At 36.5% G+C, this 68,483-nt stretch overlaps 2 protein-coding genes and 1 long non-coding RNA gene across 4 annotated transcripts; 2 read left to right on the forward strand and 1 right to left on the reverse strand.

Moving 5' to 3' along the window:
- Positions 1-13,308: 13,308 nt before the first annotated feature.
- LOC148854215 (uncharacterized) lies at positions 13,309-17,617 on the forward strand. The gene is made up of 2 exons (XR_016112574.1): positions 13,309-14,155; positions 17,286-17,617. It is a non-coding gene; the product is annotated as an uncharacterized LOC148854215 (long non-coding RNA).
- A 12,838-nt stretch (positions 17,618-30,455) lies between these two features.
- LOC148854216 (tubby-like F-box protein 5) lies at positions 30,456-44,570 on the forward strand. 2 transcript variants are annotated; one of them, XM_088941027.1, is made up of 8 exons: positions 30,456-31,336; positions 31,455-31,597; positions 37,366-37,430; positions 38,283-38,386; positions 40,056-40,434; positions 40,561-40,648; positions 43,412-43,544; positions 43,650-44,570. In XM_088941027.1, the coding sequence occupies exons 5-8, from the start codon at positions 40,081-40,083 to the stop codon at positions 44,320-44,322; spliced, it is 1,248 nt and encodes a 415-aa protein (XP_088797153.1). In that variant the 5' UTR covers positions 30,456-31,336; positions 31,455-31,597; positions 37,366-37,430; positions 38,283-38,386; positions 40,056-40,080; the 3' UTR covers positions 44,323-44,570. The 2 variants fall into 2 exon arrangements, with proteins under 2 accessions (XP_088797153.1, XP_088797151.1); XM_088941025.1 differs by having other exon boundaries at positions 30,497-31,336; positions 31,429-31,597.
- A 12,025-nt stretch (positions 44,571-56,595) lies between these two features.
- Positions 56,596-58,373, reverse strand: LOC148854217 (flavonol synthase/flavanone 3-hydroxylase-like). Its single transcript, XM_088986076.1, has 3 exons — positions 57,928-58,373; positions 57,299-57,620; positions 56,596-57,083 (listed from the first exon to the last, which is right to left on the reverse strand). Exons 1-3 carry the CDS (start codon positions 58,287-58,289, stop codon positions 56,793-56,795), a joined length of 975 nt encoding a protein of 324 aa, XP_088842202.1. The 5' UTR covers positions 58,290-58,373; the 3' UTR covers positions 56,596-56,792.
- Positions 58,374-68,483: the final 10,110 nt, after the last annotated feature.

Raw genomic sequence — 68,483 nt, forward strand, 5'->3', positions numbered from 1 at the left:
AAATGCGTCCACCCTTGCTCTGACTCTTTTTAAGGGTTTACAGACACTATCTCCAACTGGCACCTCCACCCTTGCTCCGACCCTTTGTCTCTAAAACAAAAGGTAAGAAATGATAGAAACCGACACCTCCAACCGACACCTCCACCTTTGCCCATCCTTCACCTCCGATCATCTCTCTCTTTTTTTCTCTCTTTCTCTCTCTCTCTCCACCTATCCCTCTATCTTCTTCTTCCCCTTTTTGGTTTCTGTAATTGATGTAACCATTTTCGGCCATGTACCAATGTTTTGTGATGTAATTTTTTTTGGCAAAGTACCTCGTTATTCGACCCGGTGGTGGCGTGCCTTAGTGACGAGCTACTTGGTGGCGAATTGCTTGGTGGCGAACTGCCTTGGTGGCGAACTCCCTGGTGGTGAACTCCCTGGTGGAGAACTGCCTGGGGTGAACTGCCTGGGTGGCGAACTGCCTGGGGGGCGAACTGCCTAGGGGCGAACTGCCTGGTGGCGAACTCCCTGGTGGCGAACTGCCTGGGGGCGAACTGCCTTGGTGGCGGACTGCCTGGGGGCGAACTGCCTGGTGGTGAACTCCCTGGTGGCGAACTGCCTGGGAGCGGATTGCCTTGGTGGCGAACTGCCTGGGGGCGAACTGCCTTGGTGGCGGACTGCCTGGGGGTGAACTGCCTTGGTGGCGAACTGCCTGGGGACGAACTGCCTGGTGGTGAACTCCCTGGTGGTGAACTGCCTGGGAGCGGATTGCCTTGGTGGCGAACTGCCTGGGAGCGGATTGCCTTGGTGGCGAACTGCCTGGGGGCGAACTGCCTGGGGGCAAACTGCCTTGGTGGCAAACTGCCTGGGGGCGAACTACCTTGGTGGCGAACTACTTGGGGGCGAACTCCCTAGTGGCGAACTGCCTGGCGAACTCCCTACTAGGCGGCCGATGCCTTAGGGAATGTTGGAGCTCCCTGGTGCGGCGCAATCCGACTGCCCTCAGCATGAGGTGGTCTTCTTTCCTTTGTAGGCTGCGGGAGATGAGGGACCTGCGAGAACTTCATCTTTTCCTCCTCTTTGTAGGTGGCGGGAGCTGAGAGACCTGCGGGAACTCCATCTTTTCCTTCTCTTTGTAGGTGGCGGGAGCTAAGGGACCTCCGAGAACTCCATCTTTTCCTCCTCCTTGTAGGTGGCGGGAGCTGAGGGACCTCCGAGAACTCCATCTTTTCCTCGTAGGTGGCGGGAGCTGAGGGACCTCCGAGAACTCCATCTCTTCCTCCTCCTTGTAGGTGGTGGGAGCTGAGGGACTTCCGAGAACTCCATCTTTTCCTCCTTGTAGGTGGCGGGAGCTAAGGGACCTCCGAGAACTTCATCTCTTCCTCCTCCTTGTAGGTGGCGGGAGCTGAGGGACTTTCGAGAACTGCATCTTTTCCTCCTCTTCGTAGGCGGCGGGAGCTGAAGGACCTGCGGTAACTGAATCAGAGGTCCCGGGGGTATTTTCCCGGTGGGGGTTCTCCGATGCTTAAGTTAGCACTCTTATTGTAAAGAGCTTTGAAGATAATATGAGAGAGCTAGAGAGCAGGGTTACTTCCCTTTCTTTTTTTTCCCCTTCCCCTTTGGGGGGTGAGGTCTTTATATACCGGAGTCCTCGCGGGTTAGGTGGGTGAAAAGCCTCCAAACGGTAAGACTCGTCGCATCCTGTCAGAACCGGGGTACGGTGGTGAACTCCTCTAGGTCGTCAGGCTGGCGCTTGTGTCAGGCGGCCAGGTCGGCTCCTGGGCCGGGTTGTCAGAGGGGTGCCTGCATCAGCCGACGGGTCAGTGTCTAGGCCAGGTCGTCAGGTCGGCGCCTGTGTCAGTCGGCGGGTCAGTGTCTAGATCAGGTCGTCAAGCTGGCGCCTGTGTCAGTCGGCGGGTCAGTGTCTAGATCAGGTCGTCAAGCTGGCGCCTTGGCCGGATCATGCGCTAGGCTGGTCCAGGTCGGCTAGGTTGCGCAGACTGGGCGCGCGCCGCGCAGGTCACGTGTGCCGTGCGCAGGTCGCGCAGGCGCGCGTCAGGCTGCGCGCAGGTCGCGCCAGACCGGCTAGACTGGTGCCCGGGTGGGTCACCAACTTCGTAAGTTTGTTGGCTGGGTGTTTTCCTAGTTGTCACGAGGTGCCACATGTCACAATTTTACTGGAGGGCCAAATCTGCCCTCATCAATAGCCCCCCACTCCCGAGCTGATAGTAACTCAGCGAAGGGAGTAGATTTCTTTTGGCCCATAAGTCGATGAGCTAGTAAGTGCTGATCCAATTACTAGTATGGCCCGTAGGCTTTGAGAGCGACTCATAGTCTATTCTTTTTTGACTTTGCCCGTGCCGGAGAGGTGACTGGGTCTTGAGCAGTAATGTGGCCCGTAGGCTTTTGGGAGCGACTCGTAGTCTACTCTTTTTTTGACTTTTGCCCGTGCCGGAGAGGCGACCGGGTCTTAAGCAGTAATGTGGTCCGTAGGTTTTTGGGAGTGACTCGTAGTCTACTCTTTTTTGACTTTTGCCCGTGCTGGAGAGGCGACCGGGTCTTAAGCAGTAATGTGGCCCGTAGGCTTTTGGGAGCGACTCGTAGTCTACTCTTTTTTTACTTTTGCACGTGCCGGAGAGGCGACCGGGTCTTAAGCATTAATGTGGCCCGTAGGCTTTTGGGAGTGACTCGTAGTCTACTATTTTTTGACTTTTGCCCGTGCCGGAGAGGCGACCGGGTCTTAAGCAGTAATGTGGCCCGTAGCCTTTTGGGAGCGACTCGTAGTCTACTCTTTTTTGACTTTTGCCCGTGCCGGAGAGGCGACCGGGTCTTAAGCAGTAATGTGGCCCGTAGGCTTGTCCTGCATCAGCTTCGTAATGCCGGTCACCTTCTCCTACAAGACGCTACTAGGGGCTCGACCTTCGGGGGCAACACCACTAACTTTAGGTTGCCAGCTCACACGGGAGCCTTGGAAGGCTCGACCAGTAAGGGCGCCTATGTAGTCAGTTGGCCGCCAACTCCCGCGGAAGCCACGAAGAGCTCATCTTTGTAGGGAGGACCTTGCGGAGAGGACTGATGTGGCATTATCTGAATTGAAAGTAAGTTGGTAGAGCTACTTAGTCTGTTAGCTCCCTGCATAGTCTCTGAGTTCATAAAAAATGTAAACTATAAAGCGATAGCTTCAATTTCTAAAAAGTGATGACTTAGTTTTGGCAATATGAGAACTTAGCTTTGGTAGGATGAGAACTTAGCTTTTTGTAGCGGGTTCCCACAGACGGCGCAAATTGATGTAACCGTTTTCGGCCACGTACCAATGTTTTGTGATGTAAATTTTTTTGGCAAAGTACCTCGTTATTCGACTCGGTGGTGGCGTGCCTTAGTGACGAGCTACTTGGTGGCGAACTGCTTGGTGGCGAATTGCCTTGGTGGCGAACTGCCTGGTGGCGAACTCCCTGGGGTGAACTGCCTTGGTGGCGAACTGCTTGGGGGTGAACTGCCTGGGGGCGAACTGCCTGGTGGCGAACTCCCTGGTGGCGAACTGCCTGGTGGCGAACTGCCTTGGTGGCGGACTGCCTGGGGGCGAACTGCCTTGGTGGTGAACTGCTTGGGGATGAACTGCCTGGGGACGAACTGCCTTGGTGGTGAACTGCTTGGGGACGAACTGCCTGGTGGCGAACTCCCTAGTGGCGAACTGCCTGGTGGCGAACTGCCTTGGTGGCGAACTATTTGGGGGCGAACTGCCTGGGGGTGAACTGCCTTGGTGGCGAACTGCCTTGGTGGTGAACTGCTTGGGGGTGAACTGCCTTGGTGGCGAACTACCTGGGGGCGAACTCCCTGGTGGCGAACTGCCTGGCGAACTCCCTACTAGGCGGCCGATGCCTTAGAGAATGTTGGAGCTCCCTGGTGCGGCGCAATCCGACTGTCCTCAGCATGAGGTGGTCTTCTTTCCTTTGTAGGCTGCGGGAGATGAGGGACCTGTGAGAACTTCATCTTTTCCTCCTCTTTGTAGGTGGCAGGAGCTGAGAGACCTGCGGGAACTTCATCTTTTCCTTCTCTTTGTAGGTGGTGGGAGCTAAGGGACCTCCGAGAACTCCATCTTTTCCCCCTCCTTGTAGGTGGCGGGAGCTGAGGGACCTCCGAGAACTCCATCTTTTCCTCCTTGTAGGTGGCGGGAGCTGAGGGACCTCCGAGAACTCCATCTCTTCCTCCTCCTTGTAGGTGGCGGGAGCTGAGGGACCTCCGAGAACTCTATCTCTTCCTCCTCCTTGTAGGTGGCGGGAGCTAAGGGACCTCCGAGAACTCCATCTTTTCCTCCTTGTAGGTGGCGGGAGCTGAGGGACCTCCGAGAACTCCATCTCTTCCTCCTCCTTGTAGGTGGCGGGAGCTGAGGGACTTCTGAGAACTGCATCTTTTCCTCCTCTTCGTAGGCAGCGGGAGTTGAAGGACCTACGAGAACTGAATCAGAGGTCCCGGGGGTATTTTCCCGGTGGGGGCTCTCCGATGCTTAAGTTAGCACTCTTATTGTAGAGAGCTTTGAAGATAATATGAGAGAGCTAGAGAGCAGGGTTACTTCCCTTTCTTTTTTTTCCCCTTCCCCTTTGGGGGTTGAGGTCTTTATATACCGGAGTCCTCGCGGGTTAGGTGGGTGAAAAGCCTCCAAACGGTAAGACTCGTCGCATCCTGTCAGAACCGGGGTACGGTGGTGAACTCCTCGAGGTCGTCAGACTGGCGCTTGTGTCAGGCGGCCAGGTCGGCTCCTGGGCCGGGTTGTCAGAGGGGTGCCTGCATCAGCCGGCGGGTCAGTGTCTAGGCCAGGTCGTCAGGTCGGAGCCTGTGTCAGTCGGCGGGTCAATGTCTAGATCAGGTCGTCAAGCTGGCGCCTTGGCCGGATCATGCGCTAGGCTGGTCCAGGTCGGCCAGGTTGCGCAGGCCGTGCGCAGTTCGCGCGCGCGCGTCGCGCAGGTCGCGTGTGCCGCGCGCATGTCTCGCAGGCACGCGTCAGGCCGCGCGTAGGTCACGCCAGGCCGGCCAGACTGGTGCCCTGGTGGGTCACCAACTTCATAAGTTTGTTGGCTGGGTGTTTTCCTAGTTGTCACGAGGTGCCACGTGTCACAATTTTACTGGAGGGCCAAATCTGCCCTCATCAATAATTAACTTGGAAACAAAGCACCACCACCAACATTGAACTTTCCCTCTATCTTCTTCTTCTTCTTCCCCTTGTTGGTCTCTGTAATTAGCTTGGAAGGTGTGACGCTAAAGCTTTGAGACAAGGTGGTAGTCCAGGTGCTGCAAGAGGCTATTTATCTCATCTGTCTTCTCAGGGAACATGCCATGATGATCAGGTTTTGGAGAATGATGGAGCTTTGGTGGTGTGTAGTAGCAACTAGCTGGAGCAGTACCTCGCCATCCCTGCTAATTCAACTACAAACGGTGGCACAATTTACAAGTATTGGAGAATTGCCAAGTTAGTCTTCAAAATCATTCTGACCTCCATTACCCTTCGAAAGATATTTGTGTTGGGTTCCTGTTTTATTTCGTTGAGTTCTTACAAGGGAAGTCTGATATTTCCGACTTCCGTTGCAGTTATCTTTTGTGCCCACCGGTTATGCCCTTTAATTGCAGCTATCTTCTGTTTTTCAGCCCTTGCAACTGAGTCTTAAGCCAGCAAGTGATTTCATCATATGCCCAGACCGATATTACAATACTCTCCAGCGGGAGAAAGAATCAACGGATTACTAGTTGTATGTAGTAATATGTCTGTGTTAACACAATTTGTCGAATTTCACTTGAATAATTGAGTATTTTGTTGCTCGTTTTGTTAGGTGTGTGGAACAGTTAGCAGAATTCAAGTAGAAGGTTGGAGAAGAAACAGATAATGATGTCTCAGTTAAAGAAGAGGTTATGGTGTCAGAATCCAATATAGTAGCTATGATACAAAATAAGATCCCTGCGGTTGCTGTGGTCGGAGGTTCCGAGGCAACCGAACCAAACCAAGAAAGTTATAACACCAGCAACACCAACAATCCAAGATTCATGGGTTTTATTTTGAAAATTTGATAAATAGTGAATGGTAAATTTGACATTTTGCTTCCTTCCGTTAGCACTTACCGGCAATGATAATTGTCAAAAAACTTAAGGGCACTGCAATATAATAACTAAACAATAAGGGTACTGCATGCCAATTTCATGAACAATAGGGGTAGTTTAAGAGGTTCACCCTAATAATTATTAGTAAATAATATTTTTTAATATTATTAAATGATATTTGATATTCTTATTGTTGCAAGATTTGGTGCTCCCTATTGGCAGACAACTCGGACGTCGGATTGAGTAGGTTGCTTGGTCGAGCTGCAAGAAGAGAGAGATCCGAGTGTCTGGTTGCTTTACCTATGGTGGGCACTCCGATGCTTAAGTTAGTGATGAGTTATGAGAATTGAAAAGCTTGAGAGCAAGAGAGCTATTGGTGCTGAAATGCACCCGGGATCTTAGGCCCGGGATGCCTTTATATAGGCTAATAGCCATGAGCTCCATGAAATGCACCCGGGATCTTAGGCCCGTCTATTTTGGATGTGGTTTCATGCCTAGAGATGGGCTTTGCATAAGTGGGCAGTGCCTATCCGGTCATGCTCAAAATGGGTGGGGCGGTAGTTAGCTCCGTCTATGTGGTGTTGTGATCTTGGGGAAGTCGGAGGTCGTCCGTCACATCACGCAGACCGCTAACTAAATCTTTACTAGGTCGGCGGAGGCAGGTTGCCTCTTATGCCGACCTGACATCGGCTGACCTGCCGAGGTAGGGCTGAGGATCTACTAGGTCGGTAGAGGTAGGTCGCCTCTTACACTGACCCAACATCGACCGATGTATCTATATTCCAACCTCCTGCCGAAGTGGAGCCAAGGAGTTCACAACAGAGGCAAGGTGTTTGTCGTGCTCCCGAAGTCTACTTAGATGGAGTTGAGTTGTTGTCTGACAGTTTTGTGGAGCCATATGCCATGATGCCATTGGAAGGTCAAATAACCCCTCATCACTTATTAGTAGTAGATGAGGGTAATGATGCCATTAACATCATTTCATACCATTTCAGATATTTTTTCTCTTATTAAGTGTGATCTCAAGTGCCCCTTACCTTTGAAAAGCAAGTTTTTTAAATGTTAGACGTTTGAAAAGTATTATCAAATGTAACCTACATTCTATCCTGATTGTAGTGGCTAATCACCAAAACGGTTTTTTTTTTTTTTTTTTTTTTGTAGTTATAAGCTTGTGGATTTGGATTTTTTCCCAGAAAAGGCATCCCAACGCATGGTAGTGAGCGTTGTGAAAATAGTGTTAGGACAAAATTCGATCTCCTTTCATATATATATATTAGCGGAGGGGGCCCTGTATTGCAGGGCTCGCTCATAAACTATCAGGCTCGAGCTTGATTGGAATTAGAGACTTGAGCTTAAGCTCGGCTCGAGTCAAAAGCTCGGAAGTTTGAGTTTGGCTACTTTTGATTGTAGGTCTTTCAAGCAGTCGAGGTGCTGAGCCGATGCCTCCCTCAATTGCCGAGGTGCCAAATCGAGGTCTCCCTTAACTGCTGAAGTGTCGAGTTAAGGTTTCCCTAGCAGATGAGGTGTCAAGCTAATGTCTCCCTTAGTTGACAAGGTGCCAAGCTGAGGTATCACTCAGCTGTCGAGGTGCTGTGCCGAGATCTCCCTCAGTGACTAAGGTCTCCTTCAGTGGTCGAGGTGCCGTCTAGTTCGAGCTCGATTCAAATTAGAAACTTGAGCTTGAGCTTAGAAGTTTGATCTTAGCTTGGCTCGAACTCAACTACCTTTGATTGCAGGTCCCCTAGCAGCTGAGATGCCGAGTTGAGATCTCCCTCAATTGGAGAGAGAATGGCATTTTTGTAATTTATAAGGAGAGAGATGGTATTCTTGTAATTTGTAAGAAAAAGAGAGTTGGTAGGAGAGATAGTAACGTTCTTGTAATTTGAAAGATAAAAAAGCAAGAGAGAGAGAGAGAGAGAGATGGTTAGAGAAAATGGTATTCTTGTAATTTGAAAGAAAAAAAATGAGAATTGGTAGAGAGTGGCATTCTTATAATTTCTATAAAAAAAGGTAAAAAATACTGTTAGATTCCATTTCTTTCATTCTCAATCTTCTTATGTACACATTTCAGTTTAATATATTTATATAGATATATAATCATAACAGAGTCACGATCTGTTAAATAGATATATAACATAAAATACCTATTTGTTTCGATTTCATGTGAAAATCTCTCTCTCTAATGAGCGTAACAATCTTCTCTGTACTTACCACTAGTAGAAGGTGGAATCTATTAACGATTTTCTTTAAAAAAAATTAAAACAAATATTTACTCCTCCCACCTCTCTCCATCTTTGATCTCTCAAACTGCTGACCTGGACAAATTTGAATTATTAGAAACGCTGCCGGTGTCTGCACAAGCAATCCAACTTTGAATTTTTTATGTATCCTTTATTGGATTTATTGGGAGGTTCTCCAACCTGTTCTGGATGGTGCATTTCTTGAGGATGTGACGAAAAGAATGACCCTACTTACGGTTTTCATGCTGTGATTTGGTATTTTCCTTTGAGATTTTTTTTTTCAAGTGATCGGGAAATGGGGAATAATGAGCTGTCGGATGCCGCTTGCTGTGCACTTTTCTTATATCAAACTTCATGCAATTATTATATATCAAATTAGGTATAATGGATTAACCATTAAAATTGTCTGATATAAAGAATTAAGGTTAATAAAAAATGCTAGAAAAGATAATAACATTAACGCCCTATTTTTTTTGGTAAATTCTTTGTTGGGGTAAATGTATTTATTGTAAGTATTTTTTAAGAAAGATTTATCAATGCATTTATCCATGTTCTTTTATTTCCTTTATAAATAAGGTAATAATCATTTGGCCATAAAAATCTATTATTAAAAGGGATATTTTTGTTCTATTTAAATAATGACACTTTTCCCCCAAAGTGGAAAAGTTATTTACCCACCTAGGAAATGGGTATACATGAGAAAATAAACTTTCCTTAGCCCCTAGTGGCGGAGCCAAAAAATTTCTCTTAGAGGGGCTAAGTTAAACAAGAAAATAAGATGAGTAGAAGGGGTATGGTGTATAGGAAATTGGGGTGAAAAGGTTTGGGTCTATTATATATATATATGTATATATATACAAAACATTTTAATTTTGGGAGTTGGAGGAGCATTAGAGAGTGATCCTACATTTTAGGTCAATTTTTTTTTTTGTGTGTGTGTAGGGGGGGGGGGGGGGGGGGGGGCAAGGACCCGTCAATATACTTGGCTCTGCGCTTGTTTGGCCCCTACATAAATCTGAAAAAAGAACATGGGTTTTTTGGTGAATGGGAATCAAAATCCCATTGACCAACTTCTCCCCTCTCAAAATCCTAAAAAAAAAAAAAAAAAAACAAAAAAGAACACCCCCTAATAGGTATAAAGAAAATAATAGTTGTTTTTGCTTGGTTTGACAACAAAGGGATGGTGATTGGTGATGACTGGATGAACTTTGAATTTGTGGCAACCTCCTATCAATTTAATTAGTATTATATGGGAATCGGCAAAGTTGAAATTTGACATAAAGTCCCTATCTGTTTTTTGGTAAGTTATTTATCCATATAAATTTATTTACTTAAATAAGTGTTTATTGGGAAATATTTATCTATGTTCTTTTATTTTCCATGTAAATAAGATAATGGCCGTTTAACTATAAAAAGACATTATTAAAAGCAACAATTTTATCACATCCAAGTGTTGTCAACTTTTCCCCCAGGTGGGAAAGTTATTTACCCATCTGGTTTGGCCATGTATCCACTTTTCATTGGGACATGGATTATGGTGCATTAACACATCTTCAATAAATTTATCAGAAAAATCATTTATACTACTTTTTTGGCATTGATAAAATATAAATTCAATCATATATAATTAATTTTCTTCATTTTTATTTTTTCCCGTGTTTTTAAACATAAAATAAAATGAGTACAATCAGTCGTGGGATTCCCCCACGTTTACAAAACACAATTCTTATACCCAGAATACTATTACCAAGTAATTCTGAGCTTGCCTTATTTTTTTTTATACAATTATATCGGACTCTACCGCCACAAGGTTGCTTAACCCCATGGCAATTTGTTCAAACTCTTCTGCCTCAAAAATGTTCATCTTGATTTTGGGGTTCATATGATCTCTAATTACATATGAAAATGCCAACTAATCTTTGGGGTTAAATCTTAAATGCTTCCAAGTCACTGAACAAAGGCATGAGAAGAGAATATTGTTGCCAACCCCATGCCTCCTCAGTATCAATGCACTGTTTGATACATCTACACTACAAAAAAATGATCAATTAAAAATGCTTTGGTGACTCATGGGGATCTTGTGTAACACATCTCTCAGGCCAAAAGTTGAATGATCGAGTCAAATTTATCAACAATTGCTTATGGCTGCACTAATTAACCATTTTATCCCTTTTCTTTATTAACTACCCCTTTTGAGCCACTAGTCTAGTTAGTGTTTGTAATTGTATTTCTCTGAGGACATATCTGCATTTTCAGTTTATGATTGGAATTGTGGCAAGGAAGAGCTTGGGTGGAAAATCTTATCCATCTCCAACTTCCCAATTCAAGGGTTCGTATCTGCAGCCCACAAAAATGGTTAATTAGGCACAAGACCTCTCTTTCTTATCTCTTATAATTGATAGGGGGGAGGGGGTTCCATTATGATACCAGAAAAACTTGCTGCCAATGAATTGATATCATAAAAGAGATGATCAATCAATATGGTATTCATCAAATTCACGGGGGTGGCTTTGATTAGTCAAATCTCTTCTGGCATATCCATACACTCAATTCAAGTATTATCCACCTGCTGGTCACTAATGTCATATCACTGCTTCGGGTTCAAACATTTGGGATGGGAACGTTGAACGGGTTTAGATTCCATCCGCTCCATGGCCAGGTTGGAGAAGAGTCATCCAGAGCGGACCAAACGTGGAGTAAATTGGGCCATAGCTTTTTATATGTAGAACCCATTCTCTTTGTTGTCATGTGGGTTCATCTTCCTGTTCAGTTTTAGCAGTATTATTATTTCCCTCCCCCATTTCACTCGTATAGTGACTTAGTGACTACCGCGCGTCTAGCTATAATAATTATGCAGAGCCATGCATTCGATTCGATGGTCAAATAAAGATAGAGAGAAGAGGACCAATCACCCATGTACGTGGTTTGTTGGTTGCCAACCTAAGAAAGACTCGTCGTTTGTCCGCCCACAAATTCCCCAATTTCTTCTTACCGTCAAAAAACATTCAATTAGATACAAACAACAACCAAAAATTACATACAAAAATCATGGTTTTTGAATCGCCGTTGATTCAGATGATCGGACCGTTTGGCCTAGGACCATTTAGATAATAAGTTCTGTTTTATCCCAAACTTAATTCCTGGTCAAAAACCATTGAATCAGTCAACGGTCCATTGATCTGGGTGATCGATCTGTCAACCCGTTTAAAACTTTTGGCTATTTTTATTTCTTAATTTTTTTGTCAGAATAGGCCATCTGTTCGAACCGAATAGTCGAACCATCGATCTAGAAACTGGTGGCCAAAATGGTTCTGTTTTTGTGTTGTTTTTTAAAACCATGCAAAAAAGGTATCCTTAGGATGTAAAGTAGGGCTGTTCATAACAAGACCCAAACCGACCAACCCGAGTTGGTCAGTTTTTCTTCAGCACCGGTCAGTTTTGGGTTACAGAAAAACATAAACCGATGGTTCGGTTTGGTTTCGGTTTTTCGTGTGTGAAAACCGAAACCAAACTGACTTAAATATATTATATATATATGGTATATATCAGTTTTAATATATATCTGATATATATTTGTGGATATATATATATACATATATTTATTTCAGCTTTATTTTGGAAATATACATATTATATAAAAAATTTCAGCTTTAATCCATCAAATCATTTTTAATTTCTAGGCATCCAGCATTTGCTTATAGACTTGAATCTTTACCGTTCACACCGGGAGAATCATTCACAAAACTGACCCAAACCGACTAGGTAGGTTTTGATTTTATTTCTAGGTAAACCGACCAGGTCGGTCGGTTGGAAAAACGCCAATAAACCAACCCAACCCGACCTCTGAACAGCCCTAATGCAAAGCATACTCTCAAAACCAGTATTTTGGAATCATTATTGATTTGGATGGTTGGACTGTTTAGCACGGAAACTGTTCAATTTCGTTTCACAGTTAATTCGTTTTTTGGCCAAAAACCATTATCTTACTTAGCAACTTACTGATTTGGGCGATTAAATCATCAACCCATTCAACAGTTTTTAATCATATTTTTATTTTTAGATTGAAACAAACCATTCATTTGAACCAGGTGGTTGAAACGGTTCCAGTTCTGAGTCAGTTTTTAAAACATTACTCAAAAAGGTTTAAGATAAAGCCTGAAGTCAGAACTATAAAGCAAATAATTTATTAGAATTAAAGATCACTTCATTGTTTATGGTAAGACCCACACACTTTAAGTTTTTTTTTTTTTTTTTTTTTTTTTTGTCTCTCAGTCTCTAAATAATTAAATAATTTGTTACTTTTTTTTTCACCTACTACTTGGGGTTCAACCATCCATGAATGTCTATCCTAAGTTGATATAATAATTGTCGTGTTAGTATAAGCTTTCACCTGATATCAACCTAACTTTTGGTGGATTGATTTAAGTGAAACACTGATGTTTCTTTAGATCAAAATCGTGTTTGCTGAAACTTTGCCACAATGTTTTATTCGGGTAAATGCATTTATTCATGTTTTTTTATTTTCTAGGTAAATAAGGCAATGACCATTTTAGTAATAAAAATCTATTGTTAAAAGGGGTATTTTTGTCTCATTTGGCAATTTACCTTCCAAATAAGATATTTATTTACCTAGTTAAGAGATATGTATCATTTATCCAAGAAAATAAACTTTTCTTGAACCCCACATAAATCTAAAAAAAAGCATAAAATTTTTGATCAATGGGAACAAAAATCCCATTAACCAACTTTTATCCTTCTCAAAAATCACAAAAAAGAACACTCCAAGCGTTTCTTTTTTACCCCAACTTTTATTCCAATGAAGGAGCGGTCACCTAAATATTTTATTAACCATTAATCCATTATTAAACGGAAAATTAGTACCCTGTTTGATTCGTGGCACTACAAGAAAACAGGAAAGGTGGCAGTTTAGAGCTTGGCGGTCTTCAAGACTGCCGCTAGAGAGAGAAGTAAGGTGGCATTCTCAAAGGAGACACCGCCTACAAGAGGAAAATGAAAGTTGAGCGGCAGCCCTTAACACTTGGCACGATGGTTTATTTTTGAACTGGACTTGAACCGGGATAAAACCCATTTTATTCTAACCGACAAATTGACAAAACCCAACCCGCCAAAACCTCTGCAAATGCTTCAAAGTTCCCGCTTTGTTCTCTCCTTCTTGTGTTCGATAAAATGATGCTAGAGAAACATTTGACCGAAGAAGGTGCGGAAATATCATTATTCGATCGAGAGAAAAAGGGAAAGGTAGATATCGTTGTTCAACAAAGAGAAAAAGGGAATGGTAGATATCGTTGTTCAACAAAGAGAAAAAAGGAAAGGTAACTCCAATCCGTCATTGTCTGATTGAGGATGCAAAGAGATCAATCGGTTTAGAGCTTTATTCTAGTGTTGTACGATGTAGAAGAGCTCCATACCAGCTTTGATCTCTTGAGAAGGCTATGCGTGAATTGATTGAATGAGAGAGGGGAAAAATTGTTTTCATAAGCTCTATATTAGCATCTATTCTTAAATTTGTTTGACCAAGAGAAGGTAATCATCTAACCCTCCCTCATGATAGGTTTTCATTATCTAATGCTTGTATCTGGGGATAGTGGGTAATAGGATTTTCTCCCAATCCAATGTGAGGAGTGAATCGGGTTTTGGAAATGAGGTCGAAAGGGTGAAAGGGACTTTGGATGGTAGGCGGAAGGGTTTTCTCCCAATTCTAGAGTGCTTCTTAATTCCTAAATGTCTTATTGAGTTGCTACAAAACCCTAGAGGCCTAAACTAGAAACTCCTATCCGAAAGTTTTATTGAATTGAAAACTTTGATGTCAAATTGTCCCTCGTCAGGTAAGCTTGTAACACCTATGCTAGAAATATGGTTATAGTATTTGTTGAAAGTAGCTGTAAAAACATGGTTGTAGAAACTACAATGATGAAACTTAAGGAATAGATAAGATCTTCTTGGGTTAATAACATGGTTGTAGAAACTACAATGATGAAACTTAAGGAATAGATAAGATCTTCTTGGGTTAATGCATTTGGTAAGTCTTCTACAATGAAGTACTCATTTATTGTTTTTGTATTCTCATAGATATCTTACCTGTGATTGCCTCACGAATAGGCCCATCATACTCCATGTTGTATTTGATTCCTAAATCCTATGATAAAGAGAAAGAATTATAAATGTTATAAGAAACCTTATAAATGTTTGACATACTAGCAAAGCTAAAGTGTTGGAATGTCAACCCACATCCTTTTAAACAAAACTTCTACTTATCGGAACAATATAGGTGATTTGCGTATATCAGTCGAAGCACCTATTCCTTGTTTTTTCAATAAAATTTTAAGTGGATAAAAAATCCATTTCTATTTTGTACAAGACTTTTTCTTGATATCAAAAACTTTATGATGCAGGCAGACAAACTTATTAAAATTTTTATGTATTGTTGTTAGTAGGTTATTTTGTTTACCATGTCCAGTTGTGGTTTGGATGCGTTCATTTATTTTTTCTTTATTTGATAAATAATAGGAACTATTGTATTAAATTCATACTACCCAAAAAGTTAGATAGTAGGAAATAAAGAATTGTATAGATCCTTGACTACATCAATATTATAAACAGAGATCCTTACACTATTTGAGCTTGACAGATCCTTAGGGATGAGGTCAAATCATCATTTTTTTAATTGGTTATTGTCCTATAAAATAATTCTCCCTTTCTCTAAATTTATTGACCTATATTTAAAGTAATGGTTTCTATTAGTTTTTTTTAGGGAGTGGGGTTGGGGGGTTCTGCTCTATAACACCAAGGGTATTTTTGTCTGTCATGCTTTGAGGGGGTGGGGTAGGGAAAGGAAGGCAAAGGTAGGGAAACCTATACAATGAGAAGTGTAAGTTAGGAATGTAAAAGGGTAGGTAGGTTTCCTGATTTTCTTTCAAACCAAAAACACTCTTAAGTTAGAAGGGTAAGATAGGAATAAAAAAGTTAGTAAATTGTTAATTATGTAGGATATTAGAGATATTTCCAGTTCCTCCATTTATAAATGTTCTAGTGGTTAAATTTTGCTGGGTTTAGGGGACTGCAGTCTAAGTACACTCTATCCCCTCTTCTTTATTATTATTGGTTTCTACCTACCTTACCTGACTCTTCAAGCCATGTAGCTGAAACCAGAAATTATCTTATCCCTTCAAAAGTGGATCATACTGATTATGAATATGGAAATTCTAGGTCTTTTGTTCTGTCAAAATTCATTGCCTATGCACCTAATAAACAAGGTACTACCATGTCACCTAGCCATGTGCTTAGGTGACTTGACAACAAAGGTACATAGTATAAATCATCAGATTGTGGTTCTTTAAAGTCCTAAGAGATCTACAAAGGTGTGGTGGGTCTTTCTTCATGACAACTAATTACATATAAATTATAACATCTCCAATCGGTACTCATGCTTATTATTTTTCTGAAATTTGATCCTTCATGATCTCAAGTTGTACTTATTTGATACCCATTTTCCATCCTGCTATTTCATAGTGCAAATGGACATTACGAAAATTTGTTTTTTCTAATATCACTAAGAAATGATAACTGTGAAGTTAGAATATTGAGAGGATGGTGTTTAGTGACAGGTGATTCTTTCTGGTTTTCTGATGACTAGTCAGTCTTGGGCTGTTATTTATGTATCCTGACTTCAATTTTTGTCAAATATCATGGTTAATAAAATACCATTTCATGATTCATGGTAAACAATTATTGGTTTAGCATTATGATATGTATAGCTACTTGGAAGAAGGCTGTTGCAATATATAAAAAAAAAAAAAAGGAAGATAGTTGCAATCTGAATGTAGACTAGAGTTTGGATTTTGGAGAAAAAATATTTATGATTAGCAACAAATGTAGTTATTAAAAGTGCAATGCATATTAGATCCATAATCCGAAGTAGGAAATTGAAGACTACTCAGATATTACTATATTTTACTCATTTTTATTCCATATTTATGTCTTTTTGGAGTTCTGAATACATATGCAACAAACCACAAATCTATAAAGAATTTACATTGGATAATGGATTAAAACTCAAATTTTCAGGTTGTAACAGGAAAACTTCTCTCTCTTCCTTTGAATTGTTAGTCTAAAGGCTTTTTATCTACACCATTGTTGGAATATTCATGTTCCTTGAAAAGCTTTTCTGAATTCTTAAGTGTGAAAATTCACCATGTTCAACAAGAATTATGTGCATTAGCGAAAATGGTAGCACATGATGCATATTGCAAAAAATTATTAGAAATAATTTAATAAATTGTTAAGTTGTCAAAAACTGGGATTTGTGTAAAATGTCTAATAATTTTGAATCAATGTAGAATTGTTTTTGCGTTATGTATTTTAGCTGCAATAAAAAAATAATGATCTATATTACTTGTCTAAGATTTATTATTTTATGGTACAATAAAACACAACTGTGCTATGTCTTTGTGGGATGCACCTGGGTGGGGGTTAGAATTTATATAGAACATTTTATTGAGAAAAATGAGAGTAGTCAGCACAATGCTATGTCTTTGTACCCTGGTACCTTAGTTCTCTTGAAATATATTAATTTGCCATTGCTTATTAAAAAGAAAACAAATTAATGTGGTACAACCATTGAAGTCAAGGTGATGCTTGATTTTTACCTGTCCATCTTGAGGAATTTTAGCAAGCTCCCGCATATTTATATATAATGACCTAGTCAATATAGTTGTGCTTATTGTAGTTTTGTTATTAGTAACTTCTCTTTTGAACTACCTTTTAAATGCTCTTTTTCTCTAACCATATGCAAATCATATGAGAAGGCGAAAAGGAAATTGACAATGTCAGAAGCTCATAATGTCCTTATAAATTACCTTAAAACAATTTCAAATAATCCTTAAAAGTGCAAAATGATACTCTATTCTGGTTGTTATTTTTGGCTTCTTAACGCTTGCTTCAATCTCTGCTTTATAGTTTGGTAAATTTGTGAAACTCAATAAGGTGGAACAGTTCACAGCGGTCCTTGATCCGACTCCATATATGAGTATGACAAACGACAAATCTCTTGTATACAACTATACATGCTCTATGCAGTGGTGGTTCACTTGAATGTTATGAATGTTGCATTCACTGGTCATTATGTGTGCTACATTAAGAATTTTTGGGGGAAGTGGTTCAAGATTGATGACAACATGGTATGTTCCCTATTTGCCATTAAATTATATCCTTACAACATGTTTTGCATTCAAGCAACTTGTATGGATTCCCATTTTCTGACAAATTAATGATGTTCTCTTTGACTATTATTGTTGATCCACTAATTTAGAAGTTACTTTAAAATTGCCACAACAAGTCATTGTAGTCGGTATATTTTCTACTGCACTAATCTATGATAAGGGAACAAAAAAAAAAAAAAGCTATTGTAAATTATGTCTTTGAAAGGAACAATTTATCATATTTTGAAGGGCATCATCAAGGAAAAAACAGTTTATCATATGGCCAAAATACATGCAATGTTGGGGATGAAGGATGATTTGCTCCCAATGTACAGAATAATAGGGAATGTGGAATGCTGAAATCTATTCTTTATTCTTTGATCAGACATCTTGCCTTTAGCATATAAAAATTACCTCAAAGTGGATTATGCAGATTAAAATAGGGACGGATCAAAATAGGCATCTTTGCGGCTTCTCACCATAGATAGAAAATATGATCTGAACTTTAAAAAGCAACTAAATGATGGATCTCATATACACATAGCTTAGAGCCTTTATGAACTGTATAAAGAGTTTGTTAGAGACTTACCCATTGTGTCCATAGAAGATCCCTTTAACCAAGATGATTGGAGCTCATGGACTTTACTAGAGTCTTTAGTTAATATCCAAGTTGTAGGAGATTACATTTTGGTTACTAATGCAAATAGAACTGCTGAGGCAATTATTCTCGAAGGCTTGCAATGCTTTGTTACTGAAGGCAAGTATCCATAGCTTCAAAGACTTGATCTATTGATCCATTCTTTTAATTTCCATTTTTTCAACTTCTTGTTGTATAAGTACTTCCCTTGCTCTGCAGTTTGAAGGATAGGTTAATCTTTTACGCATGTTAAAAGTTTGATGGTGCCTTAGATCTTGTATTTGGATTGGAAGGGGGGGGGGGGGATAATTTCTGTAATGAATGATTACAATTTTTTTTTTTGAAACCGTAAGGCAATTAGGCTGCCTACTCAAGAAATATTGCTAATGTGGATAAGAAGAAATAAGATTGTCCCTTCAACCTAAAACAAGGACTAGCCTATCTTAGTCAATGCCCCAATCACTCTTCAGATTAATCAAGTAATTCACCTTTGGACCACCATAAAGTGCCCCACAATGGTGGATAAGGATCCACTTCAACCGGCTATAAGAAAGATCAGGTAATTATTATGGGAATTTAGTTATGTGGATAAGGATCCAATCATCCAAACATAATTTCAATGATGGTTGGTTGAATAAGAATGTATGGTCAACCAAACAACAAAATCAAACTATTTTTTTATGGTTGTAGTATAGGACAACCTTGACATGTCTGGTATAGGTAGGAATGCAACTTGGGCGGGCTTGAGTTGGGCTTTTGTCAAAACTTGAATGGGCTCAGTCCGAAGGCAGGAACCTGAAATAGTATAGAATGCTAACTCAGGCCAATCCAAGTTGCACCTAGGAATAGGAGTATTTAGGGACAGCTATGGAGCTGTAACGTCCATCTCTGCGAACCAGCAAGAGTTGGGATTCAACAAGGGCTTAATTAACTATAATCCTACAATGTCAGTTATAATTAGTTTAACTAATTATATAATTTCTTATTATTTAATTAGTCTTTATAACTATATAATCATTTTCTAAGTTAGCTAAATTTGTTAAGTTAATTAATGTAATTAATAAAATTAATAATTTCCTACTTTAATTAACAAAATTATGTTAGCTAATAACTAATTAGTTAATCTTAGTTAATTAATGTAATTCAATTAAGGTAATGATTTTAAGTCAATGAAATAAATTGAATTAAAAGTTATTTATTTTTGAAGTTAAGTAATTGAAGAATTATGTAATTAATGACTTAATTATGTCATCATTAATTAATTAACTATGTAGTTTAATACGTTAAAAATAGTGAAAAGGGTCACTTGTAAAGGTGAATGGGTTGACCCTCATATTTGTCTTTAAACATGTAAATATTAAGTAGCTGAAATGGAAATAATGTATAGAACTGGAAGTGGAAGCTATTAATTAGTTGGATTGGCCCTTGTTAGTTGCTAAACGGGTTGAACCCGAAATATTCATCTCCTTCACTTGTATATTTAAAAGGAGTGCATCTAGTAGACTTTTTATTTATTTTTTATTTTACCTAAGTAAAAATGTGATACAAATCCTATTCTATTAGAGAAAGGTCTAATGTGATTGATGATCAAACATAAGCTAGTGACTCGGAATCGAAAGATGGCATAAAAAATGAGAATATGTTGAAATTAATGTCATCATATACAACAACTATAGGTTGGCTTTAAATTGGTGTTCATATCATCATATACAAATACCAGGTTGGGGAGGCCAGGTACCTTGCGGGGATGGGCATGGGGATTGCCTTGGCAAGGATGGGGATGAGAAGTGAAATACATGCCTTATCACAACCTTATATATTTAATGTTAAATATATAATATTATTTATGTTATTTATATTGTATATATCAAAATATATTTGAAATATTATTCATATTTTTGTTTTTTCCTTTATTTTAAATAAATATTTTCCAAAATTTAACTTTTAATTAAAAATTTAAGGGTTTGAATCAAGGTTCAAAATATCGATATGCCCGATACGCCAATATGGGCGTATCGAGCAAATCGATACTATTTTTTTTAGTTTTTTTTTGAAACCGGTTTAGGGGGGCCAATTTAGGACTCCTCCATCCCTTGAACCAGTCAGACCCTTGATACACCCACTATAGGGGCTTATCGGTGGGGTTCCAGAATGATACGTATCGATTGATATGGGCTGATACGTGTTGATACTTTGAACCTTGGTTTGAATCCTTGATGGGGAACTTGTCTCTATCATGATTGTAGTGGAGAATAAAATTTTTCCTTAATGGGGATTGGGGGTTGGGGATGGGGATTAATTTAAAAGTTGGGGGTTAGGGATGGGACAAGAAATATAGTTCTTGCCTCGAACCTGCTCTGTTGCCATTCATAGATTTGATAGACCAAGCTAGATCAATATATGTTTAAATTGGTAACTAAAAATTTATATTTTCTTGATCCATCTTCTTGTAATAGTGTTTGCCAAATTTAATCATCAATACAAATAGTGATTTGTAGGGCTCAAAATGTCTCTCCCATGGAGAGAAGTAGTTTTTATGATGAGAATTTGAAAATTTATTTAAATTCATACTAAGATTTATAATTAATTATTAAATTTTTATGCTAATTTTATTGTATTATATTTTTTCCTCTTAGTAGTATTTTAGATATTTTTATTTATCTTATTTTAAAATTTTAAGTTTAACTTGAAATGTTTTCAAAAAATGTTTTAACTTAAACACTAATGTTTTAATACATTGATGAAAAATTAAATGCACATATTTGATAGGTGAAGAGAGATAGAAATAGATAGAAAGATAAAAGGGAAGGGAAAGAAGTGTTAATATTAGATTGTTTATTGGGCATTTGAGATAGATGAGGAGATGTTTTAGGTGTGAAGATGGTTTAGGAGAAATTTTAGGAGGGGGAATGATTTAGATAATTGAGAGAGAGAGAGAGGGAGATTTTAGGAAAATAGGGTGCTAAGGGAGTTTGGATCACCTACCAACAAAATAAGTTCCAACACCCTACCAACATCATTTGACACCGAACATCTTAGACATGATGGGTCCCACTTTTGTGGTGGACCCTAGTTTTATAGAAAGATGTGTGGTGTTTGATAAAGTTGGTAGGGTGAAACTTGTTTTGTTGGGAAGTGATCCCAACTTGTGCTAAGGTATCAAGTTGAGAGTATTACAAATGGTATTTTGAGAGAGAAGCAACTAAGTATATGTTTGGCATCAATGCTGTAAATACAATACCGTTTTCTCTATTAATGTGTGGGTTGGGAGCATCATTTTTTGAGAAAACGGTGCATTTTTTTTGTTTGGAAACATTGTTGTCAGGTAGGACGTTTTTTTGGAGGAACAACAACATTTTTTGTTTAGTACCAATGTTCCAGGAAATGTTTTCAGCACTGGTACCTATTATTTAGTGCCACGTCATGTACCTATCACTGTCACCTCATGTCCCTATTGGCAGCAATGAGCTATAGTTTTAGGAAACGCCAAATTTGGCATTGCTCCAAACCATGCTTTCTCGATTTTCAAGGTGTAGCTTGGAACACTGTTTTTTTTATGGAAAAACGATTTTAAAAAAACAAGCATTTTTTGGAGTATCATTTTTTTTTGACATAATGTTGATATGTCGCCATTTTCTAGAGCAATGACATCGATGTCAAACAAACACTAAGGCAAAGTTTCGGTTGGTGAAGGAGTCATAAAAATGTCCAATTTTGTTTTAATATATATACTAATACATCTTACCATGAGTGTAGGGTTAAAAGATACTTGTTCTCAATATTCTTTATTTATTTGACCAAAAACATATAAAGGGGACTAAATGGGTTGACGTGTCATGCCCAAGAACGTTAGTAACACCTAACTGTTGCCCACCCTCAAAACAGGCAAAGTTGGAGTTGGACAAAGCGACTTCTAATTAGGGTTGTTCACAACAAGACCCAAACCGATCAAATTGACCAACCCGGTTTGATCCAACCTGAGTTGGCCAGTTTTTTTTTAGCACTGGTCGGTTTCAGGTTACAAAATAATATAAATCGATGGTTTGGTTTGGTTTTCATATGTGAAAATCGAAATTGAATTGACCCGAACCGACTTAGATATATATATATTTTAGTTTTAATATATATTTATTTATTTTAGCTTTATTTTGGAAATATATATATATATTATATAAAATTTTAGCTTGAATCCATCAAATCATTTTTAATTTCTAGGCATCCAGCCTTCGCTTCTTAGACTTGAATCTTTTACCGTTCAGATCGAGAGAATCATTCACAAAGCTGACCTAAATCGACTTAAATCGATCAAGTCGGTTTTACTTAATATTGTGCTAGTTTCGGTTTCATTTCTAGGTAAATTGACCAGGTTGGGTCGGTTGGAAAAACACCAATAAACTGACCCAACCCATCTCCGCCTTCAGCAATGTTGTCGAAGATGGGTGGAGACGGAGGTGGCGGCGGCAGCAGGCAAAGAAGGACCACTAGCGCTGTCGCTGCCACCTCTGCCTCCGGCCACCTCTGGCAACATTGCCAAAGGCAAAGGAAGAGGTGGGTGGAGGCAGTGGCGGCAGCGAGTGGTAATGGATGGTGGTGGTGGGTGGTGGCTCTGGTGAACAAATGGCAAGAAGAAGAAGATGAATAGTTTTTTGCCCTTTATTGATATTATTTTTAAAAACTTAACCTATTTTTAAGTTTTTTTGAGTAAATGCTATTGCATTAGTATGCCGTTTTCTCATAATATATATGTTGCTAGTAGGGGTGAGAAAAAATTGAAAAACCGAATCGACTAAAATCGAATTGAAAAATTGGTTAATTGAACCGGTCAATTTGGTTTTGATTTGATGTTTTTAAAAAATCAAAGGTATCGGTTCAGTTTTGGTTAACTAATATAAAAAATCGGCAGTTAACTAAACCGATCGATATAGATATATTTCTATATATTTTATATATATTTATAAATTTTATTATATATTTATATATGTTTTTATAATATTATATTATAAAAACTAAAAAACCAAAAAATTGATAGTTAACTAAACCGGTCAATCGGTTAACTGACTGGTTTCAGTTCGCTTCTGGTTACTTGTTTTCCAAAAACTAGTTTATCAGTTCGGTTCCAAAAAATGCCCACCGAATCATGAGGACCCCTAGTTGCTAGTAGTAAAAAAATAAAAAAGAATGTTTTTTAAAACCATACACCTTTCTCAATTTCCAAGATGTAGATGGTGTTTAGAAGCGTAAGCACTTTTGGGGACCAATTTTCAAGATAAAATGCCCATGCTTCCAAGACCCATTTTTCACAAAAAAAATAAAAAACGTTTTTGCCACGAGGCAGTGAGCAATACTATGCTGTTTGGTAAAGTGATTTTCATCACTGTTTTTCATGTATGTACTGACAGGTAAGTATCACATAGGATATGCATCAGTCAACCATTGGGGGCAATGGTTCGTCGATGCATTAAACACCAAATTTGGCGTTTCATGCATTGGTGGGGTCCCAGGTATGCCTGATTTTTCAATAAATGCCTGAACCAAACACTCATATATATGGGCGTTTGTTGAAATGCTTATGTGGATCTGATGTGGCATTGTTTTTCTGAAAAAACGACCACGGTTCCAAACATCCTCGTAGTCTAAGAAGACTTTTTTTTTTTTTTCTAAAAAACATATAACCAAACATCATGTGTGGTCTGAAAAAACGAATTTCAAACATAACATCGATATGATACCTTTTTTATTTTTAAGAAAATGGCATCTGTTCCAAACGTTGGCTTAAACAAACATTTTTGGTTTTAAAGGTGTATATTATTCATAATCAAAAGATAGCTTCAGACTAGAGACAAACATGAAGAAATGAAAAAAAAAAAAAAAGCATTTAGGTTATGTTTGGTGTGAAGGAAAAGGTAGGGAAACCTATACAAGGTTTGTAAAGCTTTCCCTACCTTTCTTTACTTTTTCCTTCAAACCAAACACAACTTATTGATCACTAGAACTTGATATTATCTGATTGAATGCGTAAAAAGCTTTGGATAAAGATTAGGGATGAATTCGACAAACATAGAGGTGTAAATCAGGCCATGCTACCTATGGCCTGGCATGGCCCATATATATTATATATAACATATAATATGTATATATTATATATTATATATAATAATTATATAATATATTAATATATATAATTTATTTTCAATTAAATTAAATTATATTATTTTATTATTGCATATATAAATAATTGTATACATCAAAATTTATATAAAATAAAATTTTAAGATTTTTTTTTAATTTTTTGTATATATATATATTTAATTTATGTTAACATTTTCATTATTTTTTCAAGAAATTTAAAAAACATGGCTAGGCCTATTTTACAGCTTGTCCTGACCCAAGGCTCAACCCATGGATTAGCCTGGCTTGTGACTCGGCATAGGCCCGCGAGAGCTTGGGCCTGGGTCGTGCTGGGCTGACCCCCCAAAATATCCCAGGCTCGACTCGGCTTGTGGGTTGGCATGGCATGGTCCACACTTTGTACAGACTATATGCAAGCCATGTCATGCCGATTCAACATGACCCAATTTACATCTCTAGACAAACGCTACCTAAATCATAGGCAAATCAAAAAGGAAATAGGGGAAATACGTGATTTAATGCATAAAGTCATAAAATCAAAAAGGAAATAGGGGAAATACGTGATTTAATACATAAAGTCGTAAAATGGTACTTGTGGCATAGAAATGCACTGAATATCTGGGGGACTCTAAATCTCTTACCCAGAAGAACTCTACCCATGCTTACTCACAAAACACTACTTCCATGCATTGGGAACATCTCTCCGTGTATAATAATATATAAAAGGATGAGATGTTCCCCATGTGTGACTGCAATGTTATGTGGGTAAGTGTGGATAGAGTTGTCATGGGTAGAAAATCTAGACTCGTATTTGGGGCCCTTCAAATATAAATGTTGCGAGTTATAGGCCCAAATCCATCAATAGGTATTGTATCCCATGTCTCAAGTCTTCGATACCTAATAACGTTATCGGCCATCACCATTCCCTACAAAAAAGCAGGTAGGCGTTTTCCAAATTTACCCAAAAAAAATTGGTGATCTCATTCCCAAGTTAATGAATCAATATCATAAATCGGTACTCGATTTTAAGAATTTACAATGCAATACATTAAAATTTTATAATCCAAGCTTGCCCAAGTTTGCACCATCTTAGGCAAGTCCTGATCTCCTGCCCACACAAACTTTGCCCACATCTACCCACATAACATTGCAACTACTCATGGAGAACATCTCATCTTTCTACATAGTATTATACAGGGGGAGATGTTCACAATTCATGGGGGTAGTGTGTTGTGGGTAGACGTGGGCAGAGTTCTTGTAGGTAGGAGATCCGGAGTCATCTTAGGCTATGTTTGGGTAGACATTTACTTTTATACTTTTAATGGTACGAAAGTATAAAATATAAATACAATTTTTACTTTGGTATTTTTTTATTTGAAATCCGTTTGGGTAAAAAATTTTGAAAAGCATGTTACCCAAAATAGAATTACCATTTTTTGTTTGGCAAAAGCACCATATTAGTTATATAATTCATCTGATCTTATATGTGACAAAGGCCACATTACCCATGATTAGCCACTTGTATACACTCAAAATACACATACACGTGGTATCCACTTAGAATTGGCACTTGATTTAGGAAACGAAGTGGTTTTGTACAGGTATAATGCTACATATAACATTATAGTAAATAAGCTATAAAAGCATTCCATTAAGCTTCAATAATAGTTTAGAAAATCAGAAGTCGACAACAATGATTCTAGTGGCGATAAACATGCAATAAACATACCATTAAGCTGAAGATATTGGATGAAATAGAGAAAAACGTTAAAAGAAATGGGGAAAATATGAAATTGGGATCCATACCTGCGATTCCAGTGGCAATGGTGGTCGAAGATAGGCAATGACAGAGCAAGAACCCACGGTGGCAAAGAGGTTAGGGCTTGAAGACGACAAATGAATTGGGAGAGTCTCTATCGAGGGGTTTTACTTAAGGGTGACCATCCTTTACACAAAATGGAAGCAAAATTTCCCCAAAGCATGAAGTAATTAAAGTCAACTTCATGCTTTTGGGGGTTTCATGCTTTTAAAAAGTATGAAAACCAAAGTTGTAAGTATGCCATCCGAACACGATGTGGTGTTTTTTGTAATTTCGTAATTTCAAAAGTACAAATCCAAACAGTGCCTTAACTTCAATGGGATGAAAAACCCAAACAGGGCCTTAACTTTAATAGGATGAAAAACCCAAACAAGGCCTTAACTTCGACATGATGAAAAACCCAAAGGTTGATGGGTATGGTTTTGTCGGATTATCTGAATATCTATGAGTTATGGGTCAAATAGCCCAGCAGAAGCATAGAATTTTTTAGTTTTTTTGATAATTTCATTGCTAATTTAGGTTTTAAAAACCGATTCGGAACTGGAATCGTTCTAGTCATAGTTTTTCAGATTGATGGTTTGATTGTCCGGTTCGAACAGACAGTCCATTCTAACAGAAAAATAAAAAAATAATTAAAATAAGGAAATAATAATAAACCGTTGAATGAATCGACAGTTCAACTGCCTAGATCAATGGATTATTAACCAATTAAATGGTTTTTGGTCAAATAAAAGGTTTGGAATAAAACGGTACCAACTGCCTGAATAATTCCTGGGCAAATGGTCCAATCGTCTGAATCAACGACAATTCAAAAACACTGTTGCTAACACAACAACACTAATAAAAATCTATGATATATCTATTGCACGGTATAGAAAAAAACGTGATTTTGAATGTAATGATAAAAAGTTAAATGTACCATAATAAATGTGAAAATACTGAAATGTAAACCAAAGAAAAGAAAACAGACATTTTAACATGAACTCGGGAGGGGGGGAGTGTAGTATCATACTCAGCCTGGAGAAATGGGTCTATGGCTCTATGCATAAAGGAAACGAGGAATTAAACATTCACTTAACGCGAGAGAATGCCACATGAGTTCCGTCATGAGCCAGAGAATTTGCATTACAGCCCACATTCACTAACTTCACCCTACATTCCTGGGCCAGAACTCAGAAGATGGAAAGGGAAAAATAAGGAACAAATTATTTAAAGACAAAAACAGCTTAAAACGTGCGTGTCTTGACATAGATTTAGCAATGCTCCAAAGGATAGACACGTTTTTAGGCTGTGTTTGGTTGGTTTGAAAGAAAAGTAGGAAAATTTGTACATACCTTGTTTAGATTTATTATAAAACTTTCCCTATCTTACCTTTTCTCTCCTTTTTCTTTTTTTTTTCCTACCTTTTCTTCCAAACCAAACCCAGCCTTAGAAAAATAGCTAGGGAAACCAACAACTAATGAGGACAAAACAGCGAAACAAAAGCCCATGCTTCATAATCAATCAAGTGGTCTTTAGTTCTAAATATGTTAGAAGTACTAAACGTTATTTTTGCTTTATAATTCAAGACTTAGACATTAAACAGTTCTAGTTCACTTGATCAAGCTAGCTAGCATAAGAGAGAATAAAGCTCCAATTTGATTTTATTATACGATGGTCTGTATCGTACGATATGCATGGCTCATATATTTTGGTTTTAGCTACCTGTCTCGTAATGGATTCGTCATCAACCCTTGTATAATGCAACTCCATGAAATTCAGGAAGGCTAACATTATTAACTTGGGTTTGACTACCGTATTGGAAAAATATGATACTGGAAAAAGTTACAATCAATCAGCTGCATGGTTTTTAAAATTGGATTGAACCAGACGATCAGATTGGAAAAACCGGGAACCGATTTCCCCCAAACCTGTTTTTTCCTCCAAAACCATTGATTCTGGTCAGTAAACTGCTGAACTGGCAGATTAACTGTTCGAATGCTTTTGATCAATTTTCAAATTTTCTATTTCTTTTTAATTTTTTTGTCAGAACAGGCCAGCTGTTCGGGTCAAACAGTCAAGCCAGTAACCGGACCCCTGACCAGTTCATTTTTAAAAACCATGATCAGCTATTTCATAAACATGGTGATATATATGAGACCAGATCTGCTCCTCACACAAGACGCTTCACATTGGCCTCACATGTACATCCTAACATGCATTGGAAACATCTCCCATGCTTATAAGTTATTATTCACGGGAAATGTTCCCAATGCAGGGTGGATGTGACTGTGAAGCGCCCATGTGTAAAGAGCAGATTAGTCAATTGGTCATTAGACTCAGGGGAGGGAAGCTCTTTGATTGGGGTCAATTGGTCGAATGTCTTCAGATACTATGTCTTTCTGGTATCATAAAATTAATAAAATTATTGGCGAGACCACTGTATTACATGAAAGTCCATGACTTTTTATTTTAGCCCTGCCCTATGATAATGTGGTAGCAAAAGTGAACTTCCTCAAATCCCCTCCCCGGTGTATCGCCGGAGTCATAAAAAAAAATTAATGTACAACTGAAATAATTATTCTTGTATTTTTATTTTATTTTAAAAATCGTCATGAGATAGTCCCTACACTGACATACTTTATAGTGGCAGCAGTGTCAGCATTATACGAAATGTTTGGACCATTTAAATAATTCTAAACTCCAACTTATAGGTCCCATCCCACCCTAAAGATAATTCACGGTCTCCAAGATAGCAATAGTGTGACATGGTTAGCTGTCATGGTCTCCAATGTCTTTCCAGGTTGGTGGGCTATTGTGAAAATTGTAACTGCAAATGTTGAAGGGAAGAACTTGGGGAGTAAGCTTGTGGTGGGGGAGGGGGGCAATTTCAAGAAGCTTGGATTAGGCTTTTGATTGAATTGGAAAATGTTAATTTGAACCCGTATTGACACTAAACCCCACTACAATTGTATATTGCGAACATCTTCTCAATTTGTTGATGGTTTTCAAACCATTATTGATTGTTTATATATTATACAAAGTATGGTTTTCAAACCATTATTGATCTGGACAGTCAGACTATATGGCTTATAAACCGTTTGGGCAATTGGCTCTATTTCACTTTTGAATATCTCTTAATTTTGTCAAAAACTGTTGATTTGGTTAATAGCATATTGATTCAAACAATCAAACCATCACAACGGTTTTTGACAGTTGTTTTGTTTTAATTATTTCTTTATTTTTTAATTGTAATGAATCGTCCGTTCAGATTGAATGGTTGAACCATTAAATCAAAAACCGGTGGTTAAAGCGATTCCAGGACTAAATTGATTTTTAAAACATTGATATAAAGTGAATACTTGACTTAGACTCTAGGTAAATCATAATGAAATTTAAAACCAACTACGATACCGTTGTTTACCAAAAAAAAAGAAAACAAATAATATAATAAATATTTATTATGTAATCTAAATGTGTTATAATTTATATCATGATTTTCAAAATCGAACAAGACTGGACGATCGGACTAAAAAAACCAGAATTTGACCAGTTCTGTTTCACTCATAAACCATTTTTTTGACAAAAAAATCATTGATTTAATTAATAAACTGCTAATCCGAACAATCGAACCATCGATCCAAACAATGGTTTTTGGCCTTATTTATTATTTTTATTATCAGAATTGGCCAGTCCATAATGGTTCGCCGTCCAGAATTTAAAAACCTTGATTCATAATATAAACACTCCGGATGCGCAGCTGTAGTGTCCTTAGGGTAGTTGTAAGTAGCGTCTTTGAAATGAGCTGATCCCGATTCTCAATTCAATTAAATTAGTATATCTCACATTGATGGTCGCCGATATATAATATCACCAACCATGATTTTAGGAATGGGCCCGGGTTTGAAAGCCACCCGCTCTAGATTGGAGCCGGGTCAGTCGTCCAGAGCGGACCGAACGTGGAGTAAATTGGGCCATATCTTTTTATATGCAGAACCCATTCTCTTTGTTGTTATATGGGTTCATCGTCCTGTTCTGTTTTAGCAGTATTATTATTCCCCTTCCTCATTTCACTCATAGACAGTGACCACCGTTTATAATAATTATGCACAGCCATGCACGATGGTCAAATAATGAAAAAAAAGAAAACAGGACCCATCACCCCCCCATGTACCCGGTTTCTTGCCAACCTAAGACACGTCGTTTGCCTGCCTAGAAATTGCCTTCTGGTACATCATCCTACCCCATTTCCCCCTCCCCCCCCCCTTTTATCAGTATTATTGGTTGCCATACATGCCTTCTTTTGGATGGCTAAATGTATCAGAAACCTTACCATCAAAACAATCCAATTAGATACAAACAATGTACCAAAAACTAGATACCAAACGGAATCCTCAGGATGCATAGCACTCTCCCAATTAAACGTCGCATTACATCGTCTCTCTCTCTCTTCTCATCATCAATTTGCTGGCCCTAGTCTTTGGCTTTATGATGCATGGTGATGGGCCAGCGCCTGCCGATCCGATCAGAAATTAGACGGTCAGGCCCAGCTTCCCTTCCCTTCGTTATATCTTGTATTGTATGCAATCAAATCTGATTATCCGCTGATAGCTCCCAGAATGAGAATGAGAGAATGGATTAATTTTCAGCGTCCAAATGGGATGTATAAATTAAAGGGAGCAATTTGTACAGCGTAGGCTACGACATTCACCCTGGTCCCTGAACCTCCGAAGCCTTCTGTTTATTTTATATGATCGTGGTTTTAAAAGGCGAATGAGGCTTGGCCTCGGCCTCGGTAGCCTCAACCATATTTGTTGCAGGGAGTACGCTCCGTCTCCGCTTTAAGTTGCTCAAGGCGTACGCCTTGCGCTTTTTAAGCCACTTGACGTGTAAGGCGGGTACTTCAAAAAAATAGCATTCAAAGCCATTGATTTAGAATCCTGGATCAGGTGTTTAAGGGTGTTTTTGGAATTTGATTGACAGACGAACAAAAAATACCAAAAAGTTAGGGCTTTTCGTCGAAATTGAACTGTTTTTTTTTCTCTGTCTCCTTGAAACTCTCCTATTTTCTCTCTTACCCACTGAACTAGTGAACTCCCCCCAAGACTCTCTCTCCTCGTCTCCATCAGCTTCAAGCAAGCAGCCTGGCCAACGGTCTCTCTCTCTCTCTACTACTACTACTACTACTACTAGGCTCACTCTACCGTCGAACAACCAAGGAGAAAAGAATGGTTGGAGGTTGCAGGTATCTAAACGTCTCTCGTTTCCAAGTTTTGAACTTTCTCTGCTTGCTTCGTTAATTCATTTTATTATTGTATTTATGTTTCATTCTTCTAGTCTTCTTGTTGCTTTCGTTCCACAAGGCTAGAGGAGGATTCGGTGGCTTCAGGATCAACAGCCACTCATGGATTCCTGTCCTTTTCCCTCCTTCTACTAAGGACTACAAAATATTGATGGGCCGCTGGTAATTTTTTCAAGGCTTAAAGCAAAAGTGGAAAACTACACTGTAAGTAGATTCGGTGGTTCAGGTCTCAAAATAAACATAATATGCCAAATTGCTAAATAAACGTTGTGTAGTCCATAAAGGGTCTGCATGAATGAGAAACCTATGTTGCTTCTTTTACCTAATTAGGAGAAGGGATTTGACAATTTATCGTGTTGCTAGTTTTTTAGTCTTTTTTTTATATCAAATTTGAAATTCGTATATTCAATTTGGAATTAGCTAATTTTGTGCCTTTTATGAGGTTTGATTCTGGGGATAATGTGATAAGTAGTGTTCCATAAATTCGTTTAAGTCATACATCTTGTTAGTTTTGATTTGATGAACAGGGAAATTAGACTGCCTACTTATTACTTGAATGGAGTGCTGAACTTGCTGCGATTCTGTTTTGGAAGTTATTCAATTTTCCTGGATTTTTTTTTAATATTTTTATTTTATCATGGATGTGTTTTATGTTCGGAAGTATGTTGAGATGCATCTGAAGGTCCAATTCTATTGTGCATAATGACTCTAAACCCATAATACTTTGCCCTAACACTTGTATAAGGGTCAGGCGCCTTCGCCTTCAGCCAGACTGTTGGGTAGCCTCATATCCGCAGTAAACCTATTTCTTATTGTAAAAATCAATAAAATCTAACTTACCTATAAAAACTCTAATTTTGTATCAGATTTTTTGGGCAACTCAGTTAATTGCTATTTTTCGTTAACTTCCAACTAGCTCTCTTCTTGACTTAATTAGCTCTAAATTTAGACTATCTTTTTAATCTGGGGAGATCAATTAAGTTATAGTTGTTATTTAACTGGCAACTGATTTGAGTTATCTTTAATGGTTGTTATTGGGGTAATCCGGGGCAGTTAGGTTTTGGTGGTGTTTTTAGGAACAATGAATGACTTGTTCTTTTGATCTTCTGAAGCCCTATAGATTAAGGCAACTCTCTAAGGGGTGGGGTAATCGAGGACAATATGATAGTGAATACTGCATGGAGACTTCTGGATTTACTATATAGCATTATAACAATTCTAAAATATGTAAAGTTGTATGTTTCAACCTTTAATAAATCAGACTATAAAACTTATTTATATCTATATCTATATCTATATCTATATCTATATCTATATCTATACATTATTGCAAGCATGACATAATCAATTATATGGGATACCTATACCTGTATCCATGTCCAGAATTTTAAGAAATGAGATACCTATACCTGCATCTGGTTTGGGTGATTGCTCTAACATCAGGATTTTTCACATTTTTAATTTGAAGCAAAATGTTGATTTATTTTTTGAGAGAAGGGTAACGGGTCTTGCAAAAACAAAAAAGAACAAAGCCTGCTTAGAAAGGCATTGTGCTCGCACTGCACAAGAAATCCCTTCCCATCCTTGATTTTTCTAGGCCACCTGCCAACTATTTAAGCTTCTAGGATTCCATTTAAAGCTTCAGTTCATATTCGAGATTAACTCAGATCTCCAGCAAAAAAAAAAAAAAAAGAGCGAGCTTCCAAAGGTCTGGATTATGAGTAGAAACCCAATTTATGACTTTTCTTGAGTTCCCTTCTACAGCAAGAGAAGTGATCTGCTCGGTTTTGCAATTCTAAGACCTTCCAAAAGGACACAAACCTCAGCACCCATTGCATCTGAAGAACAGGTTGGGCGACTGTATATTCAAATCAGATCACCATTGAGTCGTCTCAAAAGGTACCCGATCCCTGCAGCTGCAGGGGCATCTGGGACTCTTCTAAAACTTACATTGAATTTCAGAACAAATCTGTCTTGCCTTGGGAACAGTGAGGTAAGAGACCTGTGGATTGGTTGGGGACGTGAGTAGCAGATCAAGCCAGCTTCTCTGTATTTTACCTCTATCAAGACCTTCAGAAACCTTGATGTACATCATCCACAGAATAAGCAAAGAATGAAAATGATCTATAATTTTCTCCTGGGGAGAAATTCTGTTCTCCAAGATTCTCCTATTACATTCTTCCCACAAACCCCTCATGACTACATGGGGAATAGCCTTCCAAAAACTGCAGCCTCTACCACCCAGCTTGAGCTTCAGGCCATGCCATTGAGATAAAAAGTTCTCAGCATTCGGGGGGGGGGGGGTCTACTGGTAATTCCCTCCTGAGACAAGACCAAGGTAATATTGCCACAAGTTTCTGGCTACCTGGCAATTAATGATAAGGTGGCCTATGGACTGGAGATGATGAGTCTTCCAAACTTCTTCTGAAGGATATCACAGCCTCTCAGATAAAGGAGACTTTAAGGGGAATGGTGGAGAGTTCTCTTGTCCAGAAAGGGAGGCAAAGGTTGGCTATTAGTTTAAGAAAAAAATGACTTTGTGGTGAAGGATCCATTAGGAATCAAGGACCAAACTAGCTTATCTGGAGAGGAGGGGGAGATGAAGACATTGAAAAGGAGTGAGACTGTGAGAGCAAAGAAGAGGATCCTGAATGGTTTTGCTCTCTCTTTGCTTGCAGGTGGATCCCTCTTGAATGGTTTTGCTCTCTTCCAAGGACCAAACTAACTTTTCAAGATGCACAAAAAGAAGAGGCAGAATTTTGTGGAAGTGTGCTAGAGCAACAATTGTGTGGACTGTTTGGGAGGAAAAGAACTTAAGAATCTTTGAGGATAAAGAAAGAATCAAGGAAGTAATCTTGGAGATTGTTACAGTTAGAGTTGCTCATTGGGTGAAGACTTTGAAACTATTCTCAGACTTATCAGTGGAAGACTTTTTTCGAAGCTGGGGTTCAATTGCCCTTTCTTCCTCTAGGAATCAAAAGGTCCTGGAGGTTTGGTCTCCCCCAAGTGGGGGATGGATGAAACTTAACTTTGATGGAAGTAGTTTTGGCAATCTGGGTCCCTCTAGAATTGGAGGAGTGATTAGAGATGGGAGTGGGACATTTGCGGTTTGTTTTCGGGGCCTATTGAGAAGGGTAATTCAGTGAGAGCTGAATTCATGGTGGCTATTGTTGGGGTGCAAAAGGTAAGGAAATGGGAATCGCAAGGCTGATGGTAGAAGGGGACTCAAAAGTAGTCATTTGTTGGCTGAAAAAAGGAGAAGGGGTATTGTGGCACATCACTAATGAATTCAGGTGGTTCAAGATGCTGTCAAGACATATGAAAATTCAGTTAAGATGGGTTAGGAGGTCTGCGAATGGTTTGGCTGATGGATTAGCTAAACAAAGGAGTGAATAGATTTCACTTGTTTTAGGCTCAATGTTATTCGGGTGTTGGGGCTCTTTGTTGTAATGGGTGTTATTTCTAACAACTTCTTGTTGTACCCTTCTCACTTCAAGTTCTAATAAAATTCTTTGAGTTGCTGATAAAAAAAGCCAGGAAGAGGCTCCTTAAGGATTTCTGAGTCCTTAAGGGCTCTACATAAGTTAAATTTATAAGAGAGACCTTATGTTATGTAGAGCCCTTAAGGACTCAGAAATCCTTAAGGAATTTAAATTTATTAGAGAGACCAGTCATTTGCAGGCTGAAAAAAGGAGAAGGGGTATCATGGCACTTCAGAAATGAATTCAAGCAGTTCAAGATGCTGTGAAGACAAAACAAGGTGCCAACCAGCAGGTTGGTAAGGTCTCCTGCTGGATGTAGCGGAGACTTGGGATCGAATCCCTCCTGCACCTGGGTTGGGGGATGGGCTACCCCCCTGTTGTGTAGCCCTTAAAAGAAATAAAAAAAGATGTGAAGACAAATGCAAATTCAGTTAAGATGGGTTAAGGGGTCTGCTAATGGTTTGGCGGATGGATTAGCTAAACATGGAGTGAGTAGACATCATTTGTTTTGGGCTCAATGTTAATTGGGTGGTGGGTCTCTTTGTTGTATTGGGTGTTGTTTCTAAAAACTTGTTGTACTCTCATCATTTTAAGTTTTAATGAAATTCTCTGAGTTACTGATAAAAAAAATTTATAAGAGAGACCCATGTTATTTCGGTTGCTGATGGTGGAGATGAGAGAAGATTTATCTCAAGCAAGTCTGAACAAGACAAAACTTCATTAAGAGGCTTCGAGTCCCACCAAAAGTTTAACCAAAATCTGATTTGATTACCACTGCCAAGATTAAACCTCAAAAAAGGAGAGGAATCAAGGGTTCAAAGAATACCTTTCCAAGGGTTAGAGGCCATGAAACTAGATAAAGGATGAGAGGTGCCCCTGTCCAAGATGCTTTGACCATATTTGCTGCAAATTAAAGATGCTCAGAGAGAGGTGTGTTCATTCTTGAATCTCCAAATCCATCTGCCAAGAAAGTGCCTCATTTCTTTAAGAAATGTGTCCCAGTCCCAAACTGTCTTCCTTCTTAGGCTTGCACACAATTTCCAAATTAACTGGATGAGCGCCTGCTTTTCAATTCTCTTTGCCACCTTTGCTGGAATCTTAAACACCAAGAGAAAATAGGTGGGCAAATTGGAGAGCATAGCCTTGATTAGAGTCAGCCTACCCCACCTTTTGAAATATAATTTATTTTCCAAGTTCCAAAAGGTGGAATTCGCTTTGGTTCTTTTTGAATTGATTCATATTTACATTGCATTCAGATTCTGATTTTTGAAAGCCAGTTTTTGATCCACAAATTGGTTCATAGATACTTGCTATGATACAGCAGAATATGCCAAAAAAAGTTAAAACTATGCCAATCCCAATCAACCCCATGTATGATTGATGAGTTAGATTCATCGAGTCCTGAATCTTATACGAATACACATAGATGAATTAACGCTTTTTTTCATATTTTGTGTTATTGATGTCGGGCCCACATGGTTGATTTGTGCTTTGTTGGTCTGGATTTTGCATGTTTCCACCATATATCTTCCATTGAGTATTGTATGTAAACCTGTATTATCATTTTGATTGATAAAAGGAATGAGAATGAAATTTGTAACCAAAGTACCAATTGGGTTCAAAGTTCATTCTCATTCGTGCCACAAAAAGAATTAAGTTTTTGGAAAAAAGTGCTTGGTTTGCTGCAACAATTTCTCATTCTGCCCATTCATACCCATTCTAGAATCTCATTCTAGGCAAGAATGAGCATGAATAGCAATTGAACTGGACATGGCTGAAATATCTAATGCTACTCTTATGGAAATTTACAAAAATTTCAACTTATCATTTATTGAAAAGAAAACATCTTCAGTAAAGCCCTGTGTTTATAGACAAATTAAGAGTTCAAATTTTGGTAGCTTTTTTCTGAGTTTGCTTTCATCATTTTTCCTTTTTTTTTGGATTCAGTGCTTTCTTCAGACTTTATCTTTCATTTTACACTACATGCTTAACTTGGAGGTGCTTACAGTTCATGTAATAGGCTCACTCATCAAGTCTGGCATTCAAGTCTTGGTTTATAGGTTAATCATTAAGCCAAGCCCTTGCTTCTAATTTACAATTTGGGTGGTGTTTAGTCTCAGAATTCAATCTATTTGTCTTTTTTGGCTTGTTTTAATTAGTGAGAATAAAGAAAAGCAAGTGCAAGAAATTCATACTTATACATGCAAAATAAAATGCACATTTTCTTTTTTGGGGAACATATGATTGTCACCTCCTCAGATCACTTGATAGAAATAATGAAATAGCTGTTGCGTTAACTAAAATAGTTTAGTATTTTGTCCTTGTCAAAGTTGTCTAAATAGTAGATAAGTAGTCTCAACTCTAAATATTTTTCCTTTTATCCATTATCATTTAACTGGAAAGAATAAAGATTAGTTCATCTTTTAGGATAAGTAGGAATTAAGAAATAAAGATTAGTTCTCTAAAGTCTTAATTTTCTTTATTGTACAGGACTTTGCACATCAAGGATCCATATTTTGTTGTTTGGCTATTGGGTTGTTTGTGTGTTTGCCAAGGTACATTCATTTAACTCCTTATTTTCTGATTTTACTCTATATTCTGAAGTTTTTGTGGAATGTGATTAAGTATTTAATTAATAAATGTTCTAATATATTAGTTTCTAGTCAGTTTGATTATAATATTGCTTTTAGAGTGCTTATATTTTAGAAAAAAAAAATCCCTGATAAGATTCAATGAACTAGTAGTCATCACCTTTGATATAAAAAATAAGCCATAAATAATTATATAAAACTTCAACTATTTATTTTTTTAATGTTTTTATTTTTTATGGAATGTGTTTATAATTTTTAATGTTTTTAGTTTGAAGCTTACACCTTAAAACTCTCGAGGCTTCTGCCTTGCCTCTCCAAGACCCAACCACCTTGACTCCACCTTTACCCTTTTAAAACCTTGATTGTGACTGGAAATATTGCAGGGAAGAAGAGCTTGGGTCGTGAGCCACAAACATTATCCACACCTACACACAAGACAGCCATACATTGGAAACATCTCCCATATTTGTATTTTATAATTCATGTGGAGATGTTTCGAATTTGTAGCTGTAGTGTCCTGTGTGTAGGTTTGGGTAGCATATCCAGATGCTCAATTCAATTAATATCTACCTGCTGGTCACCAATGTGACATCACTGACCATAATTTAGGAACATATTTTTGGGTTCTATCCACTACAGGTTGGAGCAGAGTCACCCAGAACGACCAAACATGGAGCAAATTAGGTCATAACCTTTATACGTAGAACCCATTCTCTTTGCATTTTTGTGGTTCATTGTCCTGTGCTATATTATTATTATTTCTCTCCCCCATTTCGCTCACAGTGATATCCGTTTACAATTATAATAATTATGCAGAGACTTGCACAATGGTCAAATAGTGAAAGGGAGAACAGGACCTGTGTATGTGGTTTAATGCCAGCCTAAGACGCATTGCTTGCCTACCTACAAATTGCATTGAGGTACACAATCCTACCCCAATTTCTTTTTCCTTTTATCAGTAGTATTGGTTGCCATACATGCTTACTTTTGGATCACTAATTGTCTCTGTATCTTACCATCAAAACATCTAATTAGATACAAAATATGAACCAAAAACTAGTTACAAACAGAATCCCCGGAATGAAAGTATGCTTCTAAATATCTCATCACATCATCGCCCTTGTCCCTCTCATCTCTTGTTATCATCAAATTGCTGGCCCTAGTCTTTGCTTGATGATGATTGTGAGCCTTCACTCTAAAGATGCATGGTGATGGGCTTGCCAATCAGATCAGAAAAGCCCTCTAGATTGGTGGGCCTTCAAATTAGACGGTCAGGTCCTGCTTCCCTTTGTTATGTGCAACCAAATTTGATTTTTTTTTTTTTGATAATTAACCAAATTTGATTACTCAATGATAACTCCCAAAATGAGAATGAGGGAATGAACTTTTTTCCAGCATCCAAATGGGATATACAAGAAATTTGTAGGGCCAAAGTGCCAAACAACCATTGAAATCTTAATCCTCGAGTTCCTTGACGCGTTGCATGAAATTTTATACAATGGTTTGACTTTCTAGCTGAGACAGTTCTCAGCAGTTAATGGAAGGCTTCCATTCTCAGAAACTTTTGCTTTTGTGAGTTACGGATACTCAAGACTCACTATATGGTCAAGAAAGAAAGGTACATGCATTATCATTAGACTTGTACAGCTGACACACGTTAAGTCTACATCTACTTCTGTTGGTTCTTCCCTTTTGACCATCAGACTGGTGTCAGAATGGGTTCACACACCAATATAACCTAGGTGCATCTCAATCCAATGCCTTAAAATCACTTGCTGCCATCAAATTCTGATGTGTGTGTGTGTGTGCGTGCGCAGGCGTGTGTGTGGTGGTAAAATTCTTTCTTTGAACCAAGGATGGAAGAGACTATACACTAGAGGCCAGCGAATGGCATGACAAATGACCAAATCAGTTATCCCACTTCACTGTTCTATTCCAATACAACCCTACCCCACCTGGTTCTTTAAGAATTAAGGATATCAGATGTGCCTTACTAGCATCCAGTGTGACAACTGTTTTTATATGTCGATCTCTTCTCAATATTCATGAAACGTGTCGAAAATGTTGCTATTTCTAACTCTTGTGCGTGTATGGAATGTGGATGATCTAGTGAAAATCCAACAGAACAAAGTGCCAGAATGCCAGTGGTGAGTGGTAGACTTCCCTTAGACCTCTGTCCACTGGTCTTCGAAATTTTGTGTCAGTTGCTCAATCAGTGTTTTTGCATACACAACACAAACTTTCTTTCTTAGCAACAGCTGTGCAAGTTGGACAACAGTAATATAGCATTTCCTCTTTTCTCATGAGGGATTGAGAGCTGAAATTTTAATTTATAGTAATAAGCCTAACTGTCTAAGGATTCTTCTCAGATATTAGATTTGTCCGATTAGTTTTAACCCCTCAAATTTCCATCGAGCCCCAAAATCGTTTGTGCCACATACACCATGTATGTCTAAGTGAAAAAACACCAAACATTTATCCTTTTCCGGGACTAAACAAGGTTGTTTTCTTGGTCCCAGATTAACTTCACTAATACTATTTTTTTTCTCCTTTTGTTTGTTTGCTTATTTTCAATGAAAAAATATAAAGGAGAGCAGCAATCTATTTGGCTTCAATGCTGTTCAAAAGCTTTGTTCGGGAGCTCAGGGAGATGAGGAATGGGATTGCGAGCAAATCGAGGAGAGGGGGTGAAGGGAAAGATATGCATAGCCACATGAGATCTCATATTATTCCTGATGTGTCACGGTTCCAAACTGATCCAATTGAACAAGGCCCATGGGCTAGCCTATCTCCAGAGTTACTTATTGATGTGATCCAGAGGCTCGAAGCGAGTGAGTCATTGTGGCCTGCAAGGAGGAATGTTGTTACTTGTGCCTCTGTTTGCAGGTCATGGAGAGAGATTGCAAAAGAGGTTGTAAACACTCCAGAGCAATGTGGAAGGATTACCTTCCCTATCTCATTAAAGCAGGTTTTTATGATTTTCTTTGTTTTATTTTTTGCTTTTTTTTCAGATATTCTTTTGTTTTGCATTCTCTGCTGAATTTTTTTTTTTTTTTGTTTCTTTACTGTTGTCATTGCTTCAATTTTGAAATAGCCGGGTCCACGTGAATTGCCCATACAGTGCTTTATCAGGAGGGAAAGAGCCAGTTCTACTTATCGGCTCTATCTTGGTCTCAGCCCTGGTACACACTTTGTTTTACATACTTTTCTTCCCCCGAGGCATTATTTTTATTATGCTTGTTTTCCCCTTTATTTTTATTGTTGGATTTTAGTTCTTTTCTGAGGTAATAGTATTATAGTTCCAACTTCCATGTTATTTATTTGAATCGCATATTCAGCAAAAAATCACTTTAATTTATCAAGTATCACTTGGGTGCTTAATTCTATAGCTTAAGTGCAGCCACACATGCCTTGATTGTGGGCAAATTGAAAACCCACCGTAATGGAAATTATTGGGTGTCTGGTTCCATTTCCTCTTGTTTGTTACACTAGAAAAAGAAAACATGGAGCCAATGACTTTGTTTTATTTTCGATGCCCTAATTTATATGTTGGTGATGAGAAAAATATGAATTCAGCACAATTTGATTCTCTTGGTGGTGAAATTGTGTATAAAACCAAAAACCAAAGTTCATTCATTTTTATGTTCAAATATAACACAAATCTACTTGAAAAGTAAATGAAGCATAACCAAGTTCATTCATATTTATGGATTTGGTAAAATCAAGCACAACCATCTTTTTTTATCTTTCAAAAAAAAAAAAAAAGGAAAGTCCTTATAAAAACATTGATCTTTTGTTGTTTCTATGTTTTTGATGAATGCTAGCAATGAATGCCATGGTGCAACACCCTGAATTGAGTCCCCTAAAGACATGCTGGGATTCATAAAAACATTGTCTTATCATAAGCCAGTTATTTTTTGCCCTCTTACTGGGGATGCACCTGGTTTATCACAAGGGCAATGTGCCTTAATCAGTCCCTTGAAATAGTTATTATTAACATCAAATTTGACCATGGTGAAACTACAAAACTTGAATTCAACATTTTGACTTGATGCCATCATAGAGTCTGTGGAAGCTAACAAATCTGAATCGATAGAATAACTGGTGGTTAAGTTGAGATCTTAAAATTGGTTGCAACAGGACAGCTTTTAATTTTCCTTAAATTGCAGATACCTTCTTCTTGTAAGGTATCTGCAATTTATTAAGAAAAAAGCCCTTCTTTTTGTGAAACAAAATTTGCATTTGCTTTTATGATACCCAGATACCTGTACAAGGGTGCCATATCATGTTAGAATTTAGATACATGAATTTTAAATGAAATTTCATGTGCGATACCATATCTATCCATGCCCTCACTGAATTTGAGTAAAATAGGTATTCTGGCCATGGCAAACTCTCCTATATAGTAGTGCTTTACAAACCACAAGTAAATTAGAAGCAAATGGTCAAGGGTAAACATTTTTCTTCCATCCTTCTTGTCCCTGAAACATGCATAAGAAAAGCATATGATCATAATAGTCATTAAGCATGGTTTACACCTATATGGAGCTTAATAAGTTGCCATCAACATCATCATCTAAGCCTTATCTCAACTATATGGGGTTGGCAACATGAATCCTGTTTTGCCATTCCGTTCTGTTTAATGTCATATGCATTGTTAAAGTATGGACACTTAAATCATTTCTAACTGCTTCGACCCATGGGCTTTTTGGTTGGCAACATGGAGTTTAATGTGTCATTGGTCTAAATTTTTGTTATTTTTGGGGAGGGTGTATTCAAACACTATTGGTTAACCTGGGTGTGTGGCTTGAAGGTATTAAAGTTTAAAGCATTATGTGTAGGAAGAATGATACTAGTTTGATGATGTCATTTGACCACAATGCAATCTCTGAGTCTGTGTTTGGTTGCAATGTAAATTTATTTACACTGATGCAAAATTATGGTAGTACAAATGATTTGGGTGCAAATTCTGATTTATTTTTGTTCCAAATTTTACCGTATTTTATTTAATTGCAGAATGAAGTAAAATAAGACCTAAATCAGAATAAGTAAAATCCATAACAAAATTAAACCAGAATTTGCATTTCTTTTCATTTGCACTCCCATGCATTTGTATTAGTGCAAATAAAATTGCACTGCAACCAAACGCAGCATGAAATGCAAAATCACAAGTCACTCAAAAAGAAGGGAGAAACACAAAACAGAAGAAAATTTTATTGAACTCAAGTATGCATTTTTCTATAATCCTAAATATATATTTGCAGCAAAATGGCTTTTGTAACTTCCTAGAATAGAGAATACATCTAAGGAACCCCTAGAATATTGGTCGAGTGGGAAATATCTTTTCCTTTTTCCATTCCAAAAGTTGGGAGTTTGCCCCAAGTCTTGGGAACCTACTTTGTATTTTAGGCTCAGTTTGGAAGGAGTACAAATACAAATATGTAGAGTGCAAATCTGTGTATTTTGTATTATTTTGCATGTATTTGCACTGTACATTATTTGTACTCTTTCCAAACTGAGCCTTAGGCTTAGTTTGTAAAGATTACAAATGCAAATATGTACAGTACAAATAGATACAAAAGAATACAAAATTTAAGGTTTTACACACTACATATTTGCATTTGTACTCCTTCCAAACTGAGCCTTACTGATATTCTTTTTTTTTTTATTTTTTTTATCTACTGATGAAAAGGCTTGGTTTCTTGCGTTAACATGCATGATGCTGCTTAATTGGATTTCTGGTTTTTATTAAAATTTTGACAGCAAATCTGTTTTAGGTGATCGACCCATGCCTTGAAATGCTACGGTAAACTAGAACTCCAAATACTTCCTAATTAAACATGTTGATTAGATGAAAATGATTGTCATGTTACTTCCAAATGTTGACCAAATGAAGTACACTTGGTTATTAATGTATGCTACTTATTGTTTTACTGAATGCACAGCTCTGTTGGGGGACAACGGTAAACTGCTTCTTGCAGCCAAGAAGGTTAGAAGAGCAGCTTGTACAGATTTTATTATATCCTTGGTTGGGCATGATTTCTCTCGTACAAGCAACACTTATGTTGGAAAACTAAGGTAAGTTTTAATTATTAGCCACTGTTTTATTTTTTATCCTTGAGTTTAGTCATTCTTCTTATGCTTGTTCTAATATGCTCCATAATGTCGGCAATCTTTTGCCAGGTCTAATTTTCTAGGCACCAAGTTCACTATTTATGACTGTCAGCCTCCATGTGACTCTGCAGTCCAATCAAGTAGTCGGTCAAATAGGAGAATCCATTCCAAGCAGGTATCGCCAAGGGTTCCAGCAGGTAACTATGATGTAGCCACCATCGCTTACGAGCTCAATGTTCTCCGAACCAGAGGTCCGAGGCGAATGAACTGTACAATGAATTCCATCCCTGTCTCCGCAATTCAGGAAGGGGGTACTGCCCCAACACCTACTGAACTCTCACACTCCCTTGAGGAGCCCCTTCCTTGCTTATCATCGTCAAAATCTAAGGATCCAGTTGTGGATTCCGGTAACACAAGCCTCTCAGAGAGACCAGCATCAATCCAGAGAACAAGAGAACCATTGGTTTTAAAGAACAAAGCACCTAGATGGCATGAACAACTGCAATGTTGGTGCTTAAATTTTAGGGGGCGTGTGACGGTGGCCTCTGTTAAGAATTTCCAGCTCGTGGCATCTGTGGATCCTTCCCTTAACGTCTCACTAGCAGAGCAGGAAAAGGTAATACTACAGTTTGGAAAGATTGGAAAAGACATCTTCACCATGGATTATCGCTACCCACTATCTGCCTTCCAAGCCTTTGCTATATGCTTGAGCAGCTTTGACACCAAACCAGCCTGCGAATGACCCCTATTTTGTTATGGATCTATTGCTCTGGTACTTCCATGAAAGGTGGTTGTAAATGGGGAGTGAGTCCTTTCATGTTTGCCACCTGTCATCTCTGAGTACCTTAGTTGTGCGGACATTAGTTTTTAAGACGGCAGATTTGGGCAACAAATTGTATTTGTGAGTTGCAATCTGTGGGTGGCAGGTAGCCTGTAACACTCTGTGGACTTTGTACTTACCATCAATGTCAAATTATTTTTTATCTTTAATTTTGCGGAAATCCTCTGATACCTATTTTACTTTCACCTACGTTCCTTGTCCGTTAACAATGAAAAAGGGTTACTTGTCGATTGCACCATTGGGGACTCTAGATTAATTAGATTTAATTATTCAGTTATAAATTGCAGTTTGCATATGGTTCCATAACAAGGTCTAGCATCTGGAGACTTTGATGGACATCTGGCCGTCTGGGTGTGTGAAGGAGATAAAGTTCTTTTTTGATAATGAACTTTATATGTACCTGTAGCCCAACAGGTTAAAAGCTGGAGACTCAACCACTCTTGCTTGGTTGATACCTATTACAAAGATAAAGTTCCTTTTTAATTATGAACTTTATCTTTATATGTACCTATTACAAAGGTGTTCCAAATACCATAAAAGCATCTTTGAAAAGCGATAGGATCTCCTGAAAAGAAAAGAAAAGAAAAGAAAAAAAAAAAACTCTGCACACTCTAAAAGCATGTGCATCCAGTCATATCTCATGAATAGAGGTTTATGGGAGATCACAATTCTCAAGTGTTCAGAGTTTTTGTGGGATTCCTTTAGGGGTGCAACTTGGGTGGGCCTAACCCGAGTCTGACCCAAATGTTTTTAGGTTAGACCTACATTTTTGGGCTGCGGGCTGGGTTTGGATAAAAAAAAGTTTGACTTGGCCTAAATTAAGATTGGTCTTGGGTTGAAAACCTTGAGTAGCCCAGGCCCGACCCTAGCCTGGCCTAATCCAACGCAGCTCGACCTATCCAAGCATGTATTTGTGATTTGTAAATACATGCTTCTTTGTTTTTTTTTTTTTTTTTTTGGTAGAGCTACACTAACCGGGGAGTGGCTCTAGAATTGGCTTTCAGGCTTTCAGGCTACAATTCCCATCATTCAAACATTGACTTTTTCAAATTTAGATACATGGTATTTTCTGAAAAGTTGCTATTAAAACACACAATCTAGTGACCCATTACCACCATTCAGGCAAGTGGTTCTCATTTTCTAGAAAGCTAGACATGTGGCAATTTTTGAGAAATTCCTGCTAAAACTACAACCCACTACCAGGCTACAACTCCCCACCATTCAGACACATGGCCTTTTCATTTTTCTAAAAAGCTAGACACTCTATGTATCAATCTCAATTAATCATTATTCACAACCATTTCTGCCTACATTCTATCAATCTCAATTAATCATTAACACTCTATGTATCATAACAAAAGAAAACTATCTATATTATAATAATTATTGAAAAGCTATTTTTTGAAATAAATATTTCTTAAAATTTTAATAATTATTTAAAATATTAATAAATATAAACTTAACATTTTTGGTTCCATAATGTAAACTTAACATTACTTATTCCCCATACTTAGTACGGGTCATTTACTAGTACATAAATAAAGAGGAGAAAAATGAGAAAAAGAGCTTGATTTGGCAACCAGTCTGCAGCCATGTGCGCTTCCGTGAAAGAATGAGAATAAGATATGCCCCCTTGTCCAATTGATCTTATGACAGTCGGCACTCAGTCATGATGGTCTTCAGCTTTCATGGAATACAGATCTTTTTCTTTAAGCAAGAAATAACAAGAAGAGAGTCTCCTTCAATACGGATTGGGTACGAGCTGAAGTTGGTGATGATATGAGCCTCCCACGCTGCCCAAGCTTCCACAACATTGATAGAAGTCCTTCCAATGGGGCATAAAGCTCCATGAAATTTATGCCAATGGGGCATAAAATACATGTTTCAATGTGCATACGTGTGTATGCACATTTGTAAATAAAACTTGTACATATCTTCAACCAAATGGGGCATAAAGCTCCATGAAAGATGACCATATAGAAATGAATTCATGATCTATTTTAAGCCAGGGCAACCCACTCAACATGACTTAGTCTGGCCTGAGCCCAACCTGAGTTGTGTTAAGTAAAATTTGAGTTGGGCCTAAGTTGATAAACTTGAGCTTGACCTTGGGTTGGCCCAGGCTTGAGCCCAAGGTTCGTAACTTCAGGTTGGGTTGGGTTGACCTTCTACAAGTCATCAAGAGAATAAGGAGGGAGTGGGGAAGAAAGGAAATGAACGCTTTTTTTGAGAGAGGTAGAGGGTTTTTTGGAAGCAAGGTTCAAAAAATCGTCATGCACAATACCAAAAGATTGAGAGTATCGTGCATATCGATTACTCAGTGCTCCTTTTTCTTTTTCTTTTTTTCAATTTGTTACTTTTTTGGAGTAGTTTTTAATTTGTTAATTAAAGATAGTTTTGTTAGGATGGATTGTGTTAATATCCCTTAACTCTCAATATTTTGCATGTCGGTGGCCTTCAAAATCGATACATGGTATCGGGTGGGTGTATCGAATTGATACTTTAAACCTTGATTGGGAGGAGTAGAGAATATATGTTTCATTTTTCCCAAGAAAATGGTTAACAGAAGCAATAAAAAAAAGAAGAAAAAGGTTACCATTGGACTCCACCCCATTAGTTGTATGGGAGAAGTTTTTACATGAAACAAATGGGATGTCCCAATAACCAGTTATATGTCATTTTTTTTGTACTAGTAAATTTGCATGTGCTTTGCACGTGACAATTTTAGATGATAAATATAGTAATATACATCTAAATTATTTTAAGTTTTTACTAGTAAATTTGCATGGCCAAATTATTTTAATTTAACCTAAAAATGTGTATAAAATAATTCTATATTAGAGTTGTCCTAAATGTTTTTTTTTTACAAATATTATGTATTTTTTTTTTGTTCTTATCCTTCTTTAATTTTTATTATTTAATTATGACATTATGCCTTTACCCATTTGACCCAGATGGTTTACCCACTACCTAGATAGAAGGACAATTTCATTTTTTGGTTCAATTTTGAAAAAAAAAAGAGATTTATATTGTTAAAAGTATTGGATATAGATCTAATAATAGAATTTATTAGTGAGAAAATATCTTAAATGTGTTGTTTAATAAGAAAGAATGGACGTTAGCACATCAAATGTGTGACTTAATGAGAGGACATTGAATGAGGAAAAAAATAATAGTTCACGTTACATTTTTTACCCTCACAATTAAAAAGGGACTAAATTCAAATTAAATCTTTACATTTTTTTTATATTTCCATGTAAAAAAAAATAATTCTTATTTATGACACTTGTTTTTATTTAATATGATGAATATACAATATTAGAGATGTGCCTAAATGTTTTTTTCTTCATGTTTTGAGCTTTTAATTTTTATTATTTAATTATGACATCAAATATTGACACATTTGACCTAAAAGTTGAACTGTTGACCCAGACCAAATAGGAAATCAATTTTATTTTTTGCTGGTTTTAAAATTTGTATTTTATTTGTATTATCAATAAAAGCAATTATTGTTTATGACACTTATTTTTTCTTTAACATGATTAATATAAAATATTAGAGAAATGACCCATTTTTTCTACATTCTTTTATTTAACTATGACATCATGGATTCACCCAATTGGTCTAGATGGTTAAATTGGCTTGCCCACTAGTTGGATGGAAGAGCGATTTCATTTTTGTTTTTGATTAATTTGAAAAAGGGATAAATTGCTAAAACCTCCCCTCAGGTTTTTGATTGTTGCTGAAATCTCCCCTGGAATTTGGTAATTGCAATCGCCTCCCTTAAATTTTTTAATACAATTGCAAGTAGACTCCCCTCTCTTAGAATCCTCTAACAAGAGTCACACAAATGTTCAAAACATTCATGTAGTTACTATTGAGGCTGGTTTTTACATAAAAAACAATAAATACTTTAAACAACAAAAGAAAAATAAAGTTCAAAATTGCAACTTTAACTTTGAAGGATTCACATGAAGGGTTTGGGGGTAGTGATTAATATGAATGAAAAATTTGGAAAATAAACATTTTACTCAAAGTAACTACATGGTTATTTTAGACATTCTCACGCCTCTTGTTAGAGGATTATAAGAGAAAGGTTCTACTTGCAACTATGTTAAAATTCAGGGGTTATTGCAATTGCCAAAATTCGGGGGAGATTTTCAGCAATTATCAGAAACTTTAGGGGATGTTTTAGCATTTTATCCTTTAAAAACATGGTTTTCATATTTTATTAGACTTATTAAATAAAATATATATTAAATAGAAGATTTAATGTGAGAATGTGAGTTAATGCCTTAAATATAAGACTTAATGAGAGGGAATTAAATAAGGTGAAAATTATAAATGATATTACATTATTAGCCCTTAAAATTAAAGAGGGATTAAATTCAAAAATAGGGGCATTTTAGTAAAGTTCCATATTGTCATTGGCACTATATTATGTATGTATGTACGTATGTATGTATGTATGTATGTATAAAGTAAAAGTAAATATACAAAAAAAAATCCGACTTCACGTGGATTGCACATAGAAATTTTAAATTACAATAAAAAGTATTATTATTAAATTTTATATTCCATCTCTATCATAAATAAAAATAAAATTTATTTTAACAATTATTTTTATTTAATATGATGAATATATAACATTAGAAATGTTCCCAAATGTTTTAGACAAAATTCTATATTTTTTCATTTTTTGTGTTTTATCTTTTTTAATTATTTATTATTCAATTATTGAAACCATGAGTTTATTTGGAAAGTTGGATAACTGACGCACCACCTAGATAGAAAAATAGCTTTGCTTTTAGATCAATTTTAAATTATATCTTTCATCTACATTATATAAATAATTTTTACTTATTACACTTTTTTATATAATTAATATATTAGAGATGTGTACAATTTTTTTATAATTTTTTATATTCTTTTGATTATTTGTACTTTTTTTTTTACTTTTTAAAGATTTATTATTTAACAATGACATCATCCATTAATCAATTTCATCATTGTTAAAATTAATTCTTATGTATAATACTTATTTTTTATCAATATAGTGAATGAATAATATTATATGTACCAAATATTTTATTTTTTTTATAAATATATAACATTAGATATGTGTCCAAAATTTTCTCTATTTTTTTTATTTTTTTGATTCTTTTTAATTTCTATTTTTAAAAATTTTATCATTTGACTATGACATCATGTCATTTCTAAGTTGATTTTAGATTTGACATTCCATTTTCATCATTAAAAGAAACACTTCTTATATTTTATACTTACTTTGTTTAGTATATATACAATATTAGAGATATGCACAATTATTTTTGTTTTTTCTATATTTTATATTTTTATATTTTAATTATTAAATTATGACATTGTTGATTAATCCATTTAACCCCAAATGGTTGAATTGCTTACCCACCTCCGGGAAAGAAGAAAATGGTTTTGTTTTCAAATTACTTTTCAAAATATTTATTTTTATACTATTAAAATTAATTTTGTGGATTTAATTAGTAGAATTTAATGATAAGAAAAATATATCTCAAATATAAGATTTAATAAGAGAATATAACTTAGATATGAGATTTAATGAGAGAGAATAGGAAAATAGTTTTATTTCCGATTGGTTTTAAACTTTACATTCCATTTCCATCATTAATAAAAATATTTCCTATTTATCATAATAATTATTGCTTAATATGTCAAATTAATGATACTAAAAATGTTCTTAAAATTTTTTCTTTAACTTTTATATTTCTTTTGTATTTTATCTATTTTTAAAATTTTTATTATTTAATTGTGGCAACATGAGTTTGCCCATTTGACCCAAAATGGTTTAATTTCTTACCACCACCTAGATGAAAGCACTATTTTTTCCATAGATTTTAAAAGTATAAGTTTTTATGTTATTGGAATAATTGATTTATTATGTATGAATTTAATTAGTGGAATTTAGTGATGAGAATAAATAAAAATACTTTAAATATATGATTCAATTATAGTTAATAGGAGTTAATACCTTAAATGTGGAATTTAATGAGGGTATTGAATGCATTGAATAATAGTATTCAATTTATAATTTTTACCCTTATAAAGTCACAATAAAGGGACCATGTTTCAAAAAAGGGGTATTTTAGTCAAGAAAAATCCAGAAATTTTAGAGTATTCAATTTACAAATTTTACCCTCACAATAAAGAGACCATATTTAAAAAAGAGGGTATTTTGGTCAAGAAAAATTCCAAAAATTTTAGAGGTTGTTTGTACTTTTTATAGTAGTATAAATATAGGAGACTAATAATATAATAACTCTCTTTCAAAGTCGGTGATAACTTGTGGGAGATCCAAATCCGCACCTCTGCTCAAACAAACCAGCTAACTTACCAATTGAGCCACATCTCAGTTGACTACATGTATCCCTGTTGGGTAACTAGAGCCACGCACCTAGCTTTAGCTTAGAACTAGCAAATGTTGTGTAAATAATACAACATGATTTGCTTGAAGGCGAATTCTTGTTGGGGTTCCATTTTTGAATCCTGCTAATAGGCACGATGCTCTTGTTCCTAATTTGGTTCTTAGTTTTCTAATACTGGACGTCAGTCTCTGGACCTAACGTGAAGAAAAGAAGGAAAAATTTATGACAAGAAATCAGTCCGGGATAATAGTGGAACCCCAAAAAGAGACAATATATATAGTGAGTGATACCTACAAATTTAATTAAAGAGATATGATCCACCCACTCATCCATCCAGATAGGCATAGCTTTAAAAAAATAAAAAAACAAACAAACACTCCTTTAATCCTTTACGTGCAAGCTTATGCACTAGATGTCTAGAACGTTACCCTCCCTTCTATCTAGGGCTGTTCATAAGAATGCCCAAACCGACCAACCCTAACTGACCCAACCCGAGTCCACCGGGTTTTCATCCATACCGGTCGGTTTCGGGTTAGGCACATACAAAAACCGATAGACCCGGTTGGTTTTGGTTTTCTTGCGTGAAAATCAAAACCAACCAGACCTGAACCGACCTAGAGATCTACTAGTTTGGTAGTTCCTACTTCCTAGTTTGAGTAGTTTCCTAATTCCTACTAGTCTTCTACTTCTAGACTTCTACTAGAACTAGAACTCTAGAAGGCTCATTAGGCAATTACAATTAGAATTCAATTAGGTGTCTTTTTTTAGTTTTTTACCTAGATTAGAATTTAGAAGGTTTCTAATTTTTTATTTTATTGACCACTTTTGTCTTCTCTTAAAATCTTCTATTCTCTAACTTGGTTGGTCAGCCCCCCTCATTCCCTCAAGCTCAACTGCTCAAGTCTCATTCTCAAAGTCTCAACTTCAGTCATTCAAAGGTTAGTATTTATTTATTTATTTTTTAATTTAATGCATGTTACAAGTTGAAATATTTTATTTGTGTTTTGTTTAAGTTTAAGCTTTGAAAAAAATCCAGTTAATGATGATATATTTGCACAAAAAACTTCAGTTTTGTATGAAAAACCTAATCTATTTAAAATTTTAAGTATACATTTCTGTTTTAATTTAAATATATTTTATATTTAGAACTATTAAATAAAGATATTTCAGTTTTACATAAAAACCGAAATATCTGAAAAAATTTTATATCTAAAAAAATATATATTCTGAAATATATGAGATATATATTTCCAGAAAATATATATTCCAAATTTCCAATATATTTTATTTGTATGCATATTTTTGTTTATATATATATATTTATTTATTTATTTAAATACATATTTCAGTTTTATTCGGCTTTGTACAGGGGCAAAACCGAAACCGACCCAAACTGACCCAACCCGACTCAAACCGATCAGGTCAGTTTGGGCTATCAATGAGTCAGTTTCGGTTCCCACCTTAGGTAACCCGATCAGGTCGGGTCGGTTGGGAAAATCCCACTAAACCGACCCAACCCAACCCGTAAACACCCCTACTTCTATCTAAAGGAAAAGGAAACATCAAGACCATCACAACTATAGCTAAAATATTTAAAAAAAAAATGTAAGCATCTTTAATTAATTGTTGTAGGCCCACGATCCTCCTATAGCATTTCAAGCACCCTCCACAGAAAATGTTTAATCCTTTGAACAATTTTTAACTTTAAGTTTAATACTAAGGTTTTGATTTGCGACTTCAATTTTCCAATTTCTTTTATCCTGATCGATCAAGTCTTTCACCTATATTAAATCTTCATTCAAGGGCTTAGGTCTCATGATTCTAAAGTTTTGATACTCCCCTAATTAGGGTTGAGCAAATGGGTAAATTCTACTTGGAACCGACCTTAAACCGGCATTGAGTTGATCCTACCCAATCTATTACAGGGTAGGGTCTGGTTCCAAGTTATTGGAACCATCCTCCACCCTGGCTGGTTCGAGGGTCTAGGGGTTTACCCTACCCAAACCAACTCAATGAACTGACCTTGGAACCAAACTTATTTTGAAATAAACCCCAAATTATTTTTGAGGATGTGAAGATTTGAATCCAAGCACTCATAGTTACAAAGGCTATGGTCTCACTTGACCATTGAGTTATTCAAGTGATTTGATCATTCGTTTTCATTTTAATATTTGAATGTATATAATAAGTAATGCAAAAGGCAATATTTACAAAATTTAAATTATAATGAAAAGCTTTGAACTGTATATTAATATATTATGATAATTGATAAAGATGATATAAATTTTAAACAATATATTATATTTATTGAAAATCAAGTTTGATCCTTTTTTTTCAAAATTAATCTCTCTACCAATTAGGGCACTTTTCTTGTCCCAAGAACCTTTCTTCTATAAATTATCACTTAGGAAACTTTTACCTTTTATATATTTTGATGTACTAGTTCTGACCCATAGGTTATTCTCTTTTGTGCGCACCTTGTATGTTTGTTTTGCTAGGAGAGCTAAGTTAAAACAATAAGGCTATGTTTGGTTTGAAGGAAAAGGTAGGGAAAGGAAGGGAAAGATAGGAGAACTTGTACAAGGTTTGTAAAGGTTTCCCTACCTTTCCCTTCATTTCCTTGCATTTTCCTTCAAACTAAACATAGCCTAAGGGTCTCTAAGTCAAGACCTCCATCATTTTTGTCTGTACTTGTATTCTCCCAAAGAATCCAAATCAACTTTTTTGAATTTTTTAAGATTCCCACAAAAGTTTCCTTCGAGTTATAGTGCAAAAAAAAATGAAAGTTCTAATTATTAAACAAAAGTAATTTAATCATTTGTTTTCATTTTAATATTTGAATGTGTATAATAAGTAATGTAAAAGGTAATATTTACAGAATTTAAATTATAATGAGAAGCTTTGAATATATATATATATATATATATATATATATATATATATATTATGATAATCTACATATTAAAATACTAATTTAATCAATAAAGATGATATAAATTTTAAACTATATATTATATTTATTGAAAATCAAGTTTGATCCTTTTTTTTTCAAAATCTCTCAACTAGTTAGGACACTTTGCTAGCCCCAAGACCATTTCTTCTACCTCAAACCACCATAGGGTTTGTTATTACTCTTTTAGTGAAGAGTACATTACATCCACAACCTCAAATAGTCACACAATTATTTTTCTTATAGAGATGATAATAGCGGGATTCAAAGCCGCACCATGGTTGGAACAGTTCATCCAACGCACCAACTGGGCTACCCCTCGGGTTGGTCCATGAACCTTTCTTCTATAAATTATCATTGAGGAAACTTTTACCTTTTATATATTTTGCTCTACTAATCCTAACCGGGGATGTCAATGGGTTAACCCGACTCGGGTTAGGGTCAGTGTATTTGGCTTTAGCATCGGGTTAGGGTTTTGATTCTTCAACATGAGTTGAGTTTGGCCGGGTTCGTGTTTTGGCTGATCTGTCTCATCATGTCATGATGACCTGCATATATACAAAGTATTCTTGTAACTTATTTACTTCTAACCCTATAGCCTTAAACTTTAAGATTTATTTAAATGTTGGTTTTGATTTTTCTTCTTTTTTTTTTAATGGGAAAAGTGATATCTTAGAATCTAAAAAACAATTTTTCTAACTTAAATTAATGGATTTAAAGTCTTCAAAACATGTTAAGGAAATACAACTAAGATGCTACGGGTCGGTATCGAATTAGGGTCAGGTTAGGGTTGGGCCTATGCTGAACCCAACCTGTTGGCATCCTTAATCCTGACCCTTAGGTCACTCTCTTTTGTGCACACCTTGTTCATTTGTTTTGCCAGGAGACTTAAGTTAAAACAATAATGAGTCTCTAAGGCTATGTTTGGGAGTGCTTAAAAATAAGTGCTTATTTGGTCCATTAAGCACTTATTGGTATTTGGGAAATAAGTGGTTATTTTAAAAATAAGGGCTTATTTTTTAAGTTCAAATTTTTAGCTTTTTTTAAGTGCTTTTACAATAAGCAGTTATTCAATTTTTTTTCTTCCAAAATTATCCATAGTTGAATTTTAAAATACCACTTATAAAATTATCCCTAGTTGAATTTTATTAAAGCACTTTTACGAAAGTGTTTTTATGAAATCACTTTATGAAAGTACTTTTATAAAAGCACTTTTATGAAAGTACTTAAAAAACACTTTTATGAAAGCGCTTTTATAAAACTACTTTTATGAAAGTACTTTTATAAAAGTATTTTTATGAAAGCACTTTTATAAAAGTACTTAAAAGTACTTTTGTAGAAGTGTTTTCATAAAAATGCTTTAATAAAAATACTTTCTTAAAAGTGCTTTCAAAGGGTATATTAGATAAGTGCTTATTTGAGTGTTTATTAGAGAAAAAAACTACAAAACACCCAATATTAGATAAGTGCTTATTTAAAAAATAAACACTTGAAAAAGTTGGGTGCCAAATACAAATAAGTACTTATTTGAATAAACACTAATTTTTAACCATTTATTCAATAAACACTTATTTTTTAAGTTAAACACTCCCAAACATGGCGTAAGTCAAAGGCATCCATCATTTTTGTTTGTACTCATATTCTCCCAACATTCCATATCAACTTTTTTACCATAAAAGTTTCCTTTGAGGAACACCGTCCAAAAAAAAAAAAGAAAGTTCCAGTTATTAAGCGCAAAAACATTCCGTTGCCGCGATTTGAACCCGGGTCTCCTGAGTGAAAGCCAGATATCCTAACCAGGCTGGACGACAACGGATGATTACTAGATATAATCTAATTTCTTTCCAGTTCAATTTTATTTGTGATCACAACATTCACAACAAGAAATGGCAACCGAGCCGGAAGAAACTATTAGCTAGACTTCCAAACATCTCCGTCGCCAAAGGTGATAAGTTCCTTCTATCTGATCTTTTATTTCCATCAGAATCACATGGCTTTCTGAGTTCTGACACGAATCTCGGTCATGGTTTAAGTGAAAAACTCCAGAGTTCGAATTCAGGTAATTAGACCTCTGCAGGTTTCCATTCATATATAATAAGAGCAGAGCCCAAACTGAGTGGGTTACCCAACGAATAATGAAGCTTACATTTATGAGTCGGCTAGATTGAAGCTGGACTCTTAATTACATGGAGAAAATGATTTAACTATCCATGGAAATTTGCTTGCAAAATCAGTCTTCGGTTCAAGGAATTTATCAGTTATCACCCCTCCAAAGGAGCTATTATTGGGGTAACGGGGTTTCTACACCACATTCAAGCATAGATGTTTAGTTTTGTAAGTTGAACAGTTGAGTAAGAAAGCATTGTTCATCAGAAATATGACCTGAAAAGCACATGAGGCAATGTTTCCATTTTAGAAAATAAAATATTATTCTCGTAGCTGAATCACTTCTTATACAATGTATAAACCATCTCATACAGCTAGAAGCTTAGCAGTTATAATTGACACCTTTAATTTCAAGGTCTTCTCCTAAACCCTGCAAAGAAGCAAAAGCTTGAGGATTTTGAGCACGATCGATCTCTGCACCCTCTTCAATCTATCCTTCCAAGGGTGGAGAACATGCTCTATTACTCTATAAGCACTTCTCTTAAGAATGTTAATTAGAGAGAAACTTCTCTCTGTAGAAATATCCTGGGGTTTCCATCCATATTTTAGTCTATTAGAAAAGACAAGTATGGAAGTTCTATCAAGCAATTAATACTTAACAAAAACATGAGACTGTGGTTAAATTAGGGCAGATCCCAGTTTTGATAAGCGTCGATCCTTTGTGAATATCTTTCAATAAACATTAGATTTCAACACAAGTTCAATATGATTCATATGTAACTGATACATATATCCAAGTTATTGCAGAAAAAGGCCAGAGCCAACAGAGCTCATCGTTATTGAACATAGGAACTCACTTTGAGAGAGAAATAGGCACCAGAAGGAAAGTAGGTGCTTTATTTAACATTATTTTCTCTTCCTTGAGTAGAAATAGCATAGTGAGTTATGTGGATCACATCTTCAGGCCTTGAAGGTGGGTGGGTTTTGTTCCTTATCCGCAACTGTTGGTATTCCTTGAACAAGAACCCTTTGTACCTGGGTGGCTGTCCAATCTCCTTGGTGAATTGGGGCAACGGTTCAACCCATTTGTTTTCCTCTAAGTTGTAGAAGAAGACCAACGAGTGACGACTTTCTTGTTGCCTGACCACTCTGTGAGTTGAGCTCTTAAACTTGTTATTGCTCAGTACCTACTTTCAAGAAGTTTACAAACACGGATCAAAGAAAAAATTAAGCCATATATTAGGAGTGTTTTCATTGTTAAAATGCAGCCAAACAAATAGATCATAGCATAAACTGTCTACTCAGATGTGAGAGGATGACTCTTATAGTGTTATATATCCTCTCCTGATCAGATGGGGTTGGTTCCATATATAATTCCTAGCTCGTTCGATCTCTGAATTACCTGAATAACGTCTCCTACATTGACAACGATAGTACCCTCAGTCGGAGGCACTGGAATCCATTTTCCATCCTTGAGGACCTCCAGCCCACCAACGTTGTCCTGGAAAAGAAAGGTGAGGCAGTTCCCATCTTCATGTTCGCTTAACCCATTGTTCTCAGACTCTGTTGCAGGGAAATAGCGTAACGCCACCATGAAATCACAGCTCCTGTCATAGTTGTATTCCTTCAGAAAATTAGGAGGGAGACCCAAGCACTCGTTCAATATGCTCTCCAGAAGCAATCCCATCTTGGCGAAGTGGGAGAATATCTCTTCCAATACTTCCCTGGCAACACGTACGAAAGCGCGCAGTCGTCAGTGGCCATCGGAAATTAAGAAATCCCATGCTTTTAGCACCTAGATATGTCTGGTTTTATTTACCACGAACACAGTACTAGATGGAGTAGTGTGCTGGCCATTCTCATCAATTAGTTACAGAGTCTGTGAGTTTCTATTGTAGTTAAGTGATCAATTAGTAAACAAAGTAGAGAAAAAAAAAGAACAAAAAAAGCAGCCGTCGAGTAAACATTTTCTTCTACACTAGCCTATTGCCTTGAAGCATCTGCAATGGCTTTGGCTTGGAACATATATACCTGAACTCGGGTGGATCATTAGGATAGACGTTGAAACCTGATCCAGGAGGGAACATCAATAGGTATTCATTCTTGTCGGCTGAGTGCTCTGGTTGACGGTTGTAACCGGCCGGAAGAGGAACTCCAGACCCAGGACCAGGACCATACTTAAGCTTCTCCTCTTTTGGGTACTCGAAAAACATCCTAGAAAGCTCAAGGACCCGGTTCATCAGATTGAGAGGCACACAGTGGTTCACGACCTGGAAGAATCCATACTCAGAGCATGCTTCACCAATTATCTGTTTGGCCGCATTCTTGCCATCTTCATCTCCTTCGTTATGGAAGGGAGAGAGATCTACAGTTGGAATGCAAAGATTAGACATCCCGAACTCCCGACGGCTGAAAATGGTTAATAAGTTTAAGTGCTCTAATATACAACTCCAGGCTCTACTTATAGAGCTACAATGGAATTCAACTTAGATGATGACTAACAGAAACAAATGGGTCAGTTACCAAAAAAATAAAATAAAACAAAAGAAAAAAAAATGGTCAGTTCAACCAATTGCTGTCAACCTTCTAGATTATTTCTTTAATATCATTCTTTCCCCTATTAAAGCACGAGCATCGAGCAACCACTCCAAGTCCATTTGGTCAACTTTTTCTCTCTTTTTCTTCATTCTATTGAAATCAAACATTTCTTTCTAATTACAATAAACAACCATGTGCCCAATCCCTTAAACATCTTCCACTCAATTTAGGTAGCCACATGACCATTTCCATTTGAAAATACAAATGGAGGTTGGTTAAGTAAAACAGTTGCAAACCAAGTGTTTTAGTAAATTGATGCAACCATGAGCATTTTAATAAATGATCCTACTACTTTTTGGTTCATCCCCTTCTTTCACAAATAATGTTTAACTGAATGTTTTGGCTGTTTAGCCAGCTGTAGAACCAATGATGAAGTTTCACACCAGTAATAAATTCATGGGCCCCATATATTTTATTACTGACGTGAAACCTCATCATTGGTTTCACGGCCCGCCAAACAGCCAAAATGTTCAGCTAATCCAACTTATTTTCTCATTAACTCTTATATATATGGTATTGATTCTCATTGTCTTCTACCCAAAAAAATTCATATTATCTCTCATTAATTCCTATATTTAAGATATTTCTATTTCTTGCTATTGAATTCTTTTAGTTAACTCTTTATCCCATAGGTATAATATAAAAGCCAATATTTTTGCTTTTCACCATTAAGAAACCAATACAAGCCAACTCAAAACTGAAACCTTACTTCCATTTTAGTGGTGGGTTATCGGTTCAACCATCAAAGCCAAACAGGTCAACTCTATGACATCATTATAAAATTAAAAAACAGAAATCTTGTAGAAATAATAGGAATATTTTTAATATTATATATTCATCATATTAAATAGAAACAAGCTTGATAAATAAAAAAATATTTTTTAACAATGTAAATGGAATATAAAAATTAGAAGAAAAAAGAAAATTAATATTTAATCCATGACCATTGGTCAGGTTAAATGGTTCAATGACACGACTGACTAGGTCACTTTAGTCACCTCTTTTATGGTGCTGGTTGATTGGCTGTAGGTTTTTTTGGTATCATGTCTTTTCGACCCATAAAACAACGTTTGATGTTGCTAAGGCTCAGTTTGGGAGGAATACATATACATGTATAGTGCAAAACAAGGTTTAAAAATACAATACATATTTTTGCCTTGTATTTTGTACATATTTTTATTTGTATTCTTCCCAATTTTGAGAAAAGTGCAAATACATACAAAACAAAGTACAAAGTTTTACACTCTTTTAGAGGCTTGATCTTAGAAACCTTCATTGCTTCATTATTGTATTCTTAGTTGGCTATATCTGCAGAAACCAATACTGAGAATGCAATACCAATATGTTTTCTGTTTTAGTTAGCAGTCTTGCATATCTCATAGATCTCCACCATAGGTTTTTGTTATCATCATGTTGGTTTGAAAACAACGTCTTGGACTGAACATGGTGGCAATGTATCACATTCTCCTTTTTGATCGATCTATAGTATTTAAGATGATAAGATCAGAGCATATTGAATCAACCAGACTTTAACTATGAATTTTCTTAGGTGGGTATCACTAAAATCAAATTTTATTTACATTTTATTTTATTTTATTTAAGCCAAGCCTCACAAGTGCATGTTATGTACAGGAAAACAAATTAATATTACTGACAAAAGGTAAATTGTATTGATCCCCATTTGATTTCTATAATTTGAATTGGATTGGATTCGTTCAGGACTTGGACTTAATTGTGGACCTGTTGGTTAGTCAAATCCATATAACTACAAAGTGAACAATTAAGGAGAAATAAAAGCAAAGTGGCATTGTTATTGTTATTCTTTTTTGGGTGGTAAAATATTATAGAGGGGATCTCGATCTATTTTCGATAAAGATAATTGGGGAGGATGTAGTAAGGAATTTTACCCATCCAAACAAAAAATAGTAAAGAAAAGGACGATGAATTAATGATGAAATGAACTATTGTGACAATCTTTGGTGTGTTTACCTTTATGGACCGTTTAATTGGTTGTCGCGACTGAGAAGAGAAAAGGTGAATATTCTTCGAATATTTTTCATTTTTTGCATTTAGGGTTATTTACAAATAATGTTAAATTGATTAAACCGACCAAACCGGCCTGGCCCAATCTGATTTGGTCGGTTTTTCTTTATTATCAGTCGGTTTCAGGTTATGAAGAGGGATAAATTGATAATTCGGTTTGACCGATTTCAGTTTTCATGTGTGAAAACTAAACCCAAACCAAATTGAACCGAATTAGTAATCTTTCCCTAACTAAGTAATCCTTATCCTAGTTTATTCTTTCTAATTAGTTATTTATTTTTAACATTAAAGAAGAATAAAACATTAGTTAAATAGAAATTATTTTTGTCTTTAGGATTGCTTTCCATTTTTTGAGTAAGAGATTTTACACCAAATATAGGGTTATTCACAAACAATGCCAAATCGACCAAACCGGATCCTTCATGTTTGGGTCGTTTTGCTTAATGGCAGGCTAGTTTCGGTTTAGTCTTTAAGTAACCCGACGAGATTGGGTCAGTTGAAAAAAATCTATTATACCAAATAGGTGCGATGAAAAATTACATCACAAAATTAGGAATGTGGGGTCTCACCAAATAGGTGCGACCCCACTGGGAAGTGAAAATATTGTCGAGAGGCGACAACTCCTCATTGACTCAGCCAAACTTCTGCCTCCTAACAGTCACAACCCCATTGTCTCTATCATCATCTCCAACAAAGGTAGGTCATCCGATCACTTTCTTTTCCTCTTCATTTCTTCTCATAATGCCTTCCTTTGTATTTTTTTCAAGCTCTGGAACTCATTTTCATTCACTCCCTAAACGAACTTGCAAGGTATGAGAACTCCCTCCATCTCTATCGTCTTCTCCAGTGAAGGTAAGGTATGGGAACATTATTCTATCGTCTGTTTAACACTTGTTGATCATATTTTTATATTTTCCCTGCTCTAGACCTCATGTCTCTTTTATCCTCTAGACGAGATTCAAAAGGCCAACAGTGACAACTCTGACCATCATCTTCCTTGCTGCAGTGAAAATAACCCTAAATTATGCTGCCATTTTTTCCATTGGAAGATTTTATTGTTGTAGATCTAACATGTTTGCATTTTTTCATATATGCAACCCCTGTGTTAGATATGTTAAACCAAACTATTGTTTGTTGTTTCTAGGCTATTCGAAGGAGTCTAAAGTATTCCATCTATCTTGGAACCCATGTTTTAGAGTCGCTAAACCCCTGTAGTAGATCTGCCAATCCCACATGTTTTTCGTTTTCATTTGTTGAATCAATATCTTGTATTCGTTTGATCTTTGTATTTTAGCTCTATACTTGTTTGTCTTATCTTGTATTTGTAGTCGAAAAGTTTGTGAAAACATTTTTTTTCATGTGTTGTTAATCAGTTGGATCTAACAAATTTTGACACTGGACATCTCACATTTTGTTATTATTGTGTATTATCACTATACTATTTTGGGGTTATTTGTGTTTTGTTTTCTTGTATCTTAATTATCATGTTATGCTTTAGTAATCATGAAAAAAGAATGAGTTTAGTTAAATCCTAACTCCAACATTACATATATCCAAAAACAACATCTCCAAGAAGTATGGAGGAGAGAGGGAAGATTTACAAAAAAGAGATTAACAATTATCAAAAAAAAGGAAAAAGAGAAGATTTACGAAAATTCTCTGCATAGACCAACAATATAGTGGACGAGCTCAAGAAAACAACAGGGGCCCTTTGGCTTTACATGAACACATTTACATAGGTAATGGCTCTAACAAGAGGGATGAAAATTGAATATCCTTGGAAACACATATCAGCAAACTCTACGGCAAATGCACCATTCAAACACGGGTAAATAGGGATCAGCTATTTTGGGGAAGGATTGGGGTTTGAATTTGGGTTAGATTCCAGTAGCCACTTACTTATGGATACATAAATAACCATATGAAAGATGGTGTCAAGATCTTAACATCCTCAGTTAAGCTACACCAATTCTATGAAAGAGGTCTCTTGGATAACCAAATTTCTATTCACAAATCTAGAACTGCCAAGGTGCAATGATGGCATTATATAATATTCTGATCATATAGGCTTTGGAAACCCCACAAGAGCTGAATTGATGGCTGTCCTAAGTCAAAATAGAAAAGTAGAAGTTTCTGATACTAAGTTTAACCTAAATTTGGAGTGGATATAAAGATACTATAAAAATTTTGGAAACCATCATCAAAACCTTGTCAATATTCTAAATAAGCACTCCTCAAACATTTCATTGTATATGGGGCCATACATTTTATTGTATCCATTCTTTATGATGACAAAGGGTATTTGGCTGATCATATTGGCTCTAGTGCAATAACATCTGCTCAAGGAGAAGAGCTGAGGGAACAAATTGGTGCAGCAGCTTATATTGAGTGCTGCTCTAAAACTCAACAGCATATCAGAGTGTTTTTTATACTGTAATCAAGGTTGTCCTTCAACCTCCAAGGAGGAAGGAGATGGCTAGGAAGAAAAGTCAAAGAAGATATTTGGGTGGGATTGGTTGACCTTCACTGATTGTGTGAATTTGTCAAAGTGGAATGAATCCAACCATCCTACAAAATTTTCTTAGCAATCAAATACTGGAAAGCAGATTTGGTAGGATAATTGTTCTCAGGAATCAAACATAGAATGATAGGATTAAGAAAATAAATTTCCCCTTCTCATCCCATCTTTTCTCAGCAACCAAACGGACCATTAGTTTCTTTTTCGTTTTTTCTCTTTTGTGGTTATCAATAGGTGTTTCAAGTTTTTGGTTGTGCTTCATTGTTTTGGGAGTCTTCAGTGGCTTTGTGGTCTCTGTTGAAGGATTATGGCCTTCGTTTGTTGGCGATTGCAGAGGCCTTGCTTGACACGAATTGTAGAGGCTTGTTTCTATCTTTGTAGTGGTGTCTAGTTGGAATTGGTTTGATTCTATCGATTTTATAGGTTTTTGTTTTGGATTGTTTGTTCTTTGTGTCCTTTTCTGGTAACCTTATCATTTTCAATGAAGAATTACCTTTTGGCATAAAAAAAGAAAAGAAAAGAAAAGAAAAGATGTTGTTCCCTCGCCACATTTATTGATGGGTGGGTGTGATTGCTACCTGAGATGGGTCAGCTTGGAACTGCATCAACCCATCTCAAATTTGGGCCACGTTGGGTTATAATACTTATCTAGGTTTTTAAAACCGTTGATCACCTGTACATAGGGGTGCAACTTGGGCGGGCCAAACCTGAGCTCAGACTGATCCAACCCACAATTTTACATGGGCTGGGCTTAAACTTTTTTTCCTCATGTTGGGATTGGGCCCAAAAGTTTGGGCTTTTAAAATTTTCGGCCTGGGCTCAAGCCTATCCCTTGTAGAGTCCGAACCTGACCCAACTTTATCCCAACCCAAGCCGATCCAATTATATGCATGTATATGTTCATACATAGACACATATTTGCATGCATACATGCATATACAAATATTTTTTAATAAATTATAAATATATGCATGCATGCATACATATGCACACATGTATATCAATTTTTAATATAGACTAATTGACCAAACCGAGTGCACTAAATTTTAACGTGGGCTGGGGGCTCGAGTTGAATAGTTTGGGCTTGGCCTCAAAATCAGGCTTTAGCCCAATTCTTAAGGTTGGCTTGGGTTGAGCTAAAACCCGGCCTGACCCACCCAATTTGCATATCCCTAGTTAGATGGTTGAGCCATGTGGCTTAGAAATTGGTCAGGTCATCGGTTCTCTTTTACTTTGTACTGTTTTTTTGAAAAAAAAAAAATCATAAAAGTGCTGGCCCAAATGGTTCAACTGCTGAATTGTTTTATCCGGGCAATGGTTGATGGTTTAATTTCATAATGTGGAATTAAAAAAATAACAAAAAAAAAAGATAAAGAGAAAAGGGTTGACTGATGGTGATGATGGTAGTGGTGGTGGTCGTATCTAGGCTCTCTAATATGCTACCCACAAGTGTTTCTACATCTGTGCACTGAGAAAATACATAGACTGTGGTATTCCGGAGTGGCCATATTGATTTTTGGTTGTAGCAGACGGGGAATAATGCTTACAATCCCAGAAACAAAAGGTTCAGGTCACAATTGAATGGTTGGTGATATTTATAATTAAATAACTAGTACAAGAGCATGTATTATATATATTTTTAAATATTAATCATATATGTATTTGAATTTAATTTTTATAATTTAAAATATAATATTAAATTGACACATTAAAAATATAAAAGTTAAAAAACTCCTACAATCTTTTATATATATATAAAAGATTGTAGGAGTTTTTTACATACTTAAACCGTATAGAACAGGATGCACGTGGGGCCTATTACGCATGCTATCGAGGCATGGACAGTAGGCCATGGTTCTGACTTCTGAGAGTGTTAATGACCATTTCAACAATTGGGTCATCCACAAAGAAAACTACAACTTGCGGCGTTATGAAAATATTTTTATATCCAAACAGGTTAATAAAAATTGAATAGGTTTTAAATAATTGACCAAGTAGTGGAAACTCACATGGTTTAACAATAGTTTATGATTATCTTTTTTAAGAATAATTTATTCTTCATTTTTTGGTTCATGGGGCTACATACAAACAGGGGTTAGCCCATTCCCCAAACCCATAATCTCTCTAACTTTATAATAGCAGAATTTGATCCTAAGTCTCTGTTATAATAAACCAGAAACTTTAGCAACTGAGCCACCATCTATTTATACAACTTGCCCTTACCAACTTGGTTCCTATACTTTCGAGCATAGCTTTGGTGAATTATGGATCAGATTTAATGAGTCATGTCAAAATACAAAGCTTTGGGTTGTAAATGGATCATTGAACTCATGCATGTATATACCTACATTAACGATGCAATTTATGAAGAATTGGATTGGGAATTTATTAAATTTTCAATAGACCTTTAATCCTAATCCCAACTCAACGTATTTAAAAATTAAAATACTTCAAGTAGGGCAACTCAACTTGCAGCCCTAATCTGATTAAAAAAATTGGTATATTCAAATGGGGTTGTAATTGGGTTATATTTGGATCGATTTTACTTACAGCTGAATTTATTCCGATTAGGGATATTCTACAACATGAATTGCTTTTTCTTGTTGCTGGTTCCAAAAATAATTTAAAACCTTCTGGTTTTGAAAACAGATTATTTCTCAAAACAAAAACAGAAAAAATATGTTCTTGGTTGTGTGTTTGTTTTATGTTTTCAAAACTGAAACCACAAACATGTTTTGAATCTGGTTTAAAAAACATATTTTCATTTGAATATAACTTCATGTTCCATAGATCATCTAATTTCTATACTAAAAATTTTGTTTTTGTTTTAAATACCAATGTTTTGTTTTGTTTTGTTTTGTTTTGTTTTTTTTTTTATTTTCTGATGTGATGATTTCAAAAACAAATGAAAACAAAAGCATTCATGTTGTAGAATGCCCCCTAAATCTTAAATCCAAATCTATAGAATTTATGGGTCTTAGATAGATTAAAATTGACCAATATTAAATTCAAATCTTAAAATTTGTCTCCACATCCAATCAGATTTTAGACTCATATTGCATTTATTAAGGCTTGAATTTTTTAGGCTGATGCTCAACTTGCTTATAAACACTTCATGATATGTGTTTGAAACCATAGATATCTATTCATCCTTATTGACACTTAGGTGCCACTAGATGCCATTAGGCACCACATCACCAAAACAGTGAATAAACTCCTATATGCTACATCCCTAATAATATTTAATAATTAAAATTGGGCAATGAAGGCTACCACTCAACTTATTTTCTTCCCATGTTCACCCCCTGCTCTTGTGGAGAATGAATGAGGAAATCAGCATGTATCATTCATTATTCTTACATCCCAAATACTTGTATAATTTGCAAAGTAGAATAGTAGAAAAATGAAGAGGAGAATACTCAAATTGTGAGAGAAAGCAGATGGTCCAGCATGCTTGATCATCAAACTTGAACCGTTACTTCTTTACCCGAAAAGAACCTAGACCATTACTGATATGTATTTGGTCATGACTATAATATTTAGAAACTTGGATTTCTCACAGCCACTTGCAGTTATGCATTGGGAATATCTTTTCAGAAATAAAAATATATAAATACAGAAATATTCCCAAAAAGATGAAAGGCAGAGACATGAAACAATAAGAACACGAATTTGAATATTTCTATTTTCTACTGTTTCACAGTTGACTGATCCAAGTTTAAGAATGTCCCTATTGGATGGATGTTCTTATATTATAGGGGTATAAGCGTACAATTATTGCTCTTACTACCCGACCTTAGCTTTTGAATGAGTTGGGCTAGTATTTTGGGATATGGTTAGGTCCTGCACTCAAAAGCTTGGACTGACTTAGGTTGGGTTGGCGTTTTGGCATAGTTTGAAAAGAGTGCAAATACAAATGTTCCGTACAGAACCTTGTATACATATTTGAATAATTGTATTTGCATTTTGAACTCTTCCCGAACTGAGCCTTAATTGAGGGCGCGAAACTGATCCTGGCTTAAATATAACACAGTAAATAGTTCTTTTTGGTGAAATATACATATTAAACTACCCTTCTATTATATCAAAAATCATCTATTAATAGGGTTTTATCATCCATTTATTCTTTCTTCATTGTAAGCCTCAAAATCCCCACCAGCCTTGTTAATCAATTGGGCTTGGGCTTCACATTGAGTTGAGTGCCATTCAGGACGGGACTTAATCTCAGAGTTGGATAATGGTTGGGTCAAGCCCAATGGAACCAACCCAAGTTGCGTCATAAACTTGGAACTTTGCATTGCCAGACAAGCTCTAGGGATTGAGTTCTTTTTGACGATTTTTATAGCTTGGATTCTGAGGGTTGTGGGGGAAGACTATAGATTTTTTTTTTCATAGACTGTAACTGTGTTAGTTTTCTTCGTTCCGTTGTTTGTTTGATGTTGTTGTTTTTTTCTGCTTTGGTCACTGTATCTGTTTTCGTGTTTTCTCTCATCATTGAATGGTGCTTTCAATAAGAAAAAAAGGAGCTCTTTGGGGACGTGTTTGACAAACAAGATTAACTTCAACTTTCTGCCATTTTCAGAACTGGAAATAAACCAGAGTGGAGTGGAAAATTGAAGCTTTCCTGATTCCCAAATCTAGAATAAGCCGTTTGATAAAAGGTGTTGTGGCTGAGCTGAATGATTTATTGCTTTGTCTTCAGTGAATAAGTTATCCAAGAAGTTGCAAATTCCTCAATGGCTGAAGCTGAAATAGAATTGATTATTATGCCCTTTAATATTTTATTTATTTAATTATGTTATCCATTAAAAGGCAAGGCGATAAATCTTTCAGTTCAATCGATATCATCAGTCCTTAATTTCCATCTCTATGGGTCCTATGATTTGTTTGCCCCTATCATTGGAACATGTAAGATCTGTTTGGGAAAGAGGAGAATTGGTTCAATGATTAAAGGAAACGCAGTGCCTGTAGGCCCAGGTTTCATGTAATGGCAGCCCAAATACAGTCAGCAACTTGGATATGGCCATATGGGCCTGGGTTGAGAATCTCTTCAAATTTGATGGGTCTTGGCCCAGGGCCCGAGTGGGCCCGAGCTTGATGCAGTGCAAAAACTAAAAAATAATTCAAGGCGACAAAACCATTAAAACAATCTAGATTGAAGAAAACAGAAAGAGGAGGTGAAGAATGATAGTGCCACTCAACCACAAGTTGCATTCAAAGGACTAATAAAATTAAAAGAGGTTTTGTACAGATATACATGGAAATGTAGGGGAAGAAAATGTTTAGCATAAAAAGGGAGAAACTGATTTAATCAGGATTTTCCGTGTAGAGGGACTATTTTGGCATCACATGTTACATAACACAGTAACACCCATATTTAGATAGAGCCCAGATCTGCTTCTCACAGTGCGCCTCACACGGATCTTAC

The sequence above is a fragment of the Nelumbo lutea genome, chromosome 4 (genome assembly GCF_056320005.1).
Source record: "Nelumbo lutea isolate HS-2025 chromosome 4, American lotus-T2T, whole genome shotgun sequence".
Taxonomy (NCBI): Eukaryota; Viridiplantae; Streptophyta; class Magnoliopsida; order Proteales; family Nelumbonaceae; genus Nelumbo; species Nelumbo lutea.

Bases quoted from the DNA above. Each gene is read 5' to 3' on its own strand.
- LOC148854216 (XM_088941027.1), top strand. From the start codon at position 40,081: ATGCTGTTCAAAAGCTTTGTTCGGGAGCTCAGGGAGATGAGGAATGGG. The intron at 40,435-40,560 runs GTTTTTATGATT...ATTTTGAAATAG, and splicing joins TCCCTATCTCATTAAAGCAG to CCGGGTCCACGTGAATTGCC. The intron at 40,649-43,411 runs GTACACACTTTG...CTGAATGCACAG, and splicing joins CTATCTTGGTCTCAGCCCTG to CTCTGTTGGGGGACAACGGT.
- LOC148854217 (XM_088986076.1), bottom strand. From the start codon at position 58,289: ATGTCTAATCTTTGCATTCCAACTGTAGATCTCTCTCCCTTCCATAAC. The intron at 57,621-57,927 runs GTATATATGTTC...ACGTGTTGCCAG, and splicing joins AATGATCCACCCGAGTTCAG to GGAAGTATTGGAAGAGATAT. The intron at 57,084-57,298 runs GTAATTCAGAGA...TCTTGAAAGTAG, and splicing joins ATGTAGGAGACGTTATTCAG to GTACTGAGCAATAACAAGTT.